The sequence below is a fragment of the Anabrus simplex genome, chromosome 6 (assembly GCF_040414725.1).
Source record: "Anabrus simplex isolate iqAnaSimp1 chromosome 6, ASM4041472v1, whole genome shotgun sequence".
NCBI lineage: Eukaryota > Metazoa > Arthropoda > Insecta > Orthoptera > Tettigoniidae > Anabrus > Anabrus simplex.
The window spans coordinates 254041477-254113565 of record NC_090270.1 but is presented as its reverse complement, the minus strand read 5'-3'; positions in this window follow the sequence as shown (position 1 = coordinate 254113565).

Sequence of the window (72089 nt, the reverse complement as noted above, 5' to 3'; positions counted from 1 at the left end):
TCCTAACAGCACGCCCAACACATTCAACATACAGTACTTTTTTTGGTACAAATTATAACCAAAATATGACCTTAAACAACTAAAATTACCAAAATAGAACCAAAACAATAAAAATGGTAAAAGACGCCTTCATATTCTCTATAAATCAGCTTATAAACATTCCAATTATTGCTTATTTAAAGAAAGCCAAAACGGAAATATGACATTTCTTGAACTTACGAACACCAGTAATAAACTTTACGGACTTAGAGCATTTTGTTATCTTCGAGCTCGACGATATTAGAGCGAACATCGCCCTCGTGATTCCCTTTTCCCTCATTCATCGAGTGATCGCATTTTCCTTCTCGTTTCAATCGTCATCTTCATTATCTTCGCAATCAATAGTGGCTAACAACCGAGCGGATTTGCAGCTTATTTAAACAATCAGAACAATCACCATCGTTATTAGCTAGATGATTACCAATGACGACAGAACAATAGAGGCTATCCCCGCCGTTGATAGACTTGCCAATAGTCTTTAAAATTCGCAAATATCTCCGTTATTATTGCCCATTAGGTTAAATGAACGAGATATAAAAGATGCATAAGAGATTATAGTGTAGATCTACTGTATAATTGTCGTTATATGCGCTGTTTAGACAGAATTAATATTTTCAGAAATATTTGGAAGGTTGTGAAAAATATAATCAGTTTGGCCTTATTGGCGGTTGAAGTAAATGGAGAAAATAAATCCAACTCACAGCAAGAGTGAACATATCAATATATGATTTAGAGGCCTACCAGTAATTTAAACGTTCACTTTATTTTTATTTTTTTTCAGATCACAGGTGAAACTCTCCCTATTAAGGTCTCCCAAGGGCTCCCAACTTGGGAACGTGGGTTGCGACCACGGTGCTCTTAGCTGAGTCCTGACACTCCTCCCACTTTATTGTGTCAAGTTCCTCACTTTCATCTGTATTAACGAATCGTAGGGAGTCAATCATTTTCACGCCCTTCGTGCCCCCTCGCCCTTTTGTTTGGCCATTGCCATTTGCCATCATTTTTTCGAAGTATCTGTCCCTTTTCGTTTTTTCCCTATCTGATTAGTGTTAATAAGAGGATGGTTGCCCAGTTATACTTCCCCTTAAAACAGTAATAATTACCGCCACCACCACCATCTTCAAAATAATGACATCCCTCTAGAACATATTGTTGCTTCCACACTTACTTGCCTTATATCCTTTAATTTATAGGTGGAACACATGGCCTCGACGAAATATCTCCTGCATTTTCTAGTTACTGTCAATAATTTCAGCTCTCCATGCCTTGTTGACTCGAAGTATTCCCCGCCCGATCTATGGTTTTCTTGCAAGTGATCCAAAAGACACCGCCCTCTTCTGTCCTCATCTCTCCGTAGCGTGTCCATCTCGTTTCACTTAACCCAAGTATTTCCAGGTTATACCTTTTTATTTCTGCCATTACGTCTCTCAGTCTATCCAGGTTATACCTTTTTATTTCTGCCATTACGTCTCTCAGTCTATCAGTTTCATACATGGTTTTCACACTGCAGAATTCAATGCGTGTCCTGTATCTCATTTCAAAAGTCGTCTCCATAAAATACGGCTGGCATAAATTTCGTCTGGTTTCTGTAAGTTTTGGGGTGTGCGAGTTACTGGTCCGCAGCACCACAGTCCAGTAGAGGAGCTCCCTCAGCAAATTTTTCTGTAGAGGTTATTTTTAAAGATCCCTCTTTACCACAAGAGAATGGTTTCTTCCTTGTTTAAACCTACGAAGAAGGGCTGCCTCCTCCACCAGCTTTGCCGTGCCAAAGGTCTCCTCCAACGTTCCTGCCGTAGAGCCCTGTTAGCTGTCGCTTTTCAGGATTCCTGCAGGACCTTCACAGCTACCGTAGTAAATCATGGGGCCCCCGCTATACACCACCCCTACAGGCAATCTCCTATTCCATGCCGCTGCTCGCCTCCTACGGCGTAGACGAGGCGTTGGCCTTATTGCTTCCAAAACACCAACGAATATGTTTTATTTATTTCAACAAACCGTCAACTTTTTCTTCGCCTTACTGTTTATAGTTCTCAGGCCACCGGCAAATATCTCCTTTTCGAAAAGTTCACGTCAATTAAAGGCCAAAATTATCTGGAGTTAAATTCCCTTCCTGTTCCTCAACTACCTGTGGGTGGGGGTGATAAATAATACCCATGGTATGCCCTGCCTGTTGCGACAGGCGACTAAAAGGGGCCTCAGAGGCTCACATTGTTATCAGAAAAATGTCCGGCTCCATGGCTAAATGGTTAGCGTGCTGGCCTTTGGTCACAGGGGTCTCGGGTTCGATTCCCGGCAGGGTCGGGAATTTTAACAAAAACTGGTTAATTCCCCTGGCACGGGGACTGGGTATATGTGTCGTTTTCATCATCATTTCATCCTCATCACGACGCGCAGGTCGCCTACGGGGGTCAAATATAAAGACCTGCACCTGGCGAGCCGAAGTCTTCGGACATATCCCGGCACTAAAAGCCATGCGCACCGGGCGAGTTGGCCGTGCGCGTAGAGGCGCGCGGCTGTGAGCTTGCATCCGGGAGATAGTAGGTTCGAATCCCACTATCGGCAGCCCTGAAAATGGTTTTCCGTGGTTTCCCATTTTCACACCAGGCAAATGCTGGGGCTGTACCTTAATTAAGGCCACGGCCGCTTCCTTCCAACTCCTATGCCTTTCCTATCCCATCGTCGCCATAAGACCTATCTGTGTCGGTGCGACGTAAAGCCCATAGCAAAAAAAAAAAAAGCCATGCGCCATTTCATTTTATTTCATCAGAAAAATATTTTAAAATATTTTTCAAATACATTTATTTACTTATTTGGATAAGTCGAAATGTTAAGAGTTTTGAATGTTTTACGTACCTGTATATGTAAAGCTGTACGATTACTGTAGCTACTGCCACACTTCAGTCTTAGGGATGTCCTTCCTCACGAATTCTCTGGGATAAACAACATTTTATTTGTTTTACCTAAACTGTTTCCCGATCTAGAAAGCGAAGAATAACGGCAGAGAAGAGTCGTCGTGCTGACCACACGACACCTCGTAATCTGCAGGCCTTCGGGCTGAGCAGCGGTCGCTTGGTTGGCCAAGGCCTTTCAAGGGCTGTAGTGCCATGGATTTTTTTTGTACCTAAACTGTTTAAAGTCTACACTTCACTCCAGCTGATTAGTAAGAAAAACGATCAAATAAAAGATTGTGCATCTTCATCTTTTAATACACTAGTGACCCTTAGCAAGTTCGCCTGCAAGGCAGTAGTAATACACACTTGTAAAATCGTAAAGCAGATATATCAAGCAAATATATTCTCATTTTTTACATAAGCAATGCTGTGCATTTAAGGGTTAATTTGGGAGCGAGGGTTGGCGTCAACGGGGCCCCTAGCTGAGTCCTGGCATTGCTTCTACTTAATTTGCCAGGCTCCTCGCTTTTATCTATCCTATACGACCTCCCTTGGTTAACTCCTGTTCCTTTCCGACCCCGACGCTATAAGAGCATTCGAGGCCTAGGGAGTCTTTCATTTTCACGCCCTTCGTGGCCCTTGTCTTTCTTTGGCCGATACCCTCATTTTATCAAAGTGTCGGATGCCATCCATTTTCCCCTCTGATTAGTGTTAACAGAGGATGGCTGCCTAGTTGCACTTCCTCTTAAAACAATAATCAACACCGCCACCTCTTCCTGTTCTTCAGAGTAGACACCACCATCTTGTCACTTCACTGTCTGCATCTAAGTCAGCTGTGGGTCGTGCAGGTTCGATTACCTGGAATGTATTTATGTAATCAAAACACTTGTGAAAAATATCTTATTTATGCGATCGCCTCGATAAACGATGACATTTCTAGGTAACAAGTGAAAATCGTAAAATTTATCTGGAATCAATGAATGTTTCCAAGACAATTGTGAAAATAATCTAATTCAAACTGCGCTGTAAGCGTTAAGGGACGTTTCTCAGACGTATAGCCCATTTGTCGGCTGGCCATGGCCTGATTTGAATACTATTTTCTTTTCTGAGGCAGTCATGTGATCATAAAGCTAGTCTGCCCCCCTATATGCCGTAATTCCTCGTTTCTAGGATAGAAGGGGGTACACTTCTCACCCACTTCCTCAGTCTACGGTAAACAAAGTTGTATATTGCCACGGATAGACTGGGAGGGTGGCCAACAGTACCACGAGCTCATTCGGAGGATGCTATCGGTCCGGAAGGCATTTGCTGGCTAAAATTTGTGCAGTATTACGTGAATAACATTTCGGACGATTGTCCAGGACAATGCAGAGTGGAAACGATGCTGGGTTCACCTTAAAATGTCCACGCCCTTCGTATACTTTAGTACCGGGCGAGTTGACCGTGCGGTTAGGGGCGTGCTGCTGTGAGCTTGCATCCGGAAGATAGTGGGTTCGAATCCCACTGTCGCAGTCCTGAAGATGCTTTTCCGTGCTTTCCCATTTTCACACCAGGCAAATGCTGGGGCTGTAACTTAATTAAGGACACGGCCGCTTCCTTCCAAATACTAGTCCTTTCCTATCCAATCGTCGTCATAAAGCCTAACATTCTATCTCTTCTTCTGGTCCAATTTAGCCACATCAATCTCCTCTCACTAATTCAATTAAGATTCGATACTTTAGTAAATCCTCTAATTTTTCAACGGGTAGGAATTACATATCTGTGTCTTACTACTGGTGTTGAGGAAGACTGATAATGTTGTCACACTCAAACTCCTGCATACGAAAGCACCGCAGTCACTCCACTATTTATTTTTTATTTATTTATTTATTTATTTATTTATTTATTTATTTATTTAAATAAACCGCCGTATTTTGCTTTCGCCAGCAAGAACGCTACCTCCTTCACACCAGACTCGAAATGGAAGTGGGGATTAATAAACACTTTTAATAATATTATCTTTCCATCTACTTTTTCGTCCTACAATTTCTAAATAATACGAGGGCTGAGGTTGCACGGTGCTACCATACAATCGTCATGTTGTTGTTGTTTTTGAGTCATCAGTTCATAGAGTGGTTTGATGCAGCTCTCCATTCCACCCTATCCTGTGCAAATATTTTCATTTCTACGTAACTACTGCATCCTATATCTATTCTAATCTGTTTGTCATACTCGTACCCTGGTCTGCCCCTACCGTTCTCACCGCCTATATCTCCCTCAAAAACCAGCTGAACAAGTCGTGGGCGTCTTAGGATATGGCCTATCTTTCTATCTCTTCTTCTGGTCCAATTTAGCCACATCAATCTCCTCTCACTAATTCGATTCAGTATCTCATCATTCGTAATTTGATCTACCCATGTCACATTCAGCATTCTTCTGTAACACCACGTTTCAAAATCTTCTATTCTTTTTCTTTCTGAACTAGTTATAGTTCAAGTTTCACTTCCGTACAACGCCACGATCCATACGAAAGTCTTCAAAAAATTAATTCCTATATCAACGGTCGAAGTGAGTAAAGAAAGGCCACCGAGCTCGATAGCTGCAGTCGTTAAGTGCGGCCAGTATCCAGTATTCGGGAGATAGTAGGTTCGAACCCCACTGTCGGCAGCCCTGAAAATGGTTTTCCGTGGTTTCCCATTTTCACACCAGGCAAATGCTGGGGCTGTACCTTAATTAAGACCACGGCCGCTTCCTTCCCACTCCTAGCACTTCCCTGTCACATCGTCGCCATAAGACATATCTGAGTCGGTGCGACGTAAAGCAACTAGCAAAAAAAGTAAAGAAAGACCTTCCTTCCTTGTGCAAGTGTGTATTTTATGCCCTCCTTACTTCTGACATTGTCAGTTATTTTACCACCCAAGTAACAATATTCATCTACTTCCTTTAAGACTTCATTTCCTAATGACAATGGGCATATGTCCATAGTACATGGACATAACACGAGATGGCAGTGCGACCAGGCACAAGGCAATGGGACTGCAGTAGTGAGTCGGGCTCCGTACAGAATGGATGTGACGAGGTAAGAACAGCGTGGGAAGTACTGGAACACCCGCCATGCGTACCGGACTTGTCTCCGTGCTATTTTGATCTCATCCCAAAGTGAAAGACTATTGCGTGGGAGACGGATTGGGACATGAGAGGACAATGACAACGCTGTGAAACATGAGACTGGTATCCGACGTCTCCCGCGTCATTGGCAACGTGCTGTGCGCGATCTAGGGGACTACTCTGAGAGTTTACCGTAAAGGTTAATGTACTTTCTGAGAATAAACATTATGTAGCACAAATATTTCATGGTTAACCGTTTCCTTGCTTTATATCCTACCGTACATTTGTTAAAACCTACTCAGCATTATTCATACATTCCACCCAGCCGAGTTGAGTAGCGAATGAAGATGAAATGAATGATAGCAAAGCAAAGTTACCTGCGTACAGGCCATGAAGGCCCTTGGAGGAGTGGCAGGTAAAGGCTTCCACCATTGTTAACCTCGGCACGTGATGGGGTAGAGTCGTTAGCTCTACGCCCGGCCGCCTTTGCCCCCAGGAATTAACCTGGTACTCATTTTTGGTGTAGGCTGAGTGAACCTCAGGGCCATATGCACCTCCGGAAGTGGAAATCTCGTTTCTTAAATTTTACGACTTTTCGAACGCACTTGCCTCCCGAATACACAGCTTTGCTCTATAGCCGTAGTGCGTTAACACGCGCATCTACTCCGTTCGGTACAAAATTTGAGGAAAATAACTTAAAATATCCCTTTATCAGGATCATAACGTAATTGCAACGCCGTCGCTCAGGAATTTACACTTAAGAAACTTAAAACGTTCCATTTCAAATACACAAACGAAGGCCTACAGTTGACGAGGTATCGAGCTCAGTAGCTGCAGTCACTTAAGTGCGGCCAGAATCCAGTATTCGAACGATAGTGGGTTCGAACCCCACTGTCGGCAGCCCTGAAAATGGTTTTCCGCGGTTTCCCATTTTCACACCAGGCAAATGCTGGGGCTGTACCTTAATTAAGGCTCCTAGCCCTTTCCTAACCAATCGACGCCATAAGACCTACCTGTGTCGCTGAAACGTAAAACGCCTTGTAAGAAAAGTTGACGAGGTGACACACAAGACATAAAGGTTTATAATGAATATGTGTGTATGTATGTATGTATGTATGTATGTATGTATGTAATGTATCGTATTCGGTGTAGTAATATTGACCCCGCGTAGAGAAAGAAAGGTGGGAGAGTGATGATAGCCATTTAGAACTCACACACGTTCAGACTGGTATGGATATTGAGCCTTCCTATGCAGTGTGTAATGAAAGAGGTCAGACCTTGGCCACGGAACCTGCACGTAGCGGACATAAAACATAGGCGAGTCTAGTACTACAATGCCGTTGCTAAGCAGCCCACTGTTGCTCAATCGCACCGAAACACTCTGCCACTGTTTTGAAGATGTATTAAGTTGCGTCCACACCAAGATGTTATCGTTAATTTTATTAATAAACAATGTTCATGAACATTTTTGACCGTTAACAAACAAAATAGCGTGTTCGTTAACTTTTCGAGTATTTTGATAAACAAAATGTATTTAACTTTTGTGAATGAAACTGTTTTATTTCTTCGAGTTTTCGTTAACATTTCGGTTCGCACATGCAAAAAACGCAATTAGAGCATGCAAATTCGTAGTGCGGAATACTTTCTTATTTATTTTAACAATAGACTATCAAATCGCAAGCGGAAGTTCTAATATACAGGATTTTGAATGCTGTATGATATTCTTTTTTCTGTGTTTTAATGTAGTTTCATTTCCAGCTTCGATCCTCACTGAATTACCTAACCTTCCATAATCACTTGTATATCATCAAAATAATATCTAGGTTAAATGAAGATTTTTCTTTATTTCGTACCTTTACCAATCCTTTTATATTGTTGTATAAAGCTTCAAACACCTCAGGCACAACAACAAACTATTGTTTTGTTACTGTAGACAAATATATGATATGTCCAAGTCACAGTCGCTAGGAATCTTAAAGTTAAGTTACACCTATAAAATAAATAGCCTGTCATTAGTGGAGCTAGCTTCCCGATAATCTGTATCATTTCTTGCAATTTCAGGCCCAATTACTGTTAACGATACCTCCTCAAGAAAATTTTGAAAGCCTGCTGAACCTTGAAAAGTTCTGACATAAGGGTTCTCCCCAAACTTAATTCTAAACGCCTTTCAAATATTTTTCTTTCCCACACTTTGTCTGTGTCTCTTCTTTTTCCTGACCTATGCATCGTAACCTCACAAACAGCTTTTCTGGTATGGACATAATGTTGACGAGATTTGTTAACAAAAGTTTATTAAGTTGAGAAATGTTTTCATTAACATTGTTTTTTAACTTTGTTTTGTTAAAATTGTTTATTAACTTTGGTGTGGACTAGCCATTAGATGCGCCTAATAGTACTTTCGCCGCCTTAGAATCAGCAGAACTTGCGCCGAGCCCTTAAATTATTGTAGAGGCTCATTATCGAGACAGAAGAGATGAGTGTTACTTGCGCCGCGCTTACCCACACATCTGCCAATCGGTAATCTCACAGTTCTAGGGTTTGTACAGGGTTATTCAGCTAAGTTGTCCACTTCAAATAACTCGTCAACGTTTGTAGATATTGACATCCCGTTTCCAATTTCAGTAATGATACCAACGGACTCATAATCGACCTTAAGTACTTTCTTCATGGCGTCAGTATCTCCTGGGATAATGGCACTAACTTCGTTCTTTAAATGGAACTGCACTGTTTTTGACACCTAGCCCTAAACCTACAAAACTTACAAATTCAACACTGTGAGTATTTTGAAAATCGGACTAGAAGTACTTGTCCGATTTTCAAAATAACCACGGTGCTAAAGTCATAACATGTGTAAGTTACAGTAAAGCAGCTTGCAAAAAAAAAAAAATCCAACTTCTTTGAAAAGATTTAAGAAAATGCTAGGTAAACAAATGACATGAATCTGCCACATGGGCGACTGTCCTAAATGCAGATCAGTGGTAGTTTCTACTACTACTACTACTACTACTACTACTACTACTACTACTACTACCACCACCACCACCACTATCACTATGATTAACGTTCCTTCAAGCGAGAGGGTGTCATCAGAGTTCCGTCTTGAATGAGATCTTTCATCTTCAGAAGTTTTCATTCCCAACTCTGAAGGGGTGGTGCGGGTCACCTACAGCGTTACGCCCTCTCTCTGGCCAAGAGATCGGGGCAGGTTGGGGAGGTGTGCAGGAGGAGAGGGTTGGGTAAAAGGATGTGAAAAATGAAGGAGATGGGAAGGGATTTGGCCTCTTGGCTACGTTTTATTAAAAGTTTGCATTTACAAAAGTTGAGATCCTTAAAGTTTTGGAAGGTTCAGTACTCATTTAGGATCGAACAGACCATCTTAGGAACGGAAGGACAACTGCTGCGTTTAGGTCCGCTCTCACGAAAATGGCGTGTATTCCGCTCACCGAATGTCGCCGATATATTCCTCACTGCAAGCAAGTCACCTTTATGAAGGGAAGCTGTATCCAACACTTTGCTGCAACAGTACTGTCGACAACGAAAGAATGATACTTTTCGTCCAATCAGTCTCTGCAGTGAAACACAACACACGAGTTCCTCTTTCCTAATTTAATAGTGCAATTTGCCGGCACATCAAAGAGAAACAAACAGTGCACAGCGTTTTAATTGAAGGTAATGAATTTGCTACTCCTGATGACTCTACCAGATGTTGATAATGAGAAGAACAGACACACAGCAAGCGAAGCTGACAGCCAGCAGGCTTTCAAGTGACGGACTATTGTTAGAAGGGTGGAAGTGGTCGCTATTTTATGTTTTTGGCTTTACGTCGCGCCGACACAGATAGGTCTTACGGCGACGAGGGGATAGGAAAGGCTCAGGAGTGGGCCGTGGCCTTAATTAAGGCACAGCCCCAGCATTTGCCTGGTGTGAAAATGGGAAACCACGTAAAACCATCTTCAGGGCTGCCGATAGTGGGGTTCGAACCCACTATCTCTCGGGCGCAAGCCCACAGCTGCGCAACTCTAACAGCACGGCCAACTCGCCGGGTGATCGCTGGTTTGAGATACCTTCATATCACTAGCAGGAGGATGAAGTGGTGGTAAGCATTTCCTCGAGGGTGAGGCACGAATATTTTGGCATTCAATCTTTCCACAACAATCGTATTTTATAGAAAGAAACAGTTCTACAGTAGAAATGTTTTCTTTTTCCAATGTTTTTAATTTCATGTATTTAATAGTTCGAAATTTTCTCGCGGACCCTTGACATTCTTATACAGCGAAAATGTTAAAAGTTCGTGTTTGGTATGTATATTATATTGTTTAGCAATTAGGCTACTACTGTTCTGTTTCCACCTCCAGTTCAATTCTACACTAGAGCATGACAAAGGCCTGGAAGCCGAGCGAAGTGACAGGTAGTTCCGTCAGCAGGTATGACAGAAAGGTCAGGGGGAGAGTGAAGAGAAATCTGCAGCCGCACTGTTGCCGGCGTAGCGAGGCTCAATAGCCGCAACTCAATACAGTGCAACACTCAGAGCACGACAGTCGGCAACACTGGCTATTTGTTCTCGTTCCCGCCAGCACGCACCTCGCTGTTGGCAAGCCGTGCACAGCGTCAAAGCATAGGGTTCAGTTAGTGCACCTCAGTTCTGGCTTAACGGAAACTGGGGTTCATATCTACTTAACAACAACAACAACAACAAAGTAGGGACCCCTTTTTTTTTTTTTTTTTCGTTACGTCTCATCGACACAGATAGATTTTTCTTTGCTATTTGCTTTTACGTGGCAACGACATAAGTAGGTCTTGTGGCGACAACGGGACAGGAAAGGCCTAGGAATGGGAAGGAAGCTTTTTTTTTTTTTTTTTTTTTTTGCTAGTAGGCTAGTAGCTTGACGTCGCAGCGATACAGATAGGTCTTGTGGAGACGATGGGACAGGAAAGGCCTGGGAATGGGAAGGAAGCGGCCCTGGCTTTAATTAAGGTACAGCATCGCTTGCTGGGTTTATTCTGGAGTTGGAAATACTGTATTTCGAAGAAAAATATCGAACTCCTATGATTTTAAAAGATGATTAATGATGATGGAACGCTGCCAGGGTGGAAGAGAAAAGTATAGCTCGGCAACTCCAAAAGAAACTCAGCAAGGAATGCCAACTTCCGATAACTCCATCCTACCCTTCTGTTCCTCCTTTACCGGGTGAGTTGGGCGTGGGGTTACGGGCGCGCAGCTGTGAGCTTGCATCCGGGAGATAGTGGGTTCGAACCCTACTGTTGGCAGCCCTGAATATGGTTTTCCGTGGTTTCCCATTTTCACATCAGGCAAATGCTGGGGCTGTACCTTAATTAAGGCCAAGGCAACTTCTTTCCCATTCCTAGGCCTTCCCTATCCCATCGTCGCCATCAGATCTATCTGTGTCGGTGCGACGTAAAGCAAATATTAAAAAAAAGAAGTCCCTACTTTGTTGTTATTGTTGACAAGTTGATATGAGCCCCAGTTTCCGTTAAGCCAGAACTGAGGTGCACTAACTGAACCCTATGCTTTGACGCTGTGCACGGCTTGCCAACAGCGAGGTGCGTGCTGGCGGGAACGAGGACAAATAGCCAGTGTTGCCGACTGTCGTGCTCTGAGTGTTGCACTGTATTGAGTTGCGGCTATTGAGCCTCGCTACGCCGGCAACAGCGCGGCCACAGACTTCTCTTTCATTCTCCCCCTGCCCTTTCTGTCACACCTGCTGAAGGAACTAGCGTTCACATCGCTTGGCCTCCAGGCTCTGTCTTGCTCTAGTGTAGAATTGAACTGGAGCTGGTAACAGAACTGTAGCAGCCTAATTGTTAAGCCAACAAACTGTTCAAACTCCTGGTCACCTGGGGCATTTTTCCTGAATAGCCTTCTACGCATCGAGTTTTGAGTTTTAGTAATAGGGAAATCCGGTCATTAAGCCTAAACTCAGAACTCCGCGTGGAGTTGACTGAAGGGTGTCAACAGGTGAAATGAGACATCCCACTGGCTTTGAATGTGGACCACGGGGACCAGATTATCTACCTGTCACACTAGACCGCGCTCTAACGTACAGTGCTTGCAATGGTATACTTAAGAAGCTGATCGGTGGTACCTGAGGGCTTCTGCACTTGCGCTGTGTGTGTCAGCCGCTGAGTATGCCGCTGCTGTGTGGAACTCTTCAGTACATGCGCTAAGCAGGTTTATACTACTGTTAACGATACCACAAGGATCTCGGGATGCCTAAAATAAATGCCAGTGCAGAAACTGGTCCCGATTGTTGGAATAGCCCCACCCAACACCCGGAGGGCCATTGCTGCAGACGCCGAGAGAACAGAGCAGGAGAATGACCATCGACATCCACTCCATGGTCATCGAGGTCTCGCCTCAGATCCCGCAAGAGCTTCCTTGCTAGGTCTCTGCCGCTGGAGGGAACACCAGAGAAAACTCGTCTTAATAAATGGAGGAGCTCACTGCCCACAGACCTGTCTCCTAAGCAAGAACTAGCTCCTGGCGCCAACCTACCTTACCCTGTATGGAGTTTCCTCAACGGCTTAAGAGTGGACGACGCTCGATGCAAGACCAATCTGAAGAATTGGGAAATCCTTCCAGCAGGCGCAGACACCTCGTGTGAATGTGGCGCTGAACAAGACACAAGCCACCTACTTATATGTACTCTTCTGGACAACCCACGCACATCACAAGATGTTTTGAGAGGAAACAACAAGGCCATCGCAGCTGCATATTTTGGAAATGACGACCGGACATGGAAATAATGAATTGCGGATAGATTAAGCGACAACGGCTGTAACGGTTCAAATCCCGTTACAAGATGATATCTGTATTTTTATTATTGTATGATTTTATCTGTATTTTATTATTATTATTATTATTATTATTATCAGTATTATTATTATGTTATCTGTGATATTGTTACTATTATTGTAATTATCAGTTTTATTCAATTCGATTTTGCAATTGCCTGTTGCTTGCAAGATTGTACTTAGATGTATGCATATATACGTATGTGTAGAATAACACTCAATACCTGTACAGTGAGAATTGTTGTATATATCAGAGATTGGATGTGACGTTGGGACATTGTGCAAGATTAGTGGCGATTCTGCCAAGTCATCGCCGCGCCGTGGCTACGTCATCGTATTTATTTAGCAATGCGCTCACGGACTCAGCCGAGCCGGCGGCGGTTTCACAACTGTGTGTAATATCTGTCGCGTAGGTGGGAGTATGTCATTGTTATTTCTGGAGATTACGTAGCTGTGTCAACCAACGTCTATAAAAGGTGGGTGCATATTGTAGCGTCAGTCATTAGTTATACGGATGCAGTACGGTGAAGAAGTCTACTAGATCAAGAGGCCTCAGTCGGTCAGTCAACAAGTGTGAACGAGAGATGGAGAGGACTCAGTGAGCCATTAATTATTGGTCATTGAGAGAGTGAGACCAAACTTGGTCCGTCACTTAGTGGAAGACACGGACGCAAGGGCTTACCATGGTGTCAGAGAGGGCAACCCTGGACCTGCCAAGAGGTAATACCATATTGACTTACAAAGAAGTCAGATGATATGGAGAAGAAGCAGTCACAAGGATGTATCACGAAGTTAGGCGTGACACATCTACAGTAAACACCAGATCAATGGATTACGTCGTAATTACACTCAAAGTGTTGAAGGTACAGTCAAGTGAATCAGTGAGGGAAATATTTCGTATAAATTGTTAAATGTCCGGTCAAGAAGAATTCAAATTCATGCCTAGTTTCTTTCAGTTGCAATGTCATAATTTCATATTCTCATCTGTTTTATCGCAACAAGACTCACTATTTTTTTATATATTATTTAAAGAATATATATTGTTCTACCAAACGAATTCATAGTTTTATTTCAATGAAAGTAAAATATCTTAACCTCAAAATTAATGGGGAAACCGAACGCCAATCTCCTTTTCCCAGAACTTATATGGTATGTTGTCAAAAGGAGCTTATTACCCCACACCCTAGAGATAGTCAAGAGTCTCATTCTATTATTGCTGCACTGAGTGGCAGCTGGCGCCCTTCAAATAACGTATGTGTAAGTAAGCAGGTAACAAGTGAGTGTGAGTACAAGGTCCGACGAGTGTGTATTTTACTTAATGAATGTTAATTTTCATAATTTCCATTTTAAATGCAGATATTCATAATTTACAAGTTAAAATTCAGATTAATATGTTTGTAAATTTAGTAAGAGAGTTAGGAAAGTCTCACGGCTTAGCATTTGCTACCGACCCAAAACCATTTACGCTCAAAAATAACGTAAACTTCGTCCATAACGGCAGAGAAGTAGCAGCTCAAAATGTATGCCTAGTGTACACAGGAAGACAGTCCGGCTCAATGGCTAAATGGTTAGCGTGCTGGCCTTTGGCCACAGAGGTCCCGGGTTCGATTCCCGGTAGGGTCTGGAATTTTAACCTTAATTGCTTAATTTCGCTGGCACGGGGGCCGGGTGTATGTGTCGTCTTCATCATCATTTCATCCTCATCACGACGCGCAGGTCGCCTACGGGAGTCAAATCAAAAGACCTACATCTGGCGAGCTGAACTTGTCCTCGGACACTCCCGGCATTAAAAGCCATACGATATTATTACAGGAAGACAAACTATAGTGCTACGTATCACCAATAGATGATGTTGCTGCTCGCACAGGTAGAATGCATGTATGTCCAACCCTTGTCCCGTTTTTCTATGGGTAAGGTAAGGGGTTGTTCTGCCCGAAGGCAGGTCGGAACCTCCGCAGAGGTATTCCTGAGCCGGAGTTTACTTGCGGTAGGGTGGCCAGTTCCTTTCCGCTCCTCCATTCCCTTACCCCCCACCAACAGCGCGTGGCAACCCATCCAACTCCTGACCACGCCCAATGTTGCTTAACTTCGGAGATCTCAAGGGATCCGGTGTTTCAACACGGCTACGGCCGTTGGCTTTTTTTTCTATGGGGTTGGGTATAAAATTAAATGAATTTTCGTAGCGCGTTTTCTACAACTGGATGTCCTTCCTGACGTCCTCTTCAGAGAAGTTAAAGAGACTAAATGAATTATTTATTTATTTCTATTTGCTTTACGTCGCACCGACACAGATATGTCTTATGGCGACGAGGGGATAGGAAAGGTCTAGGAAATGGAAGGAAGCGGCCGTGGCCTTAATTAAGGTACAGCCCCGGCATTTGCCTGATGTGAAAATGGGAAACCACGGAAAACCATCTTCAGGGCTGCCGACAGTGGGGCTCGAACCTACTATCTCCCGATTACTGGATACTGACCGCACTTAAGCGACTGCAGCTATCGAGCTCGGTGAGGTTAAATGAATGACGTGGCATATGTAGTACTAAGGGAGTGGGTGAACCCGCTGCCGGCACATAGCCTACTCCTGTCGAATAGCACCAAGGGGTTTGTTCAAGGTTTCACGTCCCTATCCGACGAACGAATCACCATCAATAGCGTCATGTGCCCTCACTCAATGAGAACAGTGCGGAGAGGTTTCGAATTGAATGCAGGCTTTTTGACACGTAGTCTAGTATCATTGGTTATGATTTTCTTTTCGTGTTGACGTATAACTCATATAATAGGGTTTGAGGGATGTTCCACCATTCAGCACAATGTAAAATACTTGAAATTTATTAAGCGAAGACCGGTTTCGTCATCAGTTCTTGCAGAATAATTAAATCAAAGGGAATCTGATTATCATCATGAGGATTGCCTAAATACATCTCAACAGGTTGATATAAAACATAATGATAAATTATACACACAATGACATGAAACGCTTGGTACTTTAAGAAAGTTCTTGGATCTGGGTTAAAAAATACTGCCGTGTGTTCTACAAGGGGTTCTACAAACACTAACGATGATGATGACTGCAAAGGAGTCGAAACCGGTCTTCGCTTAATAAATTTCAAATATTTTTCATTGTGTTGAACGGTGGCACATCCCTCAAACCCTAATATATTACGCAGTCTAGTGATTAGAAATTGTATAACATCACTTTTTATTTTTACAATTGATGTCCCGTCAGGAAGTCGAAAATTTAAGAAACGAGATTTCCACATCCGGAGGTGTACATGGCCCTGAGGTTCACCAAAAAATGTATACATGGTTAGTTCATGGGGACAAAGGCGGCGAACCACTCACCCCATGAAGTGCAGAGGATAGTGGAAGCCTTCACCTTGTACCCATCTAAGGGCCTTCAAGACCTGTACGGAGATGACTTTGCTCTGCTCTTTACTACCATCAAATTCCTTTTTCTAGACAAATTTTCCCGCTTTTCCTCCAGTGCGTAAAATTCCTTCCTATGAGGGAAATTTCCAGCCAATGACAGCCCAGAGCCTGTTGTGGCGGTGAGCTGTACTTCATTAGTAAGGAACTACGGAGTCAGAGACGGCAGGCGCTGTGCAGAACGAAGAGCGTGAGGTCTTGCGTCAGAGGGCAAGGAAGTGGAACGAGCTGAGGTGACCGTGACCCGGTGATAACACAAGACGAACTGAGTGTGGGTAGCCCGCGAGTCACAGTAGGTGTGAACTGGAACTAACAGCACAAGAAAGACCCAAACTGTGTGTTATAATGCTCAGGCATTTGGATACTAATCCATGGGCGGTTTGACAGCTTCTGTGCGCACCAGAGGCGAAGATCATTACGCGAGTGATGTGAAAAAAAAGTGGTAATTGGCGTTTGGATCATACAGCCAGCCACATTTACTTTAAATATCATCATCATCATCTGTTTACCCTCTAGGTTCGGCTTTTCCCTCGGACTCAGCGAGGGATCCCACCTCTACCGCCTCAAGGGCAGTGTCCTAGAGCTTCAGACTCTTGGTCGGGGATACAACTGGGGAGAATGACCAGTACCTCGCCCAGACGGCCTCACCTGCTATGCTGAACAGGGGCCTTGTGGAGGGATGGGAAGATTGGAAGGGATAGGCAAGGAAGAGGGAAGGAAGCGGCCGTGGCCTTAAGTTAGGTACCATCCCGGCATTCGCCTGGAGGAGAAGTGGGAAACCACGGAAAACCACTTCCAGGATGGCTGAGGTGGGAATCGAACCCACCTCTACTCAGTTGACCTCCCGAGGCTGAGTGGACCCCGTTCCAGCCCTCGTACCACTTTTCAAATTTCGTGGCAGAGCCGGGAATCGAACCCGGACCTCCGGCGGTGGCAGCTAATCACACTAACCACTACACCACAGAGGCGGACTACTTTAAATATAACGTTTAATTTCCTTCAGCTTATCCCACTTATTTCTGGGGTCGTTGGAACCACTCAGGCTCATGTTCCTTTTGGCCAGGGATTTACGATCGGATGCCCTTCCCGACACCACGTGATTCTTGCGATAAAAATCTCAAGCCAGGATCGACCGGGATTCGAACCTCATCCTTCCGGGGGGGAATCCAGCAGCTAAGCTCCTGAGCTAATCACACCCTCATGTATTTTCACTATACATTTCAAAATTTGTATTGACAAGTTTTAAAACTGTAATCTGAAAAAAATATACCAATTCCAAAAATAAGCTTATTCTGGTAAGAGAAACATCACATCACGGTTTACCAGTAAAGTTCAGAGAAACAGAAATTTAGCAGAAAGGCCATTCCTATTTAAATTCATTTTTATTATTACATATTGTATGCGTTATGCCCGCCTGGTGGCCATGACCGTTAAAGCATCAAGTTTATATAGTCTGACACAGTGGTTAGCCAGTTCGAGTCCCGCTGGGGGGAAAAATCACAATGAGAATGTTGGCCTGCAGAGGAGAAGAGTGGCGAGTGGCTGCGTGGTTTGGGTCACGTAGCTGTCAGCTTCCTTTCGGAAGATGGTGGGTTCGAATCCCACTGTTGGCAGCCCTGAAGATGGTTTTCGGTGATTACCCATTTTCATACCAGGAAAATGCTGGGGTATAACTTAATTAAGGCCACGGTCGCTTCCTTCCCACTCCTATCCCATCGTCGTCATAGGACCTCCTTCCGGGTGAACCGAGCACTCCTTTACCACCTCGGCCAGGCAGGCCCTTTCTGATGGTAGTACAGTAAATATAACGTTCACATTTTGAAAATATCGACTACGTCAAAAGGATATCGAACTAATAAATTAAACAAAGGATATTTAGATTGGTATTTTCAAAATTAAACAAAGAATATTTAGATTGGTATTTTCACAGCCCGTATTAATAGACATGATAATGTAGATTTTGGGTTTTTGTCGTGTCAAGAAAATATGGAGAAATGCTTTACGTTTCGCGGAGACTCAGCTCCGCGTCCTCAGCAGAGAAAAGTGCCACGACTTGGAAGACAAGAGAGCGAGTATATTGTAGAAGTATTATAAAGAAAGGATTTGTTTTCTTTGTTAAGAAGGAAGCCATGCTTTCCAGTAGAGATGGCTGAAAACTAACGTAGCAGTTACTTTGTCACAGTTACATGTCTGTCACTGTTACAAATGTAACGAGAACAAAAAATAACAGGTTACCGAGTAACGACAACAGAATAACGTACCAGTGAAAACAGGAACTGGGAAGTGGGAACTGTCACTAGTAGCAGCTTACAGGCACAGAACGTGACTTTCAGAGTTCAGACAGTACGCATGTCTTCAAGGGAGAGCACTCTATACTACAGGGCTGGCCACAACGAGGCTCGCGAGCCGCATGCGGCTCTTGAGTCAGTTTTGTGCGGCTCTTGACACCAACCTTAGAGTTAAATTAAATAATATAATTAATGGAATCTAACAACATCTCGCGGCTGGCGTCAGTCAGTAGCAGTGATGTGCGGCTTAACGTTATTAGCGCTGGAGGTCAGTGGTAAGACATGGGAGGTGAAGATAGTCCCGGCGCCTTCCATTTGATAGTGCTTTGAGCGGGAGTGTGTGTCAGTGAGCCAGTGTCGTGAGGTGAACCCAGTCGCGTTCACGTATAGGCAGTAGCGAGTGTCGATACTTTTCTGAGTGCTGTTGTGTGCTGTTTCAGTACAGTATTGACACTCGCTATTGCCTATACGTGAACGCGACTGGCTTCACCTCACGACACTGGCTCACTGACACACTCTCCCGCTCAAAAGCAATATCTTCCTTGTAAAGATATTTCTGAATTGGCCCAGATTGTATTTAGCTTTCATAGCAAGTTGAAGCTTTTTGGGAAAGACCTTCAGTCTAAAACATTTTCTCACTTCAAATGTTTGAAGAAAATTACTGAAAACCTTCCTGGCGTTCAGGTGGAAACTGAAGATTACATGAGTAAAATGTCTGGCCTTGCTGAAGAAATCAATGGCAGATTTAATGATTTGAGATCACTTATACCTTCATTTTCATTCCTGGAAAAACCTTTTTCTGTTGATGTTGTGCGCGATGGTAGTCCTGTTTCATCACCAATAACAAAGGATACAGCAGCTGTAGAGTTGGAGCTACAAGAACTGCAAGAGGACGAAGGACTAAAAGGACTCAAACGAAGTGGCATTTCTACCATAGAATTTTGGAAGAATGTTCCAGAAGAAAAATCACACTAACAAAACAGTGTGCCAAAAGTCTAACCTCAATCTTTGGGACTACTTATGTGTGTGAATCACTGTACTCAACAATTAAATTCATTAAATCTACGTATAGATCTGAACGAACTGATGAACATTTAAGTGAACTTGTGCGAACTGCGCTTACCAATTATCAGCCAGATTTCAAAAAAAACGAACAGGAACAATGAACACTCAGAAAAAGCACTTCTCAAAAGTAAAATCTCGTTCCTTGATGTGTACCTGAAAATAATGTTCTGTGTATCGTAGAAAATTAACGTTCCTTCATTTGTTATAAAATGAAAAACGTGTCTTCATTTTATACACCATTTTCTAAACATGCTCCCAATTTTTTGTCTCCTAAATTTGCGGCTCCCAGAAGTAAGGTTAGTGGCCACCCCTGCTATAGTATATTTGTTTAAGTTGCTGCTGTCAACTGGTAACTTAAGTGTAGACTGTTATGACATATTCAACTTGCTCAGGGGTAATCGTTGACTCGTATAACTTTTCTTGTACCATGAATAAATTAGTATGCTAACTTTCCATATTGATATTATAGATATCATAACATTACTTCATTTTACTTAATCGATCCTCTTGTATCGGTTTGTGTCGAAGTTCGGCAGACAGATCATCATATTTTCTTGTCTTCTATCCTTGATCGGGGCATTGTCAAACTCACTCCTCTAGATTTCAGAAAAGACGCTATGTTGCCTTCTCATTTCATCCATTGTCTGCTTCTTGTTTAACTTTATAGCAAATAGGAATGCGTGTTTTGCTGCACCGACTTTCAACAGTGTAGTGATGCGTGCGCGCATGTGCGGGGTGAATGAATGGGACTTAGCAACACAGCCGTAAAAGCTTGAAGCCGTGACCAGCCTGTGACCAATAAAAGATGAGTGACGTTGGACGTTATTTTTAACTATTACTTTTCACAGTTACATTACTGTAGCAGTGACAGATGTAGCAGTTACACAAAATTAAGCGTTTGTCACACCTCTAGTTTTCTTTGTTAAGAAAGGAGCCATACTTTCCAATGTCCACTTAGTCAGGTAGACATAAAAACTTTTTAGTCTGTCAAACACACAAAATGTCAATACAAATTATAACGCTATAAACATACCTGCCAAAAAAAAAAACCACTATTACACAAAGAATGACACGTTTTGTTCTCCAAGAACATCCTCAAATTCTATCAAATCACTTAAATCATGCGTACATATGTACAGTGTTATTTACGTTGCGTAAACTTGTCAATGATAGAGAGTTAGATGATAATGAAAATGAAAATCCATAGCCTGTTTCCAGTCATTCGATCGGGTCAGGAATGGAATGAATGAAGCCCCTATCTAGCGGCGAGGATAGGAATCGTGCCGGCTGCCGAAGTCTGTCGCACTCCTCTGGGGCGATGATTAATGAATGACAGATGAAATGAAATGATACTGGAGAGTGTCGCTGGAATGAAATATGACAAGGAAAACCGGAGTACCCGGAGAAAAACGAGTGCCGCCTCCGCTTTGTCCAGCACAAATCTCACATGGAGTGACCGCAATTTGAACCACGGAACCCAGCGGTGAGAGGCCGGCGCTCTGCCGCCTAAGCCACGGAGGCTCAAAGTTAGATGATAATGTGAACAAGTATTAACATAATGAAAAACAAAACTGTTATACTTATCTGGATTGCGGAAGCTTAGTCCGTTGTCTTCATATTATAATCTTTCCTACTTTTAAAAACACCACTCTGAATTATCCGTCTTCCCATGTCATTCCACACCATCTCTCCACTGACGGTAAAGAACATCCCCCTTAGTCGCACAGCTGGTCTCCTTTCTCCCAAGTCTTCCCAACCCAAAGTTTGCAAAATTTTCGTTGCACTGCTCTTTTGTCGGAAAACACCCAGAAAAATTCAAACTGTTTTTGTTGCCATTGATGCTTTCACGGCCCGTACTTATAGACATGATACTGTATAGGCTTTTGGGTTTATGACGTGTCAAAAAAATAAGGTGAAATTCTTTACGTTTCGCAGAGAACTGTGCTCTGTGCCTCCAGAAGAAAATCTCGACTGTTCCCGAGAAAGGCTTCTTAAACAATGATTTTCTGAAACTTAGACGTTATAATAGAAGTGGAAATGGTACGTTCATTCGTCACCAGATGACTCCCCGGACGTGGCACAGCGCTAGCGTTCGAAGCGGAAGCTGACCGAACCATCAGAATCAAAATTCTCTTGACACGGCATAAGCCCAAAAGGCTATACAGTATCATATTGCTTTTCTTTGGATGATTTACATTTCTCGAATCAGGTAAAAGCGTCCCGGGATTTGCTTGGAAGTGAAATTGGGAAATGACAGAAAACAATATTCAGAACAGTGGGGCGAACCCACTCGTCTCCCGAATTCATAGCTGTAGCGCGTTAACATGCCCGGCCACTACTCTCAATAAATTCTTCCTCCGTTTATCAGAGTTATTTCTGGGGTCCTTGCAGCCATCCGGGCTCATTTTGGTTTTGTTCGGGGGGTTCCTGACGCCATATGAGTTTTGAAATAATAATAATAATAATAATAAAAATAGCTTTTACTTCCGACTAAGTACCTTTTTACGGTTTTCGGAGACGCCGGGCTGCCGGAATTTAGTCCCGCAGGAGTTCTTTCACGTGCCAGTAAATCTACCGACACGAAGCTGACGTATTTGAGCACCTTCAAATACCAGTGGACTGAGCCAGGTTCGAACCTGCCCAGATGGGGGTCAGAAGATCAGTGCCTCAAGCTCAGAATCGAATGGAATTCGAACCTCAGCCTTCCAGGTGGGAACGCAGCAGTTAAGCCATTGAGCCTCCTCCACCAGTAAAGTAGCGAGAATGATTGCTGGTACCAACAGACTGGAACAACAGGAGGAGGGTAATCCGAGTGAAATGATACTGATGGATGAAGCCATACGCATAACCTGGCTTTGGTGGTAGAGTCAAGTCATGTGAAGCGAATGGAGGACGACAGGTTACTTGAGAGGAGAGAATAATGGACACAACCTTGAAGGGTAAGGGAATTAGGGTTTTTGAAGGTGCTCAAATACGTCAGCTTCGTGTCGGTAGATTTACTGGCACGTGAAAGAACTCCTGCGGGACTAAATTCCGGCAGCCCGATGGTTAGACTTAGTCTTTAATGATTTATTAACAGGAGAGGAACTAAAGGACGCCAAGGAGTCAGTTGCAAATAGAGGATTTTGGAGGCAATTGATTCATACACAACAAATCGTACGCTGAAAGACATATAGCATAACTGTTGCCAACACTCGATGACGAAAAGTAGCTAAAACTGATTGCCAAAATGGCCAGAAATGGCTAAATACATAAAGTAGTTTGCATGGGTGTAAATCACAAGACAGTGTAAAGTACACTCTCTCTCTCTCTCTCTCTCTCTCTCTCTCTCTCTCTCTCTCTCTCTCTCTCTCTCTCTCTCTCTCTTTCTCTCCGACCAGCCAACCGAGCAGAGGTGGGGTGGTCACGCTTCTGTATTCAGGAGACGGAGAAGGGCTGGTCCTGACCGTCGGCAGTCCTAAGAATGGTTTTCCGTGATTTTCCATTCTCCTGCACTTATCAAAATAATGCCGGGAGAGTTCTTAGTACAGGTCACGGCCACCAACCCTCTCACCTTCTCCGATACAAATCTCCTGGCCTAAGAGAATGCATCAACGTCGAAAAGGCCCGCCTCCCCCTTCAGGGAAAGACAAAACATTTAGTAATAGTTGATTTATCTGTTAACGAGTACGCTCCCATTGTTTCAACAAATCGAATTACTTCCCTCGGGACCACATATGAAAAACAACACTTTTCCGTATGGCGTAGTCCAAATCTTACTCTCGTGTTTCTTAGTTCGTTTTTTACGATGCTAACCTGACTAAACATGAGCCCGAATTTTCTGTTTAAATGAGGCAAAATTAGGGGCGAAAAGGCAAACGAGACCAATTCTAAATAGGGATTTTCTGTTCCATCTTCTTTATACTGATTACTGGTAAATTGTAGTCAGAAATCAGTCGTGGGGGACTTATACATCCACTTCTGAAAACATTCCTCTCTGTGAGGAGATAATAACTGAGTATTATTCTACAGTTCAATGCCTTATAAAATTTCTCCCAGTAGCAAACGCTATAAAGGTTTTATAAAGAGGCATGTCAGACTAGATGTACTGAAGGTACGGTCTTGTCAACTGAGATCTAGAACTCATTCATCACTGTCAACGTCCCTGCTTCTACAATCTCTTTCCCTTGACAATGAACAAACAGTAGGTAGAAGGGAATTTCTTCATGATTTTCATAAAATTGTTAAATAAAGTATGTCCATCCCTTTGTCCCGTTTCTTGATAGGGGGTTGGCGATGAGGTGACATGAAAGTTATGGCATGTTTTTATGGCCGGATGCCTTTTCTAACGCCTACCTCAGTTGAGTAGCTAATGAAGAAGACATGAATGAAACTGGGAAAGGAGGTGGAAGAAATCAGCTGTGGCCTCTGAATAGGAACTGTCCCGACATTTACCTGGAAGTGAAAATGAGGCAGAAAAATTCCCTTGAACAAACGAATTTCAAAATTCAATACTCGGTATGAAAATTTTGTGTGAGGAGACAACAACAGAGTATTATTGTACGAAAAGCGTATGTCCTACAGTTCAATACTTTATAAAATTCCTCTCAGTATCAAACGCTATAAAGGTTTTAAAAAGAGAGCAAGATTTTCAGTTCTGCCAACACTCCTCTCAAATCCTAAAGTCTGTGACAGGCTATTTAACTGTTTTTTAAGCATTCCATTTTTCTGAGGATTTTGAAGTTGTTAGGTATAAAAAACTAACTCTCCCTTCCTCTCGAGCCATTGGTACTGGTGCGCTAATGCGCTCCTCTACCAGTCTAATTACATGTGCAGTTTTCTCACGTTTTATGTACATAAGTGATAGTAAGGAGTAGTTGGTAACGGATAGCAGAGCATACCCGTAAGAGGATGGGGTAGGACGGGCCTACCCCATATAAATAAAAGAGATATATATATGCTGAGCGAGGAGGAGAGAGGCGGCGTACAGAAGGAGAGCAGTTTCAGCCTCACAAGGTCGGTTGCTAATGGTGAGAAAGCTGCGCTGTCATCTGGTAGGGGTGGTTGGGGGATTCTTACGGGCCCCACGGATAGGGCCGGTCGTGTCATCAATGGGAGAGCGGTCTTTTTCTCACCAGGGATGATGGCATGGCCGGACAGCAGTAGCAGTATGACGGTAGTTTATTTTTAATTTTTTTGTTATTTGTTTATTTGATTTATTTTAATATCCAGCGGGGTCGATGGACGTGGCATGTAGGGACTGAGGATGACTGCTGTGGTGATCCTCCCTGGGAATAAATACAAAATACAAAATACCAGTCTTAAGAGTTGGTTCGTCCGTCAGTTTTAAAGAACTCCCACCGAGCGAGCTGGTCGCGTGGTTAGGTCAAGTAGCTGTGAGCTTGCATGCGGAGATGGTGGGCTCGAATCCCGCCGTCAGCAGTCCTGGACATGGTTCCTTGGTTTGCGATTTTCACACCAGGCAAATGCTCGGACTGTACCCTAATTAAGGCCACAGCCGCTACCTTCCCAATCCTAGCCCTTCCACATTCTTGCGTCACTGAAAGCCTTCAATGAGTTAGAGCAATGTTAAACCATTAGAAAAACTCCTCCCCTGCCACCCAGAGGGTGCACCTGAAATCACGGTGTTTCTCTGTCAGACGAACACGTAATTGGTATGTTTAGGTCGGAAAATTTTTAAAACAATTTTGGCTTGAACTACAGTAGTTGAGTAATTTAAAATTTAGATAAAAGATTTAGATGAAAGAGAAATAAGAGATTCGTAGAATTGAGTGTGTGCGATTTAGTTGTTAAGTAATTGCAGAGTTTGAAAAAATATTTGCAGGTTATAAGAATTGAGAGTAAGGATATTTGATTTTGAGTTATCTTTAATTGATGGTTCAAAAGCCCTCTGTAAAAAACACAGTGGCTGGAAGCATGGCTGACAAAGTGTTAGAATATATATGCCAGTGGTATGTGGTAGACCAAAGCGGCCCACCCATTCAGGGGTTGACCACGTCTAATTTGGCTTAATTTAATGCAAGAAAGGTATTACCGCTGGCTTTCGCGGGGAGAATACAATTTATTATCGAGTATCGGAAGATTATAACGGCGCTTCTTGTTGTCATTTGGAAAATAAGTATTTATATTCGACGATCAGACTGTCCAGTGAAAGTGTTGCTATCCGGGGTGGTGCAGGGTTGTTCTTGTCCTTTCGGAGCTAGTTCCCGTACGTTACATAGCAGTAATTCCTCATCTCTATTGAAGTTATTTGGGTATTCTTGAATTTATATAGTTTCTCCGATTTGTCTGTGGAAATAATAATGGCATGTTTCTGTTGTGTGTGTCCTTCGCGCTCAGCTCCGCGCCTACAAGCTCCGCAACCCGCAGCATCACCGATGTTTCCAGAGCCTACGAGAGGACTGCACTGCGCCTGGCATGCTCGTCGGTGACGTCAGCCAGTGCTATATAAGGAGCGACGTTCCTAGCCTTACGGAGGACTACCTCAGTGTCCAATGACCAGACCACACCGCAAGTCAAACACGGAGGCATTCCTCTTAAAAATGTGTCTTGAACAGGTGGACAGATTGCTGGTTGTGAGGTCTCGCCTCACGACATTGCCTCATCTTCCCTGATTCCCGTAGCCACGTCGAGCCCCGAGTCAAGCATTCTGCTACACTCTCAAGTCCTCACCTGTGCTCCGACGACTATCTTAGCATTCTGCGAATTAAGATATTGATGCAAGTTCCTTACAAGTCTAAGTCCAATACTAGCATTATACTAACGCGACTCTCCCTACAAGTTACGCTTGTTATCTCACAGCAGATAGTTTTCGACTATCCAAGGACATTTCCCAGTGGAATAGACTATCTCCTCAAGATAGGTGTAAATGTGTGTATATAGGACTCTCTCTCTCTGTAAATATATATTTGTGCCACAGACTTTCAGTCTATCATATAATAACAGCATTAACTGCGTGCAATCAATCAAGCTTCAAGACAAGTTTCATTATATTTCTTGTAAATACTGTATAAAACTATTGAAACAATAAACTTTATGTTGTGTTACTGTATACCAAGTTCCCTGTACACAACAGTTTCCTCCGAAGAGGCCTGGTAACAGCAATTTATGCCTCAGAGGCGACATGTGACGTCCGCGAGGACGGGGCCCTACCTATGATTATTTCTAATGCTGAAGACGACATACATACACACACACACACAAACACACACACACACCGAGCCGTCGGAATTAACCAGTGAAGTTTAAAATCCCCCTACCCGACCGGGAAGCGAACTCTGGACTCTTGGACCAAAGGCCAGCACGATAACCATTTAACCACGGTACAAGGCCTTTCTTGTCGTGAAAATGACGATTAAAAGCTGGTAACTTTGTTCCGTCGAACAGGATGGGATGTTTGCAATGTGATGTGTGTTCGGCTATGACTGATTTCGAGAACTGCTGCAGATGTGTGTGTCTAATGTGATCTGTCCGTCTTGTGACTGCAGACCAGTCCGTCTCCTCAATGTAGCCCCTGGTTTTCCGTACTGACCTTTACAGATCGGATCGATCAAGTACAGTGAGTTCCTCGCATCGGTTCGCCGGCAGCGCGCCCAGTTTATCTGCCCCCCGTTGACTCATCACTTCCCGTTGCACAGCGCAGCGACAGCACGGGAACGCCCGCACTTCGCAGTTTAGGTCCGTGCTCAGAACGTGTATTAACTGTTGATCTGTCGCTCCAAATGTTCTCGAGTTGTGAAGTGTTACTTCGGGCTATCATTCTCATAATGCCTCCACATGTGTACACGGTAGAGGAAAGGGTACCTTCGATTCAGAGCTGAATGAATTGTGTATATCGTGTTTCTTCAGAACTTTGGCTATCTTGTCTGCCACAGTGCTCCGGCTTACTGACGGTGCTGTCTCACGGTTAGAGGAGCTATTGCTTCGGACAGTGGAATGCAGTGTGTTTAAATTCAGTTTTAATGACCTCCAGTGTGTCGTACAAAGTCTTTCCTCTGTTGACTAGGGTGGTTATTATGGATCTATTGTGCGCTGGGTGATGGTGACACGTCAACCACTTACAAACACAGGACGTGGCACAACAGCTCTAAGGACCACGGACAACAGCAATTTTGAATTGCTTAAAGCATTCCAAGCCATTGATAAGGAGCATGCAACTAAAACGAGGCCATAGAGCAGGTTGTAAACCGGGGATTCCGGAGGCGCTAAATTAATTCACATTTTAAATTTTATTTTTACAATTTACTTTACGTCTCACCGACACAGCTAGGTCTTATGGCGACGATGGAACAGGAAAGGGCTAAGAGTGGGGAGGAAGCGGCCGTGGCCTTAACTAAGGTACAGCCTGGTATGAAAAATGGTAGATCACGTAAAGCTATCTGCAGACAGTGGGATTCGAACCCACTATCTCCCGAATGTAAGTTCAAGCTGCGCGCCCCTAACAGCACGGCCAACCTGCTCGGAGATTAACACTTTTGAATATGTATGTATGTAACATTTGTGAACGCTTCTTTCCAACAAACCCAAAGGCGTTATTCAATTCAACTTTAGAACTCCTATACTCATGATGTAAGTTTGCTGCATTCCTTACACCCAGGTGCATGAACTCAAGGGTGTTAATTTGGCACTTGAGAGTCTTGGGATCAATGCCAGGTGTTGATTTGACGTTCAGTAGCTAGGCTACTTATATCAACACAGCTGTCTTTTCCTTCTTTTCAAGGACAAAGTCAGTCGGCTTTTACTAGAAATATCCGGTCATTACACAGGCCGCCTTGTGGCCATGAACGTTAAGGTGTCAAGTCTATGCGGTCTGACACTGTGGTTAGCAGGTTCGAGACCCGTTGGTCTAAAGGAATTCCCATCAAAATGTTGGCCGGAAGGGTACAAGAGGTGATAGTATTCAATTTCTAATCATTAGATTGTGTGTCAAAAGCCTGGATTCAATTCGACAACTCTTCACAGTGCTCATATAGAGTGAGGGCATATGCCGCTGGTGATAGTGGTTCGTCCGTCGGATGGAGACGTTAAGCCTTGAACAGATCCTTCAGTGCTATTCGACAGGAGTGGGTTATGTGTCGATACGGGGTTTCACTCTCTCCCACCCTACTATCATGCATGAGGGCCATTCAAAAAGAAACGAGCATGAAGCTATAAAATGAAACCACTGAAAGGATCGTAATGCAATTGCCTGCGGAAGAAGGTGAGGTCCCTATAAGAGCGCTGAGGTTCTAAACTCGCCGCTGGAGGGACATGGGTGCACACCACGTGACGACAGAGCGAGCACGCGCACCCGTTGATCGTCCACTGAACCCAGCCGTGCTGACAACAGTGAAATGGAGGCTTCAAAAGGCAGAAAGAATGCGGGGAACGAAAACTCATCGAAAAATGCCATAAGTGTACGGAGAACACTGCATGTCCGTTGTGAGTGTCAAGGCGTGGCGCAAGCTATTCAGGGAAGGACGGATGTCGTCGGCCGATGATGCATGGTCCGGAATGCCACAGCGCATTATCGATGCCGTTGTCCAGCACGTGGATGCAAAACCGGCGAGTTACGGTAGCAACCATTGCCACAGAGGTCGGAGTGAGCGTCGGAAGTGTTCACGCCTTCATTAAGAAAAGACTGAAATTTCGCTAAAAGTGGGGCCTTGGGTACCCACAGTATTCAACCAGCACAGGAGGTATGTCGAATGGACCTCCCTCTTGAACATATGCTGCGCTATGCCAAGGAAGGGGATGAGTTCCGGTCACGAGTGGTCGCTAGAGACGAGACATGATGTCATCACTACAAACCCGAGTCAAAACGACAAAGTCTCCAGTGGAAACATGCAGGATCGTCGCGACCCAAAAAAATCCTACGTGAGCTAAAGAAGGCTCTGAGAGGCAAACGATTTACCTCGGACGACGCCGTCAAGCAGTCCGTTCGGAACTGGTTCACAACGCAGCCCCAGGAATTTTACGAGACGACCATTCACCGCCTTGCGTCGCATTACAAGTGTCTCAACAGTGCTGGGCAATACGTTTGAAATAACGGTACAGATTTTCATTTCATAGCCTTCGGCTCGTTTCTTTTTGAATGGGCCTTATAACACGTCATTCATCTCATTAACTCCTCTGATGAGATTGATATCAGGAAGGGCATCCGGTTGTAAGACGCAGTTGAGTTCATTTCCGACCCCGTAGAGAAATGGGACATGGGTTGGACATAGAAACATACAGTACATGCGGTCTTTACACGGAGTTTGCAGTAACATTAGAAGTTGTAGGTGTGGTTAGCAAACACTTCTGCAGTTTGTGTATGTACGGAGGCACATTTGGCTCTTAGGTTATCTTGCTTACGTCCCACTAACTACTTTTATGGTTTTCGGAGACACCGAAATCGGAAATTAGTCTCACAGGAGTTATTTTACATGCCAGTAAATCTACCGACACGATTCTGGCGTATTTGAATCATCTTCGTAACAATGTAATATCCCCGAAATTCTTAAAAGTATTGTTGTTATTATTATTATTATTATTATTATTATTATTATTATTATTATTATTATTATTATTATTATTATTATTATTATTATTCACTCTACAGTGTCACGTAATTGAAAATGCTGATGTGCAGAATCCTAAAAAATTCTAGGAATGAAATTAAAACAATCTTTCCTTCTTAATCCGTTTACCCTCCAGGATTGTTTTTTCCCTCGGACTCAGCGAGAGATCTCACCTCTACCGCCTCAAGGGCAGTGTCATGGAGCATGAGACTTTGGGTCAGAGGATACAAATGGGGAGGAGGACCGGTACCTCGCCCTGGCAGTCTCACCTGCTATGCTGAACAGGGGTCTTGTTGACCTCCCCAGGCTAAGTGGACCCTGTTCCAGCTCTCGTACTACTTTTCAAATTTTGTAGCAGATTCGGGAATCGAACCCGGGCCTCCGGGGTTAGCAGCTAATCGCACTAGCCGCTACATCTCAGAGGCGGACTTTACATAATAATAAATAATAAAATTATTATTATTATTATTATTATTATTATTATTATTATTATTATTATTATTATTATTATTTAATGCTTTTGACTCGAGTAAGTAAATGAAATCCGTCATACAGTAACATACCTACCATAAAACAACATTCTCAAGAACACGGAGGAAACATCGATTAACGACCTCATGAAATACGAGCAGCCTCTGCGCTCTCTCGTGGTGTAAACGTCCATTATGTCATCAACCCACATTATCGTGGTGAGCTACAGAGCCGATGTTGCAGTACCGGGTTCATAACTCGACCCTGAAAGTGATGGTGGCGATAAAGCGAGTGGCACACCCGGAGCTTTCAACCGGCTTAAAGTAGGGCTGTTAAAAGTTATCTTCAACGATAACACTAAGCGCATGCTCCATCATCATAAGACCGTGCGTGACATTATTAATCTGTGCAACATTGCTAGAAGCTCGTCTTTCGAGTTCACGGTTTTACAATCGAGTTCCAGTGCAATTGTTTGACTTTTAACCCAGCATTGTCCACCGGGTGAGTGCCATGTTCATGTTTTCTTTTCAATTATGATATAAAACCGTCTGCTCTGGCCTGACAGACATCATCATCATCATCATCATCATCATCATCATCATCATGTACTTCTTCTTCCCTACCGTTTATCCCCTCATTGGTGTAGGTTCCACTTTTAAACATGCCATTCTTCACTATCTACGGTCTAGGCTGTCAGATGCATTGATGCCTACAAGACGCATGTCTTCCTTCATGCAGCCGAACCATCGCTTCTTTGGACGTCCGCAGGATCGAGAATCTCCAGGATCAAATTGGAGGGCTGTATGTATCATTGAGTCTGCAGTGCCTAGGACGATATGACCATACCATCAACGTTGTGTTTCTCGCACGACTGGAATAGGTGCCACTCCAAATCACCTTCTGTCATCTTTATTTCTGACATAGTCCAGTCTTGTAAGACCCAGAGACCAATGTAACATTTTCATCTCCATACCAGGTAGAACATACTCGTGCTTTTTTTTTTTTTTTTTTTTTTTTTTGTAGGCCAGCATTACAACCCATAGAGTGGAACTGGTCGGACTATAGATTTGTAGACTATTCCTTCCAGGCGGGTGGGAATTTTCTTGTCACATAGCACACGAGTGACCCGGTGATAAGTGAACCAAGGTATTTAAATTGGTTAGCTTTAACTAGGTCTTGCCCGTCCTGACAAGAATATCTTGAAAAAAACGGATGCACTGTGTCGGATGCACGCCCGCAAAACGTCTTTCTGACAGGAATGAATTGGTAAGAATTATATGTGACAACACTATTTATCGAATAAGATTTTACAAAAGCGACTAATTCGTCATCTACAGCCAATCCCCAGTCCACAAGCTCCACAGACGAGGTAGAACTGCTGGGCGGACGTCTCGAGTACCTTGCGCTGCCGGTACCCGAACACGTTGTTCTCTAGAATTTTTGGGTTTATTTAGTTCCTTAGATTCCCCTCTATCCTCCTGAATGCGATTACGGTAGTTTCTGAACCACTAAGACCAAAGGAATTTTGCAAAACTTTCGCAAATTGGTACCTGTTTAACGTCGCATTAACACATCGAAGGTTTTCGGCGACGGAGGGACGGGAAAGGACTATGATTGGGAAGGTAGCGGCCGTGGCTTGCATTGGGGAGATAGTGGGTTCGAACCCCACTGTCAGCAGCCGTGAAGATAGTTTTCAGTGGTTTCCTATTCCACACCAGGCAAATGCTGGAACTGTATCTTAATTAAGGTCACGGCCTCTTCCTTGCCACTCCTAGGCCTTTCCTATCCCATCATCGTCATAAGACCTACCTGTGTCGGTGTGACGTTAAACTAACTGTATAAAAAAACACATATATCGAAACACAATATGCTCGGGCTATGGAAAGTGTCCTTGAAAAGGGTTCCAGGCAGCACGCAACACACGAAGAAAAAATCTTTCGATAATCATTGATCGCAAACCCAATATCCTGCGAGTTATGATCTGCTGCCAGTACCATAAATGGTCGCCATGGCTTTGATCTACTCCTCACAACATGTGACCACCATCCACTGCAATGCAGCCTTCAACCTTACGTTACATGGAATCACGCATTTATTGGAACACCCTGGTTGTTGCCGGATTACATCACAGGCACTGAACACACGTGCTCGTAGTGTATCCCTATCATTTATGGGGACGGCATACACCATGGCCTTTCATGTCCCAACGCCAAAAATATAAAGGGTTAAGGTCAGGTGAACGTGCAGGCCAATCCATCGCTCATGTTAAGTGTCGCCTGACCCTAAGTTGAAAATGGGCCGGTGCCCCATCATTATAAGACGAAAACACAAGAAGTTAGAAGGTTTACAACCAATGTGTATGTAGGAACGTATTTCCGACTTTTGTTGCACACGACCCTCCATAAATTATTGGACCATCGTGATCACTGATAGTAGTGATAGTGGACCATAACTCTGGAGATATTGGGTTTACGACCAATGTTTATAGGACCTTTTTTCCTTCGGTTGTTGCGTGCTACTTAATCTGTAAGTATTGGAACCTTTTTCAAGGGCACCCTGTATAATTGCCCATCCGCGTTGGTAGGCGACCAGCTAGATACGCTAGTGCGTAATAAATATCTTCTTCTTAGTTTTCCGTTACGGCCTCTGTAGGAACACGGGCAGCTTAGTCGTGCTTTGCGTTTTCTTCTTCCAGAACTTCATACTCTCCCTCCTCCTCTCCGGTTCTTCAGCTGATATTTTCAGTATCCTCTTTTCTTGTCTCCTCCATTGGTGCTTCTCTATCCTATTCCTGTACCTTTCTCTGTGAGCTCTGGACTATTCGCTGGTGTATATTTATTTCTCCAGTTCTCTGTCCCTTCCACCTTGATCCCCGTCTCAGTCCAGGAAACAACCCACTTCGTTCCGGTTGTCTCCCATACTTTTCTGGTCATTCTCTCCATGTCCACCGTGATCACATGTCCAGCAACTTGCTGTTTTGAATCTTATTTCTTCGGAGATCTTCCTCATGTTTCAGTACATTTCGTCCCTTGATCTTCGTTACCATCTTTCACCTTCTCTTTTTGGTTCCAGTATCTTTACAGAATGTTTCTTTCTTTTTTCTCCAGTTGTTACGCCCCATGCCTTCCTAGTATCATCGTCTCGGCCGCGTTCCTCACTGTTGCCTTGTATCATAATAAATATCATCAATAACGTTAAAGTCTTTAAAGACAAAATCAGTTAATCGGTTTTTATTTTGTTTATCCGAGTGAGTCTTGGTCCACATTAACTCGGATAATCGAGATTCTACTACAGTGGAATCTCGATATCTCGAATCACCTCGAGAACTAAAGTTCTTTTATCGAGTTATCGAAATATCGAGATATAGAGAATACCGTTTTCCAGCATGTATAGCACATAATCGAATCATATGTATCTACGGCCTTATATTGAATACATTATTTTTAACAGTATTTTAAAATATACAAATAAACTTTATTTTACGACATCACTAATTATAAACCTTATTATATTATATATATATTTGCTATTTGCTTTACGTCGCACCGACACAGATATTAGGAATTTGAAGGAAGCGGCCGTGGCCTTAATTAAGGTACACGCATGCACAGAAATGGTGTCCCGACATAAACAATCAACACTGCCCCACTCAAGCACTGAAAAGTAGGGGACGGAGTGAAGGGATACAGTGTTGAAGTCCACTCCAGTACTGAAAAGTAGGGGACGGAGTGAACTGTTAGTGTTGAAGGCACAGTGTGTGTACTGCTATGCATCCAATACTGTTCTCATTTCAATCACAACAGCCTCGCAGTGGTATGTCTACCTGCAGCACTGCGTTAAGCGAGGAGGTGGGGGACGCCGTGCTTTGTTTATATCGGGACACCATTTCTGGCATGCGTGTACAGCCCCGGCATTTGCCTGGTGTGAAAATGGGAAACCACGGAAAACCATCTTCAGGGCTGCCGACAGTGGGGCTCGAACCCACTATCTCCCGATTACTGGATACTGGCCGCACTTAAGCGACTGCAGCTATCGAGCTCGGTATTATTATATTTTTAGAAGACAGGATACAGTACTGAAACATGAAACACCTCGGTTAACACCTTTGGAAAAAGAATCGGTTAGTCTCTTCTCTTTGATACTGTTAACCTTCCCTCCCTTCACGTTGAAACTTCTCGTCAATACCACGCAGCCGAGATTCGTAAATGGAGCTTGTCAACCGCGACTTCGGGGGTTTGCTTTCGTAAGTGACCGGTAATTAATTCACACCCCAGAAACAACGAGGCTTCCCCGATTTTCCGATCATTAGAAGTTTCAGTTTTTCGGTTCCCGTCATATTAGCTCCTAGCATCTCTGTAAACCTTTCTTTACGTGTTAACTGTTCCACACGAACCACAAGTACCGTACTGCACAGTTAATGTTGAACAAGTCCGGCTCCATGGCTAAATGGTTAGCGCCATGGCTAAATGGTTAGCGTGCTGACCTTCGGTCACAGCAGTCCCGGGTTCGATTCCCGGCAGGGTCGGGAATTTTAACCATCATTGGTTAATTTCGCTGGCACAGGGGCTGGGTGTATGTGTCGTATTCAACATCATTTCATCCTCATCACAACGCGCGGGTCGCCTACGGGCGTCAAATCAAAAGACCTGCACCTGGCGAGCCGAACATGTCCTCGGGCACTCCCGGCACTAAAAGCCATACGCAATTTCATTTTTCAATGTTGAACAAAATTCGAGTTACAGAGGGTTTTTTTTTTTTTTTTTTTTTTTTTTTTTGCTTCAAGGGATGAAATGTTTGCTTTGAGAAATAGAGAGATTCGTGTAACCGAATTTCGAGTAATCGAGAAATAAATACACCATAAGACAAATGGCTGGAAAATTTAAGTTACTTCTAAATATTGAAAATTCGAGTATGGAGGTTCGAGATATCGAGGTTCGACTGTGTGTTTTCTGATGTCACTTAGATGCAAACACAAAAGTTACTTCCCAGATCTGAACACAAATGCTCCTGGCTGCATAAGAAATCCATGTTTTTTCATCGGAAGTTAAGACGACTTTCCTTGGAAGAAGAACAAGGATAGGAACTTGAAGTTAAAACACAAAGGAAATAGTATGGGCAAAATTCTGGATTTCATGCTGAGAAGGTTCTTCTTCACATCTCGCTCAACGGGCTACTGTGGCTTTGTTGCCGTTTTCGACACAGTACTTTCTGTGAAAAACAGTCAAACGCGGCAGTTTAAAACTGCTGGATGAAGAAATGCGAATGAATATATACCATATTTGTCTAATAATAATAATAATAATAATAATAATAATAATAATAATAATAATAATAATAATAATAATAAATATAATGTTTTTGCTTTACGTCCCTAACTACTTTTATGGTTTTCAGAGACGCAGAGGTACCGGAATTTAGAACCGCAGGAGTTCATTTACGAGCCAGTAAATCTACCGACACGAGGCGATATTTGAGCACCTTCAAATACCTCCGGACTGAGCTAGGTTCGAACCTGCCAACTTGGGGTGAGAAGACCAGCGCCTCAACCGTCTGAGCCACTCAACCCGGCATATTCGTCTAAACATAACCGAAATTTATAAGACTCGCCAAACACGACTAAAACTAAGGGTGAACATACGTTTGCTTGCCTGTTTCCTTCCTCTTAGAAATGTATATAAATATGTTTCTTTTTACGCCATATAAAATTTAATTCTGGAAATACAGTTGAACCTGCACTAAGCGACCACCGGGAGAAAAACTGGCCGTTTACAGGGGTGGTCTCAGTAGGGGGAGACACCATGAGGCGCTCTTTGTAAATCTTGCCTCCCACGCACTGCTGTGCTTTAATCACCATTGATTTGGGCGGCAAGGAACGATAAAATAATCCTGTTTCATCAAGATTGTAGATATCTATCATTTCGTAACTTTCAGTAACAAGAAGAAATGCGATTTTTCAGACCACGCATGTTACGTAACTCACGCCACCTGCTTCACCACTAACCGACCGGAAAACAATGTAACTGCGAACGCAAAAATATTTCAAGCCAGCCGTTGCTTGCAGAAAAATTCGCAACCACGATTTTAGAAGCAATTTCTAGCGCCAGTTCTTTCACTTACGATTCATTGATGTTAATGATTTAGACCTAGTACTCTTGAACCACTCAAGCGACAGATCATTCACATCATCAAATTTTCCTGACGTTTCCTCATCCCACCTCGGTTAATATCTGTGATTCAGTCTTCCAAAATGCTTGTTTTGATTTCCGAATAGGATGATCTGAGTTTTACCACATTTTATTTGTTTCTGAGTTTTCTTTCTGATAATCCTTTATTCGCTATCGCGTGTCACCCGATTTTCCAACTATAAGACGCTTCTTGACTTACTCATTTATACACTCAGGATAGAACAGCAGGAGTGAAACTGCCGATAAGAAACATTCTTAAGTGTCGACCTCTTCGAACAGCACGCACAGGTGAATTCTTGTACTTAGAATGCTCTAACGACTTGGTCACCGAGTCGTCCTGCTGATAAGATCGTGATAAATGCAGCCACTCCTTAACCCAGTCATGTCTGTCTGTCTGTCTGTCTGTCTGTCTGTCTGTCTGTCTGTCTGTCTGTCTGTCTGTCTGTCTGTCTGTCTGTTCAGTCCTCAGCCTGAAGGCTAGTTGGATTCTCAATAGTACCACCATTAGCTGTCATAGATGGCCGAGGTAACACTGAAGAGGCGTGTAGGGATATGAGGAGCTTTCCTCGTTGCTTTTATCATTAAGCCAGAAGTTGCTATTACATATCAGTCTGCCAAGCTCACTGAAATGTATGCACCAACTGACCCAGGGTCGGATTAAGAGGGGGGCTAAAGGGGCTGCAGCCCTGGGCCCCGCGTGCCAAGGGGCCCCGGCCCTTGGCCGAACCTAAAATTGTATAAAAAGGCCTGCTGCTCCACCTCTGTGCATGTATATGAATATTTACGCTCGCAAAATATTGAACACGCACTCTCCCTTCCTTCCTTCCTTCCTTCCTTCCTTCCTTCCTTCCTTCCTTCCTTCCTTCCTTCCTTCTTATCAGCTGTCCGCGTTAGTATTTCATCACTGCTAGAATCAATTACCGCCCGGAGACATGAATCCTCGCTACTTACGCATTGTAATTATTGTAACGGTTATTGCTGACAAAAAATTTAATCTGGCAGCTTGCGAGTACGGGCAGAGGGGGAAGGGGGGAAGAGGTCTAGGAAGTGAGTGGGAGGGGACAGGGGAAGCACGATGGAATGCGCATGCTATAGCCTACTATATCTTTGCATCAGGAAGAGAACTTCCAGATCATCTCTGATTATTGAACCATCCGTAAGTTACAACTGTAATGTTCTTGTAAAATGGATAGAAAATATCTTAGTAGTGCCAGAAAACGTAAGTATGTCCATTTGATAGTGATGATGGGACAAATGTAAAATATGTTTTGGCATTATGAAATATTAACATGGAAAATTGTAGTCTATTTCAACACTTCCCTATTCATCAATTGAAATGGAAGTAGTTCTATAACGATTTCAGTATGCTAGCCTTACGTGATGTTATGAAGAAGGGGCTTCACATTTTTAAATAGTCCAGGGCCCCCAAACACCTTAATCCGGCACTGAACTGACCCTATGAGCAACATTTCTCACACCATTCATAGTAGGGACTGGCTGCATAATGGCATTACTAGCATCGCTCATACCTCAGCCATTCTAATATTGTCAAAGCCAAGGATGAGACTGAAAGACCAATGGAAGTAACAATATTGTTCTAGCCCATTCCAGAAGATATAGCGCACTGTGAACACTGTGTCTCACCAGCAAAGGCATACAGTCATACTGAACGTTAGACTATAGTTAGACCTCGGATTTTAGGTAAGACGCTATTTTGTTCCTGGAAGCCATCACTGATCTCACCCCAATACACACTGCTTTGATTGAAGAATCATATAATAATATGTTGATGATCACTCCCACCCGCAATAAATACACTGAAGAAATCCTAGAGAGAACAATACCACTTCAAGATATCACACCAATTCTCATTACACCCCTCCAGCGGCCCGCAACTCAGAAAAAGAAGAAGAAGATTCTCCTACAACATAACTAACCTCCAGCAACACCCAAACTTTACCCCCATCACCCACAGTGGATTCCGACACTGCTACCCGAAGGGGCACACAAAAGGGTCGCAAACGAGCTTTGACATGGACACTTGTCCTGCACTTTTCCCAAAGCGATATCTAAATGTGCTTACCCTTTTTTATAGCGTGGTGTGCTTACAGCATGTTCCCTTTGACAGCTGGAAGCTAATTATGTTCATTTGCTTGTTTACATCGCTCGTCTGTCGTCAAGCTAAAAATATCTGCCTTGTTGAATTCAGAGGCTGCAAGAGAATGGGACTTTTCTCGGGCCGGAGAGAAGTGGAACACTGATTTCTCAGTCCCACTGACATTTTTTTTTTGCAAGTTGCTTTACGTCGCACCGACACAGATAGGTCTAATGGCGACGATTGGACAGGAAAGGGCTTGGAGTGGGAAGGAAGCGTCCGTGGCCTTAATTAAGGTACAGCCCCAGCATTTGCGCCAACGGCCGTAGCCGTGTTGAAACACCGGATCCCGTGAGATCTCCGAAGTTAAGCAACATTGGGCGTGGTCAGGAGTTGGATGGGTTGCCACGCGCTGTTGGTGGGTAGCATGCAGCAGTTATGTAGAAATGAAAAGGTTAGCACAGGATAGGGTGACATGGAATGCTGCACCAAATCAGTCTATGGACTGATGACTCAAACAACAACAAATAAAATAACAAAACCATTTCGAGTATAGCCGAGGGGGTGCGAACCGGGCTGTATCTGCAGTACGGAGTACGAAGCTAGCAGCCACACTGAGCTAACATGTTCCGTTATACGCATACTATCAGACCCGTTCGTTGCACTTCAAGCGCTTAGTTGTCTAACGACCCAGAGTAACTATGGTTGTCAAGGCGGCTCTCTCATTATCGGGCAGATTTCGGCCCCTCTGTTGAACAGTGACCTTGTACAAAGGTTAAGGCAACACTTCTGGCACTGCGAGCTGTTTGCGAACGACTCTTCTCAGAATAGAGACAGGCGGGTAGTGAGCACACTCCCAACCCAGGTCGGCAAAATCTTACAACTGCTAACGAAGCCCAATAGTCGGGCTGCTTAGCTGAATGCTAAGCGTTGTGACTTCAGTTCAGAGGATCTCGATATCAATTTCCGGCTGAGTCGAGGACTTTAACTTGTGTCTGGCTACTTCCTTGGGCTCGAGGACTCGGTATTTGTCTCAAAGCAAACCAGCCACACGTGTACGTTCACGAATTCTTTCTGATTGTATGACACGTTTGTGAAATTACTAACTGGTTTGATAGAAGGCAGTCGGGGTTTAGCAAAGGTTATTGATTTTGTTGATGTTTGTTGTTTAAAGGGACCTAACAGCTAGGTTCAACTCGTAGGAGTCCGGCAAGAAAGAGCAGATCGGGCAGATCATGGGAGATTGTCTGTTAGGTCATCAGCCCAGAGGCTGGTTGGTTACTGACGGAAATAATGGCAATTGGACTAGACAAAGAGTGACACATTGCTAGGCAACAGAACTCAAGAGAATTAGAGTAGGAGAAGCATTATCTGATCCTGCAATGATTAAGAGGGGGTTCCGCAAGGCAGTATTATTGGACCTTTATTTTTCCTTATATACATAAATGGCATGAGTAAACTGGAACCGGAGATAAGGCTTTTTGTGGATGGATATGCCTTACTGTATACAGCAATAAATAAGTAACAGGATTGCGAGCAACTGAAAAGACCCCTGCAATGTTGTGAGATGGACAGTAAACAATGGAACGCTGATAAACGGCGTGGAAAATCAAGTTGCAAGTTTCTGCAAGAGGAAAAGTCGCCGACTGTTGAAAAGGCTACATAGAGGTGTTCATGAGTAAATGCAGCATTTGGTCAGCTTTTTGAAACACTTGTCCGTGAGACTTATAGTCATCGCAACATTCAGTGGTCATCTTCTGGTCATTTGGAAAGGCATGTTGGGTTTGAGGGAGAGTGAGGTTAATTCATGGTATGACGATAGTTTTTCCAGAGGCAATTAATCGAGTAGCGACGGTAGATACGTCTTATGGCGACGATGGGATGGGAAAGGCCTAGGAGTTGGAAGGAAGCGTCCGTGGCCTTAATTAAGGTACAGCTCCAGCATTTGCCTGGTGTGAAAATGGCAAACCACGGAAAACAATCTTCAGGGCTGTCGACAGTGGGATTCGAACCCACTATCTCCCGCATGTTCACAGCCGAGTGCCCCTGACCGCACGACCAACTCGCCCGGTATAATAATAATAATAATAATAATAATAATAATAATAATAATAATAATAATAATAATAATAGTACGTACTAATCGAGCTCGATATCTCCACTATTTACTCATGGGTTTAGAGAATTGTTTCCTAGTTATACTACCCCATACACTTGCATCAACCTATACACACATTTGTTGGTAGATGTCACTTCAACCAACTGAGAAAGAAAGACAAGTCATTGACGTTTCTAGCAAGGCAGACAGAACTCCTTTATTCACCCAAATGACAGTGTTGAACGTTGCATCGACTTTTTAAAATTCTTCTTTTAACTTAGCCTAACAAACAGTGTGTTTTGATGTAAACTGAGTATGCTATGCAAGAAATCGTTAAACATAAATTCCCCATTGGGGAAATCAAATGATCATAAATATGTCTTTCAATAAAATGACGTTAGGCCCCTTTAAACAACAAGCATCATCAATAAAACATGTGACGCGACGTTACCTAGCAATCGTGCAAGCTGTGATCTAAGAAGAGAAAATCAAAACCGTGAGATTTGCCAATGCCAATGATATTGTTACTTTATTTGCGACTGCCGAAGAACTGGAGAAGTTGCTGAAGTACAGACAGAGTCTTGGTGAATGAGTACAAGACGAAAATAAATAAGTCCAAAACAAAAGTAATGGAATGCAGTCGTACGAAGTCAGGTGATGGATGGCCATGACATAGGGCCTACAGATCCACGGACTGTGCAGCTCTCAAGGTACCGTTGTTAGGTAACATGTATGTATGTTCAGTCCGTCAGCGATGCCGCTGGTGGGATCCTCAACAGTTCTGCCATCAGTTGTCATAGACGGCCTAGGCGTCACTGAAGAGGCGTACTAGGGAAATGAGGAGTGAGGTAGTTCCCGTTGCTTTCCTCACCGAGCCAGAGTTGCTATTACATATCAGTCTGCCAAGCCCACTGAAATGCATGCACCAACCGTCCCTATGAGCAACATGTTCACACCATTCATAGCGGGGACTGGCTGCATATGGAATGGCATTACTAGCATCTCTCATACCTCAGTCACTTTCATATTGTCAAAGCCAAGGATAAGACAGAGACAGATCTATGAAAGTAACAAAACTGCTCTAGCCTATACCAGAAGACATAGTGCACTGTAAAAACTAGGTCCTGCCAGCAAAGGCGGAGGTAACATAGTGTCACACATTTTTTTCTTTTTTTCGCTAGTGGCTTTACGTCGCACCGACACATATAGGTCTTATGGCGACGATGGGACAGGAAAGGGCTAGGAGTTGCAAGGAAGCGGCCGTGGCCTTAATTAAGGTACAGTCCCAGTATTACACATTTTGTTACAAGACATTATTTCGTTACACAATTTTCGGATGAACCCCAAGACATAGTCACGTCAAAAATCTTATCCACTGATACCTTACTCATCGCTGTAAGCTTTGTTTTAGTTGAGAAAAAGGGATGTTGACAACGGAGATAATACAGGGTGTATCAGAACTATATCGACAAAAAAAAAAAAAAAAAATCATGGATGCTGAAGTTGTAGTTTTCGGTTTCCGTCATATTAACTCCCAGCATCACTGTAACCCTTTGTTTACTTGTTAACTGTTCCTCACAAACCACAAATGCCGTATTGCACAGTTAATGTTGCACAAAATTCGAGTTACGTAGTATTTTTCAATTCAAGAGAGGAAATGTTTGCTTCGAGAAATCGAGAATTTCGTGTAACCGAATTTCGAGTAATAGAGAAATAAATACACGTGAAGAAAAGGACAAACGGCCGGGAAATTTAGAGTTACTTTGAGATACTGAAAATTCGAGTAATGGACGTTCGAGATATCGAGGTTCGACTGTAACTGATACACAAGTGGTTGACGCTAATTACCCCCTGTGGGTGGGGGTGGTAGAATAACACCCACGGTATCCCTTGCCTGTCGTAAGAGGCGACTAAAAGGGGCCTCAGGGGCTCTGAAATTTGGAGCGTGGGTTGGCGACCACGTGGCCCCCAGCTGAGTCCTGGCATTGCTTCCACTTACTTGTGTCAGGCTCCTCACTTTCATCTATCCTATCCGACCTCACTTGGTCAACTCTTGTTCTTTTCCGACCCCCAACCTATTAGCTTTGCGATGGCTAGGGAGTCTTTCATTTTCACGCCCTTCGTGGCCCTTGTCTTCCTTTGGCCGATATCTTCATTTTTCGAAGTGTCGGATCCCTTCCATTTTTCCTTCTGATTAGTGTTATATAGAGAATGGTTGCCTAGTTGTACTTCCTCTTAAAACAATAATCACCACCCCCACCTGACGGCTAATTAGGAACAAATATTTAGAGGCCGCATGAAGAAAAGAAGAAGAATTGATATACATATGGCATGGAAGTGGAATCGGTGGAAAAGTAAATGATGAAGAAGAAGAACGTAACTTTTTCAGTTGTGGACAGGTGCTTTCTATTCTCTCCAGTACTTCCAAACTTAACCCAACAATGTTCTTAAAATTAAAAACAGGTATTCCTTCACGTTCCCCTGTAGGGCTTCACTTTAGTAAATGCAAAGGTATACCTGAAGATGGTTTTACGCGGTTTCCCATCTTCACACCAGGCAAGTGTTGGGAATGAGCCTTAACTTAGGTCACGGATGATTACTGACTGGCCCTGGCCCTTTCCTTTCCCATAGTCGCTAAAAGACCTCATTTAGTTTGTGCGACGCAAGGTGATCGGAATCAGATACCGAGAAATAAGAAGTCTCTACAATCTGTACAAAAATCAGTCTGCAGTGATAAGAATCGAGGGCTTTGGAAAAGAAGCAGCAATCCAGAAAGGAGTAATGCAAGACTGTAATTTCCCACCCCACCCCAACCTTTTCAAAGTTTTATAAAATAAGGGGTAAAGGAAATCAAAGACGAATTTGGAAAGAGAATCACAATCCAAGGAAAGAAAATCAGAACCCTGAGATTTGCCCATGATCTAGAGAAGTTGTTGAATGGTATGGATACAGATGAGGGCCCTACTTAGGATGATTTCTAATGTTGAATACGCCACACACACCCAGCCTCCGAGCCATTGGAATTAACCAATTAAGGTTAAAATCCCCGACCCGGCCGGGAATCAAACCGGGGACCCTCTGAACCGAAGGCTAGTACGCTGACCATTCAGCCAACGAGTCGGACTGCCCCAGCGTAAAGCCACGCTAAGAGCATGCTTTTCACACGCTATAGCAGTGGGAGTAGGTTAAGAATGAACTCAGCGAAAGCACAGTTGTCATGCGTAACGGCACAGTGAATGCTGATCTGTTATCACCCGTATACATTGATAAGAAGTCTTTGGAATGCTTTTGTCTATACGAATACAACGTTGCAAGAGATAAGAGTCGTCCTCAAATAAGCACCTGTTACACAGAGGAACAATGATTCATGCACGTCGGCTCAACAATAGCAGTCTTATGAAACTCAACCCAGACACAATACGGGGAGAATAAGGGGCACCGTGACTCCCAGGCTGCCTCAAGCGGGAGACAAGGGAACATTGAACCACTGTCGGCAATGATTACAACCACATAACGGACAAGTGATAAAGCTCCAACAAGTGCCCAGATCGAGAAATGTGTCCGTGCACCTTAGTGACAACAAGAAGTGAATGATTAGAGTGGAGTCCGCGGACAAGTAGTTTTAAGAAAACAAAATGTACAGTCCCTTTCTCGAATTTTTATGTTCAAGATAAAACCGAGGGCATGATAAAAAACTGAAGACGTGAATTTTGAAATTAGACCTTGAAACCTTCGATTTCCGTAGTTTCCCATTTTCACACCAGGCAAATTCTGGGGCTGTACCTTAATGAAGGCCACGGCAGTTTCCTTCCCACTCCTAGCCCTTTCCTATACCATCGTCACCATAAGAGCCCCGCGGTGTAGAGGTAGTGTGCCTGCCTCTTACCCCGGATTCGATTCCTGGCCAGGTCAGGGATTTTTACCTGCATCTGAGGGCTGATTCGAGGTCTACTCAGCCTACGTGATTGCAGTTGAGAAGCTATCTGACGGTGAGATGGCGGCCCGGTCTAGAAAGCCAAGAATAACGGACGAGAGGATCCGTTGTGCTGACCACACGACATCTCGCAATCTGCAGGCCTTCGGGCTGAGCAGCGGTCGCTTGGTAGGCCAAGGCCCTTCAAGGGCTGTAGCGCCATGAGGTTTGGTTTGGTTTGTACCTTTCTTAATGTGGTGGAAATTCACAGTACAAGAGATATATTTCACAGATAATTCAATTTTGTTTAGTAATTCTCTTTATGTTTCTACAAGTTTATTCTTTATGTATATCTTAAAAACTGTACTCTTTGTGTATTATTATACTCTTTCCCCTTGACTTTTGTAGGCCAGTTTTTTTTTTTTTTTTTTTTTTACAATTTGCTTTACGTCGCTCCGACACGTCTTATGTCGACGATGGGATAGTAAAGGGCTAGGAATGGGAAGGAATCGACCATAGCCGTAATTAAGGTACATCCCCGCATTTGCCTAGTGTGAAAATGGGAAACCATGGAAAACCATCTTCAGGGCTGGCGACAGTGGGGTCCAAAGCCGAACCTACTATCTCCCGGATGCAAGCTGGGCGTCCCTAACCGCACGGCCAACTCGCCCAGTAATAAATACATTGTCTATCTATCAACCCACTCTTGAGTCATACTTAATGTACTCAAAAGATTCCTGGTATCGGGCTTAACATTATTTTATTTTACATTTTGTGCACTGTATTCTTAAAGAACATCTAGTTAGAACGATTTGGCTTCATGGTGCAGGCTTGTATTCCGTACATGGCATGTTCAACCCCCCCCCCCCCCCCCCCCCCGCCGTTAACAGCCCTGAATATGTTTGCTGTAGTTTTCGACGTTCACACTAGCTGTACTTTAATTAAGAAATAGACCTCTAGAGCGCATTCCCATACTAGCCCAGCTAAATATTTCTATGTACTAACGCGACGTTAAAAAACGAATAAAATGAAAACAAGAAATTCTTGTGAGATTAGATGAGGTTCCTAGATATTAACATCCCGAAGTTGATTGCTCAAGTGCGGTCATTTTTATGACGACAGCGGAATGGTGCAATTTGGTTCCTCAGGAGGTCTTTTATGTGCCAGTAATTAAGAATGGAATGCTATTTGGATAACATTAAGATAACACTATCATAGCGACTGGGGTATATTTTTTTGAAACGGACATAAGTGCAGGGGTACCAACTGAGTGAATGCTGTAATATATTCTAATAATTACTAAAAATAATGGCTAGTGGTTGAACGTCGCACTAACACATCAAAGGTTTTCGGCGACTCAAAGATAGGGAAGTGATAGGATTGGGAAGGTAGCGGCCGTGGTCTTACTTAAGGCACAGCGTTTATCTGGTGTGAAAACTGGAAACCACGGAAAGCCATCTTCTTTTTTTTTTGCTATTTTGTTTTACGTCGCACCGACACAGATATGTCTTATGGCGACGATGGGAGAGGAAAGGCCTAGGAAGTGGAAGGAAGCGGCCGTGGCCTTAATTAAGGTACAGCCCCGACATTTGCCTGGTGTGAAAATGGGAAACCACGGAAAACCATATACAAGACTGCCGACGGTGTGATTCAAACCAATCATATTCAGAATGCATTGCTAGAAATAATACCGATTACACTGATCTCATCCGTCCACAGCAACCAATTTACGACGAAAAAAAAAACCACACGAGTGGGGACAGGGGAGGAACTGTCCGGCTGGTTTCGTATTAACGATTAACTTGACAGAAATATTTTGAAGCTATTTTGAGATGTGTGGATCATTATTCTGGTTAATACAATGATTATTTTATTTTTGCGAATTACAGGGAATTAACGCGATGAGGTCAGATTCAAGAGAAATTTAGAGATCGATACGTGCCAACCCTGTCGTAGCTCCCTTCGGTATTTCCTGGAAGGGGCTAGGGAGCCAACTGATATCTCCCAGCCTGAGGGCATGGCCGGCCATTTCGTGTATTGTTCTCTTCTGCTGGTTTTCCAGTGCATTTTCTGGAACGACAAATGAAAAAGTTCCGGTACTCATCAACTGAGCTATAGGCTGTCGTTAGTGTCCCACCGGTGCCTGAGTATCTGAGCGAAATACGATGTGTAATGCCTTGGAGTTCTGACTGGAGTACTGTTTGTGTACCGACGTGGAGTGAACGACTGGAGCTTGACGCAGAAGTACTAGTGGTCGTCTGCGCCCCGTCGGAGTCAGAGTATCGTCGTGTACTCCCGTGGAGTACTGTCTAAGTACTGTCTTGCAGTACAGTGGTGTACCGTGGATTGTGGACTGCCTTGGAGTCTGAGTGCGGAACAGATGAAGTGTGTGTAATTGGAGCAGTGTTAATGATCGTTGTTGAGGGGTACTGTCCTGCTGGTCAGCGCCGTTTTTTTATCGGTGTTAATTAGTTCACTGTGTTTGCGTGAATTTCTGAACTTTCTCTAGAGGTGAACAGTCATCGTATGTAGTGTTGGTCAGCAGCCCTGTGTTCAAACCTAGCATGCAGTTGTGTGTGTAAAGGGACTGATATTGCAGGAACGAAAGTGAAAGGCCTGTACTCCTGAATGCCGTCTCCCAGGTAATACCAACGAGCCTGACTCCTCCTGTGTAAAGAGGAAAGGGACTTGAAAATACGCAGCAATTAGTGAATGTGGACATTCACGGTTGAATAGAATTGTGTGTGCATTTATGAGGTAATCTTGAAATACATTAGAGTGATAATATTTTACGTTTAAGTGCGAAACTGCGTCCGCCTCTGTGGTGTAGTGGTTAGTGTGATTAGCTGCCATCCCCGGAGGCCCGGGTTCGATTCCCGGCTCTACCACGAAATTTAAAGAAAAGTGGTAAGAGGGCTGGAACGGGATCTACTCAGCCTCGGGAGGTCAACTGAGTAGAGGTGGGTTTGATTCCCACCTCAGCCATCCTGGAAGTGGTTTTCCGTGGTTTCCCACTTCTCCCCCAGACAAATGCCGGCATGGTACCTAACTTAAGGCCACGGCCGCTTCTTTCCCTCTTCCTTGTCTATCCCTTCCAATATTCCCATCACCCCACGAGGCCCCTGTTCAGCATAACAGGTAAGGCCACCTGGCCGAGGCACTGGTCATCATCTCTAGTTGTATTCCCCGACCCAGAATCTGAAGCTCCAGGACACTGCCCTTGAGGCGGTAGAGGTGGGATCCCTCGCTGATTCCTGGAGGGTAAACAGATAAAGAAGAAGAATAAGCGAAACCGCAGCGAAATTAAACTCTAATAATAATAATGTTATTTGCTTTACGTCCCACTAACTACTTTTTAAGGTCTTCGGAGACGCCAAGGTGCCGGAATTTAGTCGCATAGGAGTTTCTTTACGCGCCAGTAAACCTGCAGACACGAAGCTGATGTATTTGAGCACCTTCAAATACCACCGGACTGAGCCAGGATCGAACTATTTATATACATCTATCATTCACATAAGTAATACCCAAATTAAACAAATAAAAGTAAATTTTAGAAAATGATTAAAGCGAAATTCAAGAGAAGAGGGGAGAGCTATTTCGCGAAATTGTACATAAATTAACGCGAAAACATCATACCTCTAGCAATAATCAATCAGTCCATCTTGTGATCCCGACGTCGTGGTAGACGGTGCTCAAACACGTCAGCCTCGTGTGGTGGTGGTGGTGGTGGGGTAATTATTTTTTAGAGGAAGTACAACTAGGCCAACCACCCTCTATTAACACTAATCAGAGAGCAAAAATGGAAGGGACCCGACACTTCGAAAAATGAAGACATCGGCCAAAGGAAGAGAAGAGCCACGAAGGGCGTGAAAATGAAAGTCTCCGTAGGATTCGTAACCAAACACCGTCGGGGTCGAAAAGAGCAAAAGTTGCCCAAGTAAGGTCGGGTGGGATAGATGAAAGTGAGGACCTGGCACAAGTGGAAGCAATGCCACGACTCAGCTAAGGGCCCCATGGCCTCACGCTCCCCAGTTCAGAGCTCTTGGGGTCCCTTTTAGTCGCCTCTTACGACGGGCTGGGAATATCGTGGGTGTTATTCTACCGCCCCTGTTTCGGTAGACTTACTGACAACGCAATCCATATAGGAACTCCCACGGGAGAAAATTCCAATACCTAGACGTCTCCGAAAATCATAAAATTATAGTTAGTGGGACATAAAACCAAAAACATAATTTTAAAATTTGCTTTACGTCGCGCCGACACGGACAGGTCTTTCGGCGACGATGATATAGGAAAGGGCTAGGTGTAGGAAGGAAGCGAGCGTGGCCTTAATTAATGTACGGCCCCAGCATTTACCTGGTGTGAAAATGGGAAACACAGGGCGAGTCGGCCGTGCGGTTCGGGGCTCGCAGCTTTGAGCTTGTATCAGGGAGATAGTGGGTTCGAACCCCACTGTCGGCAACCCTGAAAATGGGAAACCGCAGAAAATCATCTTCGGGGCTGCCGATAGTAGGGTTCGAACCCACTATCCCCGGAATGCAAGCTGATAACTACGTTACCAAACCGCGCAGCCACATTATTATTATTATTATTATTATTATTATTATTGTATCCGACTCCGTGGTTAGCTTTCTGGCCTTTCGTCTAAGGGGTCCCGGGTTCGATTCCCAGCCGGGTCGGGAATTTCAGCCTTCCTTGCTTAATTCCAATGGCTCGGGGGTAGGGTGAGTGTGCCTGCCGTCTTCAGGATAAGAATTAATCACAGATAGGGGAAGCCTCCGTGGCTCAGGCGGCAGTGCGCCGGCATTAATCATTGCCACAGAGGAGTACGACAGGCTTCGGCAGCCGGCAAATTTCCTATCCTTGCCGCTAGATGGGGGCTTCATTCATTTCATTCCTGACGCGTAGGTCACCTACTCGCAAGACAACTCGAAAGACCTGCACCCGGCCTGTGCGGAGGACACACGCCATTATTATTATTATTATTATTATTATTATTATTATTATTATTATTATTATTATTATTATTATTATTTAATATTATGTGATGTCGACAGCGGGCGGTTCCGAACTCTGGCGGTTGGCGGAAAGAGGAGAGAGAAAGTATTCTCCGTATCGGCCGTGACAATTTACAGCACGTAATCCAGCTACGCTAGTGAAAGCTACTGTCACCACTGTGTCATGACAGTGGTTCAGTTTAACAACCTCAGCACGTCATAGTCGAATGGTACTGGCTGTATACAACAGCTCTCATTTCTAAAGCGGCCCAGTTCGTGAGAGACCCTCTCGAACCGCAAGCACGAACGTTACTGTGCTTCTGATACGAGCCGGCAAGTACAGTATTTAGCTGCTCCTCTCCTTCTCCTTCTTCTTCTTCTTCTTCTTCTTCTTCTGCCGGGCTGAGTGGCTTAGAAGGTTAAGGCGCTGGCCTTCTAACCCTAACTTGGCAGGTTTGATCCTGGCTCAGTCCGGTGGTATTTGAAGGTGCTCAAATACGACAGCCCCGTGTCGGTAGATTTACTGGCACGTAAAAGAACTCCTGTGGGACTAAATTCCGGTACCTCGGCGTCTCCGAAGACCTTAAAAAGTAGTTAGTGGGACGTAAAGCAAATAACATTATTATTATTATAATTATTATTATTATTATTATTATTATTATTATTATTATTATTATTATTATTATTATTGTTACCGTGTTTTAGTGGTAGGTAGAGGTGAAAGAAGGTGCGGGCGTGAACGGGTCTCAAACTACGGAATCAAAGTTAATGTAAAATTTAACAAGGTTATATTTTCTTTTCAAAAACAAAGAAATAACAAGCATGGCAGGTACAAGGTAGCAAATCAAAAGGGGAGTTACAATATTTACAGGATTTGGGCTTCGCGCCCTGACTTTACACTGCTTGGGCAATCAGCTCAGTTTTACCCCAAACACAAGTTTCAACAGAGGGGCAGAAAATCCCATTCATGCCTAGGAGCCCTAGCTCCAAATTACACTGAAAAGCCTCCACGAGGCATACAACACTCAATTTTCAAAAGAGCCACTCGCTCTCAAATTTAAGCCTCTCCCAGGCCACACCAAACTCCACCTTCAAGTTGTCCTCAACGGACATAAACACAGGGGTAAAATACCCAATCTACTGAGGTCTATAAAATGAAAAGAAGGTTAATTAAATGACCTCTAAGGTAACAATTTGAGAGGAGGCGAACTTGCACTCCTAATACACTTTGATTAAGACCTACTTGGCACTAGGCCGATAATACCAGGGCTAATCCCATACTAAAGAGGTGAATTAAGAAGAGAACAATTTGTTTAACGTTAACGAGAATAGGTTGAGAAAAATAAGTTCACCTCAAAACAATATGAGTGGGAGCTCGAGAGGGTTAGCACTCTCTATCCCAGTATGTAGCTTTAAAAGAGAATATATGAAAAGAGTAGTTACATTTAGGAAAAGGTTACATGGTGGAACGCTTAGAACCCGCCCCGAGAGTTAAACTGCTGAGCAAGCAAAGAAAGAAGTTATTAATCGGCCATTACCTTGTTGTTGACCGCTGCCGAGGAAAGAGGCGCTTCCCGCCTCCTGCTATGTACTTAATACACTGAAAGATGGAACAGAAGTGGCCCGGAGACCCAAAAATCAGCAGTTTATATCCTCTCGCAGAAGTTTCGAGGCGTTAGGGGAATGAAAACACCCTCCCGCAAATTCTTTATTGGCCAGGGTACAGAAACATATCCAAGTTGGGGGAAGATACATCAGATTGGTCGGAAATAACTCAAAGAAATTCGGGATTGGATAAATCTAAAACAAGGGGAAAAAGAGGGGTATACAGCCAACTTAAACAATAACAGAAAGAAATTTAGCAAAGAACAAACATTTGAAATAAAAATTTCTCCAACAAAATAGTTCTTTGACTCCGCACTAGGTTGCACTATTGTTGATCTTCAGTAGTGTCCTCTAGAAGAGAAAGTTCACACTTCTTACTTCAAGCGAAACAAAAACACATCAAAAATGACACAGTTCAAAAACTCAAAGTTTTCCATGTGGTGACATCTTCAGAGAAATTAGCGAATTAGTAGCGTAGATAAAGTTCAGACTTCCTCCAACAGAGGAGTTTCAACAGGCGCACATTTTAAATTAGCGGAGTGGAGGTGTACCGTCCGGTACAATTATTATTATTATTATTATTATTATTATTATTATTATTATTATTATTGTACCGGGTGGTACACCTCCACGTCGCTAATTCAAACTTTGCGCCAGTTGAAACTCCCCTACTGGAGGAAGTCTGAACTTTATCTAATGTGTTAATTTACAAGTTTCTCAGAAGATGTCACTACTTGGAAATTTTGAAGTTTCTGAACTGGGTCGTTTTCGATGTATTTTTGTTTTGCCTGTAGTAAGAAGTGTGAACATTCTCTTCTAGAGGACACTACTGAAGAACTACAATGGTGCACCCTAGTGCGAAGTGAAAGAACTGTTTTTTGGAGAATTTTTTTTTTGAAAAGTTTGTTCCTTGTTAAATTTCTTTCGGTTATGGTTTAAGTTGGCTGTATAACCCTTTCTTTCCCCTTGTTTTGAATTTAGCCAATCCCGAATTTCTTTAATTAATTTATGACCAATCAGGTGTATCTTCCTCAACAGGGATATGTTGCTTGACCTTAACCAATAAAATTTTTGTGGGAGGGTGTTCTCATTCCTGAAACGCCTCGAACTTTCCGCGAGAGTATATAAACTGCTGATTTTCGGGTCTCCGCGCCACTTCAGTAACATCTTTCAGTGTGTAAAGTACGTAGCAGGGGGCGGGAAGCGTCTCTTTCTTCGGGCAGCAGTTCATCCACAAGGTAATGGCCGTTTAATAACTTCTTTTCTTGTTAGCTCAGCAGTTTAACTCTCGGGGCAGGTCCGAAGCCTTTTCCATGTAACTTTCCTTTAAAAACGTAAAGACACTCGGTGTCAATTCCTTCTTTTTAACTACATATTGGGATAGAGAGTGCTTAACCCTCTCGAGCTCCCACTCATATTGCATTGAGGTGAACTTATTTTTCACAACCGTTTCTTCCTTAACGTAATGTAAATTGTTCCCTTTTAAAAGTCACCTCTTTAGTATGGGATTAGCCCTTGCAGTAACGGCCTAGTGCCAAGTAGGTTTTATATAAAATGTGTTAGGAGTGCAAGATCGCCTCCTCTCAAGTTGGTATCTTAGAGGCCACGTAATTAACCTTTCCTTACTTAATAGGCCTCAGTAGGTTGGGTATTTTACCCCTGTTTTCATGTCCTTGGAGGACAACTTGAAAGTGGAATTTGGTGTGGCCTTTGACAGGCTTAAATTTTGAAAGCGAGTTGCTCTTTTTTAAAAAAATTTTGTTTCCTGCGCGCCTCGAGGAGGCTTTACTGTGTAATTGGGAGCAAGTGCTCCTGGGCATGATAGGGGTCTTCTGCCCCTTTGTTGAATTGTGTATATCGTAAAGTTGAGCTAATTGCTCAAGAATTGTGAGTCCGGGGCTCGAAGCCCAAATCCTGTAAATACTGTAATTGTACTTTTGTTGCCTTGCTACTCTGTACCTGCCATGCTTGTTATTTCTTGATTTTGAAAAGAAAATATAACCTTGTTAAATTTTATCTTAACTTTAATTTCGTATTTTGAGGCCCGTTCACCCCCGCACCTTCTTTCACCTCTGCTGTTCCACAGATACCTCGGAACAATTATTATTATTATTATTATTATTATTATTATTATTATTATTATCTTCTTCTTCTTCTTCTTCTTCACCCTAGTTCAGCTTCGAGTGAATGTGAGATACAGTTCCTTTCGAATCTTTCTTTTCCTAGATCGACGACGCGTGGAAATAATTTAAATTTGGTGTATTTTCTGTGTTAACTGCATGTACTCAACACGCCGGCTATACGCTAAATAGCAAATAACCGAGCTCGATAGCTGCAGTCCCTTCAGTGCGGCCAGTATCCAGTATTCGGGCCCACTGTCGGCAGCCCTTAAGATGGTTTTCCGTGGTTTGCCATTTTCACACGAGGCAAATGCTGGGGCTGTACCTTAATTAAGGCCACGGCCGCTTCCTTCCCACTCCCAGCCCTTCCCTGTCCCATCGTCGCCATAAGACCTGCCTGTCTCAGTGCGACGTAAAGCAAAAAAAAAAAAAAAAAAAACCAAATATCGCCGCCTTATTTTCTTTTTTAAATGACTCATCATTGCTGCCAACTTGACTAGTTACATACTGAAATCACGAGACATAACCATCAACAAACTAACCTCAACATAGGTATCAATAATAGAGGTTCCCCACCCAAGTAAATGATCAATCATAATACTGTATTCATAATTAAGTCGGTTTTCAAGCTCTTTGAGGAATTAAGGAAATAAACACTCTCTCTCACACTCACTCTATTTAATGTTTAAATTTCTGCCTTTGATATAACTTTCTTTCTTCCTAACTCCATTTACCGTCCAGAACTGGTTTTCCCCAGGACTCAGCGAGGGATCCCATCTCTACCGCCTGAAGGGCAGTGCCCTGGAGCGTGAAACTTTGAGTCGGGGGATACAACTGGGAAGGGGAACCAGTACCTCGCCCAGGCGGCCTCACCTGCTATGCTAAACAGGGGCCTTGTGGGGGATGGGAAGATTGGAAAGGATAGACAAGGAAGAGAGAAGGAAGCGGCCGTGGCCATAAGTTAGGTACCAACCCAGCATTTGCCTGGAGAAGAAGTGAGAAACCACGGAAAACCACTTCAAGAATGGCTAAGATGGGAATCGAACCCCCCTCTACTCAGTGGACCTCCCTAGGATGAGTGGTCATCGTTCCAGCCCTCGTACCACTTTTCAAATTTCATGGCAGAGCCGAGAATCAAACAGGTCCTCCGGAGGTGGCAGCTACTTTTTTTTTTTTTTTTTTTTTTTTACGTGGCGTTACTATAACCGTATTCTTTGGTGTTTGCCTGGTATAAATCATTCAGCTCCCTTCTTGAAATTTGCTATTACTCGACGGAATGAAGTGAAACCACGCTGTAATAATACACAGAAGCAAATATATTACATGTATTTATGCCGCAAGTCATTAAGAATACACAAAAGCTAAGTCGTACCATATTCGTGACAGCACAAGGTTGGGTTGGGTTGAGTTATGCTAGGTTGCTAACAAAATTTCCTTCCATTTCAACAAAACTGATTTATTTATTTATTTATTTATTTTTGCTAGGGGCTTTACGTCGCACCGACATAGATAGGTCTTATGGCGACGATGGGTTAGGAAAGGCCTAGGAGTTGGAAGGAAGCGGCCGTGGCCTTAATTAAGGTACAGCCCCAGCATTTGCCTGGTGTGAAAATGGGAAACCACGGAAAACCATCTTCAGGGCTGCCGATAGTGGGATTCGAACCTACTATCTCCCGGATGCAAGCTCACAGCCGCGCGCCTCTACGCGCACGGCCAACTCGCCCGGTAAAAACTGATCTTTTATAGAGGTGGTAAAGTTACTTTCCTTTTTGGAGGAGTTCTTGCAGATTATTATTATTATTATTATTATTATTATTATTATTATTATTATTATTATTATTATTATTATTATTATTATTATTGTTACCGTGTTTTTGCGGTAGTTAGAGGTGAAAGAAGGTGCGGGTGTGAACGGGTCTCAAGCTACGAAATTAGAGTTCATGTAAAATTAACAAGGTTATATTTTCTTTTCAAAATAAAGAAATAACAAGCATGGCAGGTACAGAGTAGCAAGTCAACAAAATGTAGTTACAATATTTACCGGATTTGGGCTTCGCGCCCCGGCTTCACAATTCTTGGGCAATCAGCCCAACCTTACTCCAAAATAAGTTTTAACAGAGGGGCAGAAAACCCCATTCATGCTCAGGAGCACTTGCTCCAAATTACACAGAAAAGCCTCCTCGAGGCATACAACACTCAATTTTCAAGAAAGAGCCACTCGCTCTCAAACTTTAAGCCTCTCCAAGGCCACACCAAACTCCACCTTCAAGTTGTCCTCTCAGGACATAGACACAGGGGTAAAATACCCAACCTACTGAGGTCTATTAAGTGAGAAAAAGATTAATTACATGACCTCTAAAATAACAATTTGAGAGGAGGCGAACTTGCGCGCCTAATACACTTTGTTTAAAAAGTACTTGGCACTAGGCCGTTAATACAAGGGCTAATCCCATACTAAAGAGGTGACTTAAGAAAGAAACAATTTACATTACGTTAAAGAAGAATAGGTTGAGAAAAATAAGTTCACCTCAAAACAATATGAGTGGGAGCTCGAGAGGGTTAAACACTCTCTATCCCGATATGCAGTTTAAAGATAGAATAGATACCAAGGGTCTTTACATTTTAAGGAAGGTTACATTATGGAAAAACTTCGGACCCGCCCCGAGAGTTAAACTGCTGAGCTAGCAAAGAAAGAAGTTATTAATCGGCCATTACCTTGTTGTTGACCGCTGCCGAAGAAAGAGGCGCTTCCCGCCCCCTGCTATGTACTTTACACACTGAAAGATGGTACAGAAGTGGCGCAGAGACCCAAAAATCAGCAGTTTATATACTCTCGCGGAAAGTTCGAGGCGTTTCAGGGAAGAAAACACCCGCCCACAATCACTTTATTGGTTAGGGATAAGCAGCATATTCAAGTTGGGGGAAGATACATCAGATTGGTCAGAAATTAATTAAAGAAATTCGGGATTGGCTAAATACAAAACAAGGGGAAAGAGAGGGGTATACAGCCAACTTAAACAATAACAGAAAAAAAATTTAACAAGAAACAAACTTTTGAAATAAAAATTTCTCCAAAAAATAGTTCTTTCACATCGCACTAGGGTGCACCATTGTAGTTTTTCAGTAGTGTCCTCTAGAAGAGAAAGTTCACACTTCTTACTACCGGTAAAACAAAAATACATCAAAAGTGGCACAGTTCAAAAACTCCAAACTTTCCACGTAGTGACATCTTCTGAGAAACTTGAAAATTAATACCGTCAATAAAGTTCAGACTTCCTCCAGCAGAGGAGTTTCAACTGGCGCACATTTTAAATTAGCGGCGTGGAGGTGTACCGCCCGGTACAATTATTATTATTATTATGCTTCTTTTACATCCTAGTTGACTTCCATGCATACGGAATGGACGAAATAAGACCGTATTAATAAAATGCTGTGTTCGTCATTTCGCACCATCTACGACAGTGGCAATACGTAAATCTCACCAAAAAAAAACTATGACTATACAGTGCCAACGTGCAAGATTAACAGTAAATGTGCTGGTCAGTTAAGTGCTCCATTCTGCGAAGTGTCTTCATGTGCGTCTAAGAGATGGTTTAAAATTCACGGGGTGTTGAGGTCGTCGATCTTGTTGTCCGGCTCCATGGCTAAATGGTAAGCGTGCTGGCCTTTGGTCACAGGGGTCCCGGGTTCGATTCCCGGCAGGGTCGGGAATTTTAACCATAATTGGTTAATTTCGCTGGCACGGGGGCAGGGTGTATGTGTCTGTCGTCTTCATCATCATTCCATCCTCATCCTCACACGCAGGTTGCCTGCGTCAAATCCAAAGACCTGCATCTGGCGAGCCGAACTTGTCCTCAGACACTCTTGGCACTAAAAGCCATACGCCATTTCATTTCTGTTATTTTGTTTAACGGTAATATTAACGAAGACATTCGGCATCGCATCTATACCGGCTAGATGAAGTGGAAACTAATGAATAATGCACTTTCCTATCAACAGAAGCCTGTCAGAATAAAGGGTAGGCTATACAATACAAGACTGATCTTGGGGCAGCGCGGATCTATGGTTCGGAACGTCGGCCCCTCAAGAAACAACAAGAGGAGCGACTCTATGTCACAGAAATTAAAATACTGAGATACAGTTGTGGTGTAACAAGAACCCATAAGAAAAAAATAAAACTAAATGTGCATTACAATGTGCTAAGGGAAACCCATTTCTGAGAATGTTATCGAATCCTGGTTACGCTATGAGATTATCTGAAGGAGAAAGTCATAGCTATCCCCACAGAAAACTGGGAACAAGACACTTGACTTTGTGCGAATTCTTCATCAACAAAGACCCACAAAGAACACATATTACTGCACAGAATTGCGTTACAGGAGAGCCGATCCCAAATTAAATAGGAAAAGTCGGGGATAATACAGAAAAATATCAGTTGTCCGTACGAGTGTTTGAGCTGTTGGTCATTAAAAGGTTATAAGTTAATCCATTTCTCTTAGGCAGTTGGTCGAATGATTTGGCAAAATATTCATATCACTTTGGCTGTCATGTGAAATAATAGGGGATATGTAAAATTTTCTTACCTAGACCTAACATGTTAAGTGTTTCCGGTTTCTGCCATTATGAGTTTTCTTCTCAATGAAGGACAAATTTTCTACCTATTTAATGATATGATAAATGTAGTTAAACTTACTTTCCAGTCCTGTGGGTATTATTTTCAGAACGACCTTTCGTAATTTACGCACATTTTTCTTTCAGTGTAACTATAGTTCCCTTGCCGAGTCCGGCTCCATGACTAAATGGTTAGCGTGCTGGCCTTCGGTCACAGGGGTCCCGGGTACGATTCCCGCCAGAATCGGGAATTTTAACCATAATTGGTTAATTTCGCTGGCACGGGGGCTGAGTGTATGTGTCATCGTCATCATCATTTCATCCTCATCATGACGCGCAGGTCGCCTACGGGAGTCAAATCAAAAGACCTGCACCTGGCGAGCCGAACTTGTCCTCGGACACTCCCGGCACTAAAAGCCATACGACATTTCATTTCATTTACTAAATCTATTCAGTGATTTGCCCTCGTTTACACCGATTCTTTGTATGGATAATTGTAAATTCCGTGTTTATTGTAATTATGTGACATGGAAGTGAAGAAACGTGCAGGCATGCACGCTTATTAATTTATAGCCGCTTAACTAGCCTTCGGGTGTCATTCTTCGTAGTCGGTCATTAGTAATTTCCCTTCTTCTCTGGGGGTATTTGGCGGTCTGTGGTCCTGGAACGAAGCAACAAGATATGTTATTGAACGTACTCGGCGTGTCTGTATTTTAGCTCGCTGCCACACAAACAATGAACTGCCCACGTGATATCCGTTGTGCGTCAGCTCAGCTGACAATCAATGAGGATAGTCTGCAGTGATAAATCCACATTTTCGACAAGAGAGCATACCGCAGAGAAGTAATATAGGTCTTTGATAATCCACATTATATTAAGAAAGGCAATCGTTTTTCAGATTATTACACACTCATTTGTGGAGCCTCCGTGGCTCAGGGGGCAGCGCGCCGGCCTCTCTCCGCTGGATTCCGTGGTTCAAATCCCGGTCACTCCTTATGAGATGTGCTGGACAAAGCGGAGGCGGGACAAGTTTTGCTCCGGATACTCCGGCTTTCCCTGTCATGTTTCATTCAAGCAACACTCTCAAATAGCATTTCATCTGTCAGTCATTCATCATTGCCACAGAGGGGTGCGACAGGCTTCGGCAGCCGGCACAATTCCTGTCCTCGTCGCTAGATGGGGGCTTCATTCCATCCCTGACCCGGTTGAATGAATGTAAACAAGATGTGGATTTTCATTTTCACACACTGATTTGTATGGAACTTATCTATTGATTCGCAAATGAGATGGCGTCGTTTACTAAAGATTATACCGTACTGAATATGACAAACATTTAACTGCAAAAGGAGAATTGGGAAATTAAGTGTGGCTCATATTTATCCGGCCTGGTCCCGCTGTGTAGGGGTAGCATGCCTGCCTCTTACTCGAAAGTTCCGGGTTCGATTCCCGGCCAGGTCCGGGACTATTATTTGATTGTCAGGGCTGTTTCGAGGTCCACTCAGCCTAAGTGATTACAATTGAGGACCTATCTGACGGTGAGATAGCGACCCAGGTCTAGAAAGCCAAAATAACGGCCAAGAGGACTCGACATGCTTACCACACGACACTTCGTAATCTGCCGGTCTTCGGGCTGAGCAGCGATCACTTGGTAGGCCAAGACCCTTAGGCGCTGTCGTGCCATGGGTTTTTTTCGTATTTATCAGACGCAGATGATTCAAAGATTAATGTAATGATTTGATTTTCGGCCTACTTCCCTCTCAACACTTTTACAATTTTCAGTGACGCCGAGAAGACAGAATTTGGTTCCGCATGTGTTCTTGAGTATCTGAGCACATTCAAATACCACCAGATTGAATGAGGGTCTGCACCTAGCGTATTGAGGACAAATGTGGTCAATATGCCGCCAGTTGGACCCACTGTTCTAAAGTCGTAAAGCAAAGCAGAAACCTAGAGTTGCCGGGACAATATGAAATCATATGCACCTCCAGTGAAGAGCAACATGCTGGTAAAATGAAATGGCGTATGGCTTTTAGTGCCGGGAGTGTCCGAAGACATGTTCGGCTCGCCAGGTGCAGGTCTTTTCATTTGACTCCCGTAGGCGACCTGCGCGTCGTGATGAGGATGAAATGATAATGACAGCACATACACCCAGCCCCAGTGCCAGCGAAATTAACCAATGATGGTTAAAATTCCTGACCCTGCCGGGAATCGAACCCGAGACCCCTGATACCAAAGGCCAGCACGCTAACCATTTAGCCATGGAGCCGGACAACATGTTGGTATTAAAATGGGATTAACCAACATGGTGCCCTTCTTCCTTTTTATTTAAAAAAATGATTGCGGCTTTGAGAATCACGGCCGAAGTTTTTACGTAGAATAATACGCAGCGCGTGGCAACTACTGTCGAAACAAAATATCTGGTCAGAACGGGTTTGACATGCTATTGCTGACATACAGTCAACTCCGGCTATAATGAATCTCTACGGACTCAAATATTTGGTTCACTACAGCCGAAGTTTACTGTGTTTATTTATTTATTTATTTATTTATTTATTTATTTATTTATTTATTTATTTAATTGTTTCAACGACCCCTTGAGCTAATGCTCGTATTGGGACCGTACAGTACATTAAAGAGCTGGCACAGTTACAATATTAAAGACAAAATTATTGGTAATACAGAGATCATAAAAATTCCATTTAAAATCTAAAATACAATATTTTTCAAGGATACAATTCTGTGTTTAGAAGTTTATAAAAACAGAACCATATAGCACGAAATGAAACCTGATAATAAGTTCATCTAAATTGAAGAGCATTACATTTTGTCCATAAATCTTTCTTAAATTTCTTTTGAATTTATTGAAACTCTTTCTTTCTTTCTTTCTTTCTTTCTTTCTTTCTTTCTTTCTTTCTTTCTTTCTTTCCTAATCTGCTTAGCCTCCAGGGTTGGTTTTTCCCTCGGACTCAGCGAAGGATCCCACCTCTACCGCCTCAAGAGCAGTGTCCTGGAGCGTGAGACATTGGGTCAGGGGATACAACTGAGGAGAATGACCAGTACCTCGCCCAGGCGGCCTCACCAGCTATGCTGAACAGGGGCCTTGCGGGAGGATGAGAAGATTGGAAGGGATAGACAAGGAAGAGGGAAGGAAGTGGCCGTGGGCTTAAGTTAGGTACCATCCCGGCATTTGCCAGGAGGAGAAGTGGGGAAACCACTGAAAACCACTTCCAGGATGGCTGAGGTGGGAATCGAACCCAACTCTACTCAGTTGACCTCCCGAGGCTGAGCGGACTCCGTTCCAGCCCTCGTACCACTTTTCAAATTTCGTGGCAGAGCCGGGAATCGAACCCGGGCCTCCGGGGGTGGCAGCTAATCACACTAACCACTACACCACAGAGGCGGACTATTTACATTCTGACGAGCTCTTAACGAGTCTGGAATGGAATTGAATGTGATTAGACCCCTATGCAATACACTATTAGTTCCATATTTCACCGTGTTCATTTTAGGGACATGTAAATTTCCAGATTGCCATGTTGCATGAACACAAATAGATGGATTACTGATGAAATTGAGTTTTATTTTTGCCCGAGCCTACCCCGAGACTACTTTATGTTTAATTTTAAAGGCAAATGTTACCGAAAATCGATGATGATGATGATGATGATGTTTGTTGTTTAAAGGGGCCTAACATCTAGGTCATCGGCCCGTAACCAAAAATCATCTTCCAGGCAGAATTAAGTAAGCAGGTGACACTAAAATTGATCTTAAAAATACCACAGAAACAAGAAGTACATTACTGCAGAAAGAGTTCTGTTAATGGCATACTGTGCATTGTTTAATCTTCTTCTTCTACTTCTACTTCTTATTCTTCTTATTACTCTTCTACTTCTTCTTCTTCTTCTTCTTCTTCTTCTGGAAGTGCCATATCCACAATGGACGTTGGCGGTCAATCTGGTCCAGGCCTCCCTACTAACAGTTGCTCTAATTGGACCACTGGCGGAGTTTTCCCGACCAGGAAATACGTCGTCGTCCAGGACCCCTTCTTCCTTTTACTTTTCCTTGAAGTATGAGCTGACATTTCTCGTTACGTATAATGTGGCCAAAGTATGCTGCCTTCCTTTCTTTGATGTCTTTGTTCAATAGAAAAAAATAATGTTCACGCTCTGCACTCACAGCTATTGAGCCCTGAATATCCTGTCAATCCTTCTCTACGACCTGCGCTTTCTCTACACTAGATTCCATAGCATTCGCAGTTTTCCGTAAACCTTACAGCAATCTTTATACCTTCGATGCTATCTATTTCACCCGACGCTCGGTGGCCCTGAAAAAGGAGGATAATCCAGACAGAAGCGTTCATTGAAGGGCTCTCCTTCTCTACCTGGTGACTCAGATGTGTCTAGCATAGTCAAGTACAATGAAAAGGGCAGAATTTATAACAAGGAGGACAGCTAAGGTTAGACTCTTCCCAACGAGAGGTTGTCTTTTATTCGGAGATTCATAGGGTGGGTCCCTTGCGTCGCCCCCTGGAGCTCCATCTGTTTTTTGTTTTTTTCATTTTAGCTAAAGATGAGAACTTCTTTTTATACTTAAATATGTCTTAGAGCTAGGGACATTTTAAAATGTGTGTAACAAAATAGTGTCATGTAACAAAATGTGTGAAGCAACCGTGCAGGCTATGTCTCATGGCTGGCAGTCATCTGAAATTAGGTCCGACTCGTTGGCTGAACGATCAGTGTATTGGCCTTCGGTTTAGAGGGTCCCGGGTTCGATTCCCAGACGGATCGGGTATTTTAACCTTAATTGGTCCATTCCAATGGCACGCGGGCTGGGTGTACGTGTTGTCTTCATCATCATTTCATCTTCATCACGACGCGCAGGTCGCCTACAGGTGTCAAATAGAAAGACCTGCACCTGGCGAGCCGAACCCGTCCTGGGATATCCCGGCACTAAAAGCCATACGAAATTTCATTTCATCTGAAATTAGCAACCGTTGATAGATGGCCATGGCCGAGAGACATATGAGACATATTTATGATCATTTGATTTTACCATTTGACACCATTTTTCTTCCGTAAATCAAGCTTATGCAGAAGAAACATTATTTTATAAAGCAATGTACTGTATTACGTCCTTTTCTTTAAACTTTTATTTTCGTGTTCACTATAATCGAAATAGTATTTCAATATAAGCGAAATTTTTAGCATGTATTATAATGTATGCGAATGGGGACCAGACGTTTAGGTTCACTATATCCGAATGTTCATTATAACCGAGTTCGCTATATCGACAGTCGACAGAACTTTGTAATTCTAAACAAAGTTACACCTCTTCAAGACAAAGTCGATCATATCAGGGTGATCAGTATTCACATCCATGAGTTCCAAGTCATTTTCCATCACTGGTGCAGTAGATGTGCTCGGCTGAGTTTCCAGCGGCACTGTACTCGCCTCTCGACGCCTTAACTTTCAGACACTCCCGATAAGATTCTGATAATGTTGGACTTTCTGGAATTCTGATTATCCACTTCTGTCCTTTCGAATGCGATTTCGATCATTTTGAATCCGTTTGTTGTCCAACTTTTCGCTACATTTTGCGAAAAAAAATTACATTTTTGGCAAGATTTCTCATTACATTTTTTTTTCAACTATTCACTATTTGATTTTGTTTTGCCGAATGGCTATAGAACTCACAGAGGCGAATGAAACCTCACACGATGTACTGCATAGTCGGAATCCACCGCTACACTTATTTTTAGCCGCGGGCGCGGTGGATTTCGTACCTTAAAATGGAGACATTATTGCATCACCCGATCACGTTATACAGAGATCAGCTTCTTATTACTAGACACACTAGTACTTCCTCTTTAAGGCCCGCTCACACCTAGTCAATGGGAGACGCGGCGTGAAGGCACGAAGGCACGAAAATATTATTTCGCTGCGTAAAAGACGCGATGGCTCACACTTACACCTATTGAAGGGAAAATGCACCGCACCGAAGTAGAGGAAGTTGCTTAGCGAGAATATTCCTTCCGCTTCCCCCACCGGAATCTAATTTCGGTAACGTTCGTGCAGTATCCGGGAGTTATGCAATCGCGTTGAGTCCATGCGGTACATGGTGTTTGTTTCTCTGCGGATATTTACATTCCTGAGAGACGTTTGAACTGGACTGTGTTAAAAATGGAATGCAAAAAATTTATTCAATTATTTGAAAAGTACACTTGTCTATATGACAAATGTCATAAGTAATATAGCAATATACCACTGAAATAGCAGTTGCAATTACCCAATGCTCATTCGAAAATACAATTTGAATTTATTTTGAGGGCGCAACAACGATTGAAACAATAATAATAATAATAATAATAATAATAATAATAATAATAATAATAATAATCGTACGGCCTCAGCTACCGTATGCAGACATTTCAATTTGACGCCATCTGGCTGTCTGCTCGTCAATTTTGAAGTTCCGTTTTAATCTAGGCGCACTAAATGGCAGACCGAGTAAACCGAAACACTCTTGGACGTCTATGGCTGAGATTTTAATGAATTTTGTCGGGTAAACCCCAAATGTGTCACCAGAGATCTCTTACATGCCGACATCGTACGGCATGGAGTGTCGAATGGACTTTATTCCGCCCTTCAAAAATCCGACTACATCTGCCGGGTTTGAACCCGCTATCTTGGGATTCGGAGGCAGACACTCTACTACTGATCCACAGAGGCAGCTATTGAAACAATGTAGAAAATTCACCATTTAAATTTCTAGATATATTATTGCCGTGAACTCATAATCTCCGATTTTGCCTCTGTTCTTCTCTGTCAGCATCTTCGACCAACAGATTCGATCCTGGCTCAGTCCGGTGGTATTTGAAGGTGCTCAAATACGTCAGCCTCGCGTCGGTAGATACTGGCACGTAAAACAACTCCAGTGAGACTAAAATTCCGGCACCTCGGCGTCTCCGAAAACCGGACAAGAAGTAGTTAGTGGGACGTGAAGCCAATAACAAAAGAGAGAAGGCTTCCGAGGTTAAATGAATTGTTTCACTTGTTCCACTGGCTGCTGTGTCTGGACTCCATGGCTAAATGGTTAGCGTGCTGGCCTTCGGCCACAGGGGTCCCGGGTACGATTCCCGGCAGAATCGGGAATTTTAACCATAATTGGTTAATTTCGCTGGCATGGGGTGCTGAGTGTATGTGTCATCGTCATCATGGGTATGATGCGCAAAGGTATCACCGAGATATCACCATAAAATTTGTCACAAATGGAACATAACAATTGCTTTTACACATATCAAGTGAAAAATTCCTGGCACATTAAGAAATACCGTCGTTATTTGAGAAATATGAAAACATACTTAAGGCTTGTAGACAGGACTGGTTTATGTCGTATTCCGCTGCTGGTGCCGTCTTTTGTTCTTTTCTTGAGGTCCAGGGCTAGCACCGAGGAATGCGAGTGCTATGTCTGCGGATTCTCATTATCTTTGTCCATTATGAGTAGAGCGGCTAGTTCAAAAAGCAAAATGGAGGTGAACAGTATTCATTTTTCGATGAGGCAAATGAACAGGTTATTGTTAAATTACAAGACCTTAAGCTATTGCCGAAGTAGCATGATCCCTGGACCAATAAATAACTTAATGAATGAGTTAGGGCACAAGTCCACAATTCGTCGTGATCAAAGAACTTCAGCGAACAAAGACATTACACACGAAATTGTTCAACGTGTGAGACAAAAGACATACGTGTGTCACTGTGAGCGTAACACCAAATGTACTTGTAAAGTGGTAAAGTACGCATACATAATATACTCCAAAAATGAAATATTTCTTAATGTGCCAGGAATTTTTCACTTGATATGTGTAAAAGCAATTGCTATGTTCCATTTGTGACAAATTTTATAGTGATATCTCGGTGATACCTTTGCGCATCGTACCCGTCATCATCATTTCATCCTCATCTTGACGCGCAGGTCGCCTACGGATGTCAAATCAAAAGACCTGCATATGGCGAGCCGAACTTGTCCTTGGATAGGCTACTCCCGGCACTAAAAGCCATACGCCATTTCATTTTTTACTGGCTGCTGTGCAACGGTGATCGGTGTGCTAGTAGCGTGATTACCAGTCAGCACGATGTTTAACTTAACAACACTAATGCGTCGTCCAAGTATACTACTCTCTGTGTCTAAGCTGCTAGTCATGTCTTGCAGAGAGGTACTGGTTTCCGCCAGCAATGCGACGTCTATGTCAGTAAGCTGAATGTGGCCATTCCAGGAGATTCCAGTGCTTGGTCCATTCAGCGCCTGCCGCATAACAAAATCGATGGTAAGAAGAAACAGAAAGGGTGATCAAATACTGCCCTGTGCCACACCTGCATTGCTGCTGAAGAAGTTCGTTGTCCCGCTATCAGCCCTCGCGCAACAGCTGCTGTACATTATTTCCATTTTAAAACATCAAAGTTTCTGGATCACTCACAAAACCAAGTACGGTTTCCAAACTACATACACATATTTTACGACGAAAGAAAATTCTTCTGAATCACAAAATTGATTGTAATATTTTTTTAAAAAATAATGTAACATCTGAAGCCTTGAAATGAAATGGCGTATGGCTTTTAGTGCCGGGAGTGTCCGAGGACAAGTTCGGCTCGCCAGGTGCAGGTCTTTTTATTTGACACCCGTAGGTGACCTGCGCGTCGTGATGAGGATGAAATGATGATGAGGACGACACATACACCCAGCCCCAGTGCCAGCGGAATTAACCAATTATGGTTAAAATTCCCGACCCTGCCAGGAATCGAACCCAGGAACCCTGTGACCAAAGGCCAGCACGCTAACCATTTAGCCATGGAGCCGGACATCTGAAGCCTTATATGTAAAATATAGAAATTAAAAGGATATATTCATACCGAACGAGCTTCTGTTGCAAAAGGGAACTGCTTGGGAACAATAGGCTCCCATGGTTAGGGGGACTAGAGCTGAGTGATGAAATATTGCGGATTTGTAGTCTATGAAGGAAATAATACTCTGTTAGTCACCTGAAGGTTAACCCTAGAATACTAACATTATTCGCTAGTTGCCCAATACTAACATACGTAAAATTTACTTGCATGTCCATATCTACGCTAAAACAATAAGCAGATTCCACACTGTTGCCAGAAGTAATATATTATTTAAGAATTACGAAGTACAGTTTGCATTATGTTGTTAGTAAACAATAATTCAAAACACGTAAGTGGATCAGCTTCTACGTTCGACGTAGGTCCTGGTCGAATATGAACTATGTTCTTTTTCTGAGTATTTTCCTGTGTTAGAATCAGTTGCTTTCCATATCTGCCTTACTAAAGAGTTTACCCACTTTACAGTTTTAAAAAAGCTGTCTAGAGGTTGCTAGGGGCTTTACGTCGCTCCGACACAGATAGGTCTTATGGCGACGATGGGATAGGAAAGGCCTAGGAGTTGGAAGGAAGCGGCCGTGGCCTTAATTAAGGTACAGCCCCAGCATTTGCCTGGTGTGAAAATGGGAAACCACGGAAAACCATCTTCAGTCTAGAGGTTGAGGGGCTGAAGCTGAGCTGTTAGAAGTAGTCGCTTTTGTTGTTCTCTTCATAGTTGTTGTTGTTGTTGTTAGATTGCCCTTTCTATGGCCGCTCAGTTTGCTGAATTTCAACAGAAGCTCGTAAATCTGGATCAAAGTCGAGATGATCTTCGGAACCACCGTCACTGGGTGACTAGTTGGGATCGTCATCGGAGATTCCCGTGTTCAGATTCAGTTTCTAAACGGTTGTCTTCCCCGCTCTCATCTTCATCCAGGTCGTCAAGAATACGGCAGATGAACTCCTCCTCTCTTCGTTCATCCATTGTGTCCTGGAAAGCCACATGCCTAATAACTAAAAAGCAACCATCCAGAAAGAGCAACCTACCGGCATACGACAACATCCAAGTACCTGTTGCATACTAATAATACGTAAGTTTTACGTACCAACGATAATGCGTCGATACTAACAATACGTAAGAGAAGCGCAGTAACTTACTGAAAATGAACTCTCCCGGCATTCGCTCCTCACACGTGCATCTAAATGCTACGGTAACATGTTCCACATTCATCAATGGAAGCACTGCATAGAGGTGGTGCATTGGGGGTATCGTGGGAAGAAGCAGTACACATTTATATGACGCATACACGTTAATTTCACGTATGTTAGTATTCTAGGGTTAAAGCAAACTTCTACTTCTTCTTCATTACCTTTTTCCCAATTTCTTAGAGTCAGCACTTAGTGTGGAGTTGGCACAGATTTGCTGAGGGGTGCCCTTCCTGACGCCAACCAACGTGGAGGGATATGTTGACCATTGCGTGTTTCTGTGGTTGTTAAGTATGAAATGTCGTATGGCTTTTGGTGCCGGGATAACTCAGGACGGGTTCGGCTCGCCAGGTGCAGGTCTTTCTATTTGACTCCCGTAGGCAACCTGCGCGTCGTGATGAGGGTGAAATGATGATAAAGACAACACATACACCCAGCCCCCGTGCCATTGGAATTAACCAATTAAGGTTAAAATCCCCGACCCGGCCGGGAATCGAACCCGGGACCCTCTGAACCGAAGGCCAGTACGCTGACCGTTCAGCCAACGAGTCGGACGGTTGTTAAGTAGTGTGATGTCTGTATGTAAATTGAGATGTGTATTAAGACGGAACACAAACAACCAGTCCTCAAGCCTTAGGAGTTAGCCATCCTCGGCCCAGGAATCGGGAATCGAACCCAAAGCTCTCTGAACGGAAGGCCAGGAAGTACGCTGATCATTCGGCCAAGGAGGCGGACTGAAGGTTCAAACAAACATGGAATACAATAGTGCAGTGACTTGATAAAGCAGGCCCAGAGATAAGTTTTGCTAGAGACAGATCGCAAGACAAAGGGGTTAATGTTGAAAAGAAAAAACACAATGAACCGTCCTTCAAATATCCAGAAGAGAATAAGAAATACAAAGCTGAGAACTCATAGGACTGTTACTTAGTGTTCGCGGGACAGTCCCATATTTACCATTCATTTTTTAAACGGTTTAAGAATGATTCATCCACAATACAAGAAAGAGCTCTAAGTATGTTAAGAGACTCTGCACATAGCACAATCGCGGACAAAGGAAAACTTACTCGCCTCTCCGGAGTACAGAGATTTACGATCGTATTGCATTGACTTTTCTTCCCACTTCTCTCTCCCCTCCGTGCCTCGGTGAGCGTAAGGTAAGGAACGCACCCTTAGCTTGGATGTCCATACTTTTGCATCATCTTCTCTTCCTACTTCTTCCTGCGTTTCCCAAATTTATTTGAGTGTTCCCCCTGAATGAACTGGCCCAGTTTTACGTTCCGATGCCCTTCCCGGCGCTAACTCTATGTAGAGGGAAAAACATTTAAAATCTACGGTCCGGTCTGGAATCGAACCTAGGACCTCTGAACCGAAGGTCACTATGTTATCCATCCTGCTAAGGAGCCGGACTGAGGGCATACTTCTAATATTTTATCTAATCTTTAACATCTTAAGATTCGCAAGAGCGAAGAATTTATTTCGTCAGTGGTCGCAGCCATTTGCTTAAAGCAGTCCAGTCAGCTGCCTGTGACTGTGGAAATGACAACCAGACCATCAGATACATCGCATGTGAATGTCCTACCACCACTGAGCTAGTTGACTGGCTGAAGAATCCCGATTGTCAGGTGTGAGGGTTACTGGGATTCACCCTGAATCCCACCCCCCACCACCACCTTCATTTGTTAAGTATTTTGGAAATCTTCGTGACAATGCAGGCCGTGAGTGCGGGGTCCGGCAGCAGTCAATAATGGTGGTGAGCGGCGACAGTATTTGCTGGCCAGCAACGAGGAAAGCAATAGTTCTGTTGAGGCTCGCGGTAAGGAAGCACCTAGAAGAAGCTGGAAGGTGATTAACAATGAAGAATGCGCCCAGAATGATGTGGAAGTGGAAACAAAGAGTATTCTTCTGTGGGTCTAATTAAACAGCGAATCCGGCGAGACTGAGTCGGTCTTCAGTGAGTCAGTATTGCGTCAGTCGCGAGTGAGTGAAGGTAAGCAGACAGTCGTGACAAGTCATTCGTCGAAGAGTGCGTCTGTCAGACCTCTACGCATAATTCAACGAGCCTGGCTAGTTGTTAACTACTCCGGAAAGAAAACTGGGCAGTGAGAAGCTGCGCTAGGGTGTAGTGTACTCGTCCTCGGTCGTGAGTACAAACTATGTCGTGTGGAAAACTGAAACGCGAATGAACTTGTAAATAACTGCGAATAGTAATTTAATTAATTTATTGGATGGTAAAACAAGTTACCTCTCCGAGTGCTGATTTTTATTTTATAAACGCGAACAGTCCTCTACATCGTTTTTACTTAATATGTTTTGTATAATATATGCATGCATATATACACAAACCAACGGTGTGAATTGTGATGACTGATGAGTGAATGATAGTTTGTGTGTGTGTCTGTGTGTATATCTATATATTCAAATAGTTTACTAAAATCAGCTTTGGCAAATGCATTTGTCCGTTCTACAGGCTCGATTTGCTTCATATTTGTTTTATTCTCTCCGGAATTATCTGCCGGTGAATCATGAGACATTGATAGGTCTCTAAAGTTCAGTCAACTCTGAATAATCATAAAATCAAATCATTAAATGATCACTCCATTAATTGCAGGCGAAGACTTACGCTAACCCGCAGGTTGCTAAGCGACTAACACTTTCATTAATATTCTGATACATGCGATTTTCATCCTTAGTAATCTCAGTAAATGCAGCCATGTTTGATTACTACCTGTCAAGGCAGAGGGTATACACTCCCTCTGAGCATGGAAAATATTATTCTGTGCTATATATTCTCTGACCTTCCCAAACTTCTAAATTTACTCAACAGGTGGAAAAACTTTCCTAATAACTTACATGCTGCTAATAGAAAACATCGACGTACGCACAGACAGGAAGGTATTAAGTCGACTAGTATGTGTCTACTTACCCGAACCCGTATTCAGTCACGGTCAATTGTATGTCGCACTATCTCGGGCAAGATCGTTTGAAAATGTTACAGGCAATAAAGGAAATCAAAGAGGAATGAACCAGTTATTATTCGCCGGTATTAAATATTCATAATACTATTGGAACGGGCAGGCAAAACAAAAATTACTACGACAGGCATATCAAGAAGAGTTATGTGAAGTATTTTTTTAACGAATGCTGCGGAACAATACGGGTCCGCTAGTTAGATAATTTACTTTCATTAACCTCAGTATATTAGAAGATTAACTAATGAAATGTAACCCAACCGCACAAAAATTGGCTGTAGTACAATATGACTTTTTTTCAAAATCCTTGTTTTTGAAACAGAATGAACGTATTGTGTATGCACGTGGTAGAATTCCAAGTGCCATCCCCTCGGCCACCTGCTAACCACGTTTTACGAATATTCTCGCATTTCGAGAATGTACGCAAATATTTCTCTGTCGGTTAAATTTTATGTCGTTGAGTGATATAATAGTTTGTTGCATATATTGTGTATTGCTGGTCAAATGGGGTTTTATACTTTATATTCTTAACCATTTTTACTGTACAGTAATTTGGTTGTCCGCCTCGGCGGTGTAGTGGTTAGTGTGATTAGCTGCCACCCCCGGTGGCCTGGGTCCACTCAGTCTCGGGAGGTCAACTTAGTAGAGGGAGTTCGATTCCAACTTCGGCCATCCTCAGAGTGGTTTTAAAGGCCACGGCCGCTTCTTCCTTCCCACTTTCTTGCCTATAACTTCCAATCTTCCCATCCCCTCCCTACAAGGCCCCTGTTGCTCTGCATAGCAGGTGAGGCCACCT